Source organism: Marmota marmota, unplaced genomic scaffold (genome assembly GCF_001458135.2).
Source record: "Marmota marmota marmota unplaced genomic scaffold, marMar, whole genome shotgun sequence".
NCBI classification, from domain to species: Eukaryota; Metazoa; Chordata; class Mammalia; order Rodentia; family Sciuridae; genus Marmota; species Marmota marmota.
Window position 1 is genome coordinate 8791787 of NW_026000222.1, and position 72089 is coordinate 8863875.

Sequence of the window (72089 nt, forward strand, 5' to 3'; positions counted from 1 at the left end):
CTCTCGGGGCTTTCACGGGTGCTCAGCTCATCTTCATAAAAGTTCTTAAAAGTAGGCGTTACCACATTATTCCCCAGGTGAGTGGAAAGTGCTCTTAGCTGAAGATGGCACAGCAGTGAGCTCGGGTCAGGGTCTAAACCCAAATCACTGCAGCTTCTCACAATCTCTGCTTAATCTCTGAGTCCCAGTTTCCTCTCCTAGAAATGAGAGTGATAATTCCTGTGCCACACACCTTACGGGGTGTGAGGATCGGATACAAAGCTGATGTGTACACTTGGCGTTGTCACTGCAAAGACACTGCAAGCTGAGAGTGGGGCGGGTGTGACACAGTCCTCATTCCTTCTGCCTGTCAAGAGCCACCTGCCAAGGGCTTCCGACTAGTGCCTGGGTCATTAAAATCTGGCTGTTGCTGATGGGAACCTACAATATGTCAGATTCTACAGGGTTTTATCTCCATTTTATAAGTAAAACAGGGCTTAGAAAGCTAAGCAACTTGTCTAAGGGGCAGAGCTAAATTCTAACCCATGGCTGCATGAAAATGAAGCCCAAGCACCCTCCAAAACAGACAGCTCTCTACCCACCCTCTCTTGCTTCCCTACCAAAGCAGACTGGTGGCCACCTTTGAGTGTCCTTTCTAAAGGCTGAATGAATGAACCTTTTCTGAATGGACATGTCCACCTTTAGGCCTGTTCTTCTTTCAGGTACTTACTCTAGATCCCGGATAAGTTTTAATTCTGTAAATTTGACACCCCCCATTTTTTTTTAATCCTGAAGATACAACAACTACAAAAAAAAAATCAGAATCATGGCAACATGAGTGTTCAAAATATTCTAAATGGTATTGTTGAGCTATCTGCAATTTACTTCATTTTAATTTTACTGAAGTTATTCCTACTTGGATGAATCCTATGCTACATAAAATATTATGACAACAAATTTTAATTTCTCAATTTTTTTCACCCACTATAAATTTTACCAATTAATGCTTCTGTTATTGGGAATTCTTTGCTGGTCACATTTTTTTTTAACCAGCATAATGGAAAAGTTGGGAGGGAGAGAGAAATATTTAAAGATATAGAGAGAGGGAGAAGGGATACAGAAAGGAGAAAAGATAGAAGTTTCTTTAATGATAGATCCAAAAAGTCTCAAGAGGGCAAGATGGCTAAGTGTAAACAGTGAGTTTGAATATGAGGTAAAGGTGTATTTTTTTCACCTGAGATAGAAGACCCACTGATTCTGGGTTTCTTTGCCTCCTTGAATTGCAGTGAAAGCAAGAAATCCCTTCCCTTATTGGGTAGAGAGCAAACGTCACCATCTCTAGCCCTCATCAGCAAGCATACAGCTAATGAGAAAAGGTAAAACTTCAGTAAATAAGAAAGACTCTGAGCTGGCAGCTCTATCTTCTCATCATCAAAGGAGGCTTAAATAGGACTCAGCACAGCGCCACTGTTTCCCATCAAATCATAATACCTGTACCCAACACAGAGGGATTCATGTCAGAGTGGCTCCTGGCTTGGGTATGAGAGGTTCTCTGAGCAATTTCTCAGTTTTACAGGGATCTGTGCCACTGAGCCTTAGGGACTCCATGTGCTTATTTGAATAAACGCAGGGAATGTCACTGGCTACATTTCACTGCATCAACCTTATTAGTGACAATTCAATGCAGTGTTGTTCGGGGACATCTCACAGTGGAGTTGCCAGGGTAGCTATGGCCCAGTCAAGCAAAGGAGGCAGAGGAAGGCACCCCAGTATCTTGAGGGGTCCAAGGAGTGGTGACCATGCTGATGAGCATGAATATTCTGGTTAATGCTGGGTCACACCAACTCCATCCTCGGTGGGTCCCCAAAGCATCCCATGCCTCAGAACTAGAGGGAAAATGGATGTGGTGCAGAAACATGATGACCATTTTGGGGGACAGGCAAGATGGCTGTGTGCAATTTTTTCATCTTATCCATTCTATTTGAAATTGGCCAAATGTGTTCCTGATTTTATCTCGTGTGCCTATCTCAGGGTCTGTCTGCTTCTCTGTGCTAGCTGCTTCTCATCATCTGCCTCTGCCTTTCTCTTGCCCTTTTGTGTCTTTGTCTTCTGATCCCCTGTCTCCCAAATGTAAGGCACCCGAAAACAAGGCAGCCTTGGCTTCTCCCTGGTCTTCCCCTCAGCAGTCTGTGGACCTGATGTGTCTCTCAACATCAGTTTCCGCCTCTTTCAAGTGGAGACGTAATACTGATCTCGAGATGCCATTAGGATGAAATGAAACCAAGAGTCATGCAGGCCACTCAGTTCCTGGTGTGTAACCACTGCTAAGTAAATGCCTGTTCCTTCCTCATCTCCAGTCGATTGTCCCCTTGTGACATATTAGACTCCCACCAATCTGATGCCTTTCTTCTAGTGCGGCCGCCCTCAGCCCATTTTCAGATCAGCCAATGGAGCCAGGACTGCTGGAACCATTTTTCATCCAGTTGGTCTCCTTCCAGCAGTTTCATATGGCCTCTCACCGTAAATCACTCTGGGAAAATAAATGTCCCTATCCATTAGTGCCTTTCCACCACAAGCCAATTTGTACCACCAACTAGACAAGGCTTGTTAATGGTCACTTAAATACATTCCTGCAGCCCAACCTGGAGACCCCGAGCTGGCCTCAAATCCTACCAGCCCCTGTCCACGAGACACTCCTCTGTTGATCAGACTGACAGCGGCAAGGGCGCAAATCTGATCCTTCTCAGTTGGGGGCCCTCACACCCAAGTTTGTCCAGGGCAGCTCCAGTTTGCTCCTGGAACCCCACAGTAATTTTTTCATAGTGCCCCTTTCACTTTCAAAAGAGTTCCAGTTCCAGTGATAAACTATATGGGGTATCTATGGCAACCAAGAATAATAGTTTAGATAATAATAGCTATCATTTATCCACCCCTTGCTACACGCCAGGCAGCATCATAAAGGTCTTAATGCTGGGCCTCATTTAAGCTTCTTTACACACTAAGGAACGAGGCGCTATGATCTTCTCTATTTATAGACCAGGATGCTCAAGTGCAGAGGAGTAAGCAACAGGGCAACGTCAACCAGAAGGAGTTGTTCGTGCCTCACCCAGATCCCAACTGCTGGAGTGTTGGCTGCTCATGGCTCAGAGCTATCCTCTTCCCTTGAGAAGTTTGCTCCATCAAATATAAGCCACCTCTGCTTGAGAGATCCCCTGCCCACTCATGAAGCAGTCCCTAGCCAATGACATACAGGGCTTCCTGCTCCTTACTTCCAGGTGGGACTGCCTCCGTGACGGGGTCCCCCTGAGACCACATCCCTGCTGAGCAATCTCCTCCACCCCAACCTGTTTTCCTTGCTCCCCACTGTCCTGAAAATGCTCAGTAAACTACTCGAAAATCGATCCCTGTGTCAGGCTCTGCCTCCAAGGAGTCAGACCTATGGCATCTGGTTAGCAGGCAGCAGAGCCGGGACTCGGGTCTAAGAAGTCTGGCATCCGCCCACTGATGTGACAGACATGATGAAAGGAGGGCCTCCACGTTGTCTGATCACCAAAAGGCACCTCACAGAGGTCTAGACATGACAACACCGATGGCAACGATACAGTGACGTAACTCTGCTTACTGAGTGCTGACTCATGGTGTATCTGTCTTCTCAATGCCACCGCAAGGTTCATCTTATCCCCACTGTGCTGAGGAAGCCCAGGAAGCTTGAAGACATCGAGACACACCCACCAAGGTCACATGGATAGGACACAAGGCCCACACTTACATCCAGGTCGGTCTTTCTTCAAAGGCCATACACTCTTGATACTTGATCACTGGCATCTCCTTCTGTGTGAACTGTTTGGTGGATAATTGGTGAAGTGGGTCCCATCAAACTGCTCTTCTTTAGACAGAAGACTATCCCTCTGACCCCCACCACTGCCCCCGGTGGTGACATTTTGCATTGCATTTAAGAAAGCCATCTTACTCTGGGAATAACCAGAGCCTTCCCTTTTAAGCCATGCCTAAAAACAACAAACAGTTGAATTTATTGAAGAAACGAGGGAAAGCAATCATACAGGCCAAAAGGTCCAGACAGACAAATCACACTTCTTGTGACTTTTCTACCAAGGGAAGCTAAATGGAATAAAAGAAAAACATCAGAGCTTTGAGAAGAGGCAGATTCAAATTCTAACTCTACTGCTTGGGTGATATTTTTGGCAATTACCCCAAAGCCCCAAACCTCAACTTATTCTTCTGCAACATAGGAAAAATAACTTTGTCATTGGTCCATCAATGAGAGGATAAATGAAATGAAATATGTATTTCTTCCTGCTGCTTCTCTTCCATTTGCACAAAATTTATAGAGTATCCAACTTAAGCCCTCATTCCAGGCCTGTCTGATACAGGTTCAGATGTACTATGCTTTTGTTCCAAGCAAAGAACATATCATATTTATGATAAAAGGTTTTCATTAAAAATAGAGAGCAGATAAAAGGGGACCTTCATCCATGAGGCCATCAGTTGATTCATAAAAATACCCAGTGAGTCATCCTGGATCTCAAGGCTAAAACTTACAATCAATGGGCATCTCGAGCCAGCCAATTCTAGCCCAGTGGAGGAGGAAGTGCCCAGAGAGCCATCTTCACAAGCTATTCCAATCCTCTCTTGCAAAACTGATTAGCTCTGCTTCCAGCTTGGCAAAAGAAAAATCAATCGGGGTCCTTTGCAATTCTGTTCCATGGGCACCCCCATGCCTGGCTGGGTGGCTTTCCGAACAACTGGACAACAGGGGTGGGGGACTGCAGTGATTCCATTGTGTGGGGGATTGGGGGGTATGTGTACAGCTCCTCTGAAGAACAGATTGTGTTTGGCCTTGAAAATCAATCTCTTGGCTTTCATTATGACATTTATTATCTCAAAATGCTTCAGTTTTTATAAGCATTTATGCAGTTAGTATAAGGCTACTGAACGCAAGGACCAATTTGCACTGCAGATACTCTTTTCTTTAAAAAGTAGCCACAACATACCTACTCTGACATAGGAGTCCTGGAACACAATCTTCAATGAAGACTCTTTGGATGAAGAGTCATAAATTACAAACACACACACACGTAATTGTTTTATGTGTGTGTATATATATATATGTGTGTGTGTGTGTGTGTGTGTATATAAATGCATGTATGTGTATACATATGACATTTTTATGGCATGGTTAAGAAGGGAGAGTCATCAGTGTCTGGTTTTAATTGTGCTAGGCAGAAGATCTTTCACCAGCAAGTGAAGAAAAATGGTGACTCCACAACCCCCTTCCACTCTCTCTTCCATCCATTCACCTAACGATAACTCATTCAGGACAGAGGGCCAGGCACTGCGCTAGACATGGGGTGTTTGTTGGTGAAAAGGGAAGATATTAAGCACTGCTTTTAGGATGGATTGACTTGGTTCTGTAAGAGTTAACAAAAAGAACCAGATAGGATCTCCCCATTTGCAAAAGCCTCTTTCTTACCCTGAATTCCCCAGAGAGGCCTCAGAGTGGTGTTCAGAGTCAAAATAGACCAGCAGGATATGTGAGGAGCCAGCCAGACATCAGAGTCCACTGCTCCCACCGCTGGCTTCTAAGCTGGCAAATAATGCCTGCTTCTACTCTCAAGTGGAGAAGGGAAGGGAGATCTTTGCAATTTTTTTTGTCTCTTGATTAGGTCCCAATTTGGGGTTTCTGATCTTGCTTGGGAAACCTGCGCTGCTGCTTTCGAAGCAGTGTGTGTTGGAGGCTTCAAAAGGCAGCTATGGGAAGGGCTAGGCTCATCTCTGAGAAAACAGTTCCACTTACAAGCTTCAGGCGGCTGCAGGGTTGGGTCCACTGATCTTCCCCAGTAAGCCTCCTAGACCTCCGAGCAATGATCCCGCGGTGCGTTCACCCACAGGGGCTTACACACACAGTGCTGTTAATCTCAACAGGCACGGTCCAGGAAGTTTTCCCAGGAGGAATGGGGAATGGAGGGCCTCTTGGAGGGCTGGGCTCCTCCTGAGATGAGAGCAGGAGTTGGAAGGAAACTGATCAAGATTTTACCCCCTTAGAGAAACACAAGGGGTGTGGGCAAGGGGAGGGGTGGGCTTCAGCCCTGGCGTCCACCCCTCATTCAGTTTAGACACTAAGTATCTAACTGTCTTGCTTCCCAGTTCCTTTCCACATACCAGGCCACAAGGAGGGAAGTGCGCAGGGGGGTGGGGGTGGGGTGGGAAGAGACTTGCACCCAACTCAGCCTCATCAGGACAACAGCACAGAGGTTAAAAAGAGTGTCAAATCCCTGCGGTGCCACTTAGTAGCGGCTGAGTGGTCTTGGGCAAATCACTGGCTCTGAGCGGCGGTTTTCTCACCTGTAAGGAAGGGTAAACGATGACGGTACCCAACTCCTTCGGTCCCAGGAAGTATTAAATAGGATCGCACATGTAAAACTCTAAAATCGGCGGCTGGCACCCAGTAAGCGCACGATTATTAGTATATTTAACCAGGTTTACCATCAACCCCTCGCATCCCCACCCCTGTGCTGAGCTGTCCTACAGGACAGAGAACTCCCGCGGCACATTTTTCCAGACCCAGGGTGCTGACTCCACCATCCTCCCGGGCACTTTATATCTGGCTCGGGGAAGGTATGCCACCCTCGGCACCCACTCTGCCAGCATCGGCGGGTCACCAGCCTCGGGNGGTTCCTCTCCCGCGGGCTCCTCCTGTTGAATGTGGGATGCTTGGCGGCGCAATGGCTGCAGCCTAGGCGAGCGGCGCCGCGGTCCACAGCTCCACCGTAATCCTCGCAGGCGCCGCGCCCAGCCCGCCCCACCCCCGCTGCCGCTGGCCTTCCCTGCCCAAAGGAAGCTCTGGCTCGGGTTTCTGAACCAGTCGCAAATTAGGCTCTTGATCGAAGCCCTAATAACGGATTTGCCCAAGACTCGTGGATGAAACACACCTAGAGCGGCCGCCTAGCTCTCCCCTGGGGCCCAGTACTTGGTTATATACGGCGCAGGCTCGGAAGCCTTGAAATGGACAGAGATGAATGTCGGGGCCTGGAGGATGCCAGGCAAAGGCAAGGTTGCCTGCTTTCCAACCGATCTGCGGGGGCGGGCGGGGATAGCGGAAACGGGGCCGTTTCCCAGGCCGTGGGTTCTGAGTGGAAGGACAGCGAGGTTCCGGAAGCAGGAAACTAGAGGTACCAATCCCCGCCCTCAAGAGTCCCATGCAGGGTCTTTTCTCTCCTGATGGACGGAGCCCCCAGGGTCAGCCAGGATGCTCTCTTCCCAGGGCATCCCCAGGAGCTTCCTTGTGACGGCTATTTCTCAGCACCTACATCGTTTCAGGACAATAAAGAGGCTCCAGTAAAGAACTCCGTACCAGAACACAGTCCTGTTCTCCTTCTGACCCCCAGAGAACCAACAGGAACACCCACGTAGCTGACTTTTTGTTTTGTTTTGTTGTTTGCTCTTGGGCCCCTTTGGATAAAAGATCTCATAAAAAAAAAAAAAAAAAAAACTTGTATTTTCATTTAAAAAAAAAATGAGGGTGATTTACCTTGTGGCAGTTTAAGGAAAGCGATGGGATTGACAAATATTCTAGTTGCTGTGCAACCAACACTTCGAATCTTTGGCACTTTGCTATCCTTCCTGAGCCTCAACACCCCCATCCACAAAATAGGTACACTTAATTTTGCTTCTGTATTGTAAGTGCTCAGGTAGATACGATTTCAGGGATACCTGATCCTTACCTTTGAGGAGCTCAACTTAGAGCACAAGGCAGGGAGAACACAACAAATAGGCAATATATTAACAATTTAAGAGCCTCTTCTCCCTCCGTTCTCCCTGTGCCTCTCTGCTTTAAAGGCCCTGGCCTTCTATGTTACTATATCCACTCCCATCAAAGGGCTCTGTCTCTGTGGTGCCCTTGGCCTGGGATGTATGTCTCACCTCCTTCATCTGGTGTTAACTCCTACTTCACTCCCACCTAGAATATCCATTCTTTCTGGGATGCTCTCCAGCTCCCAAAATGGGTCTGTATCCTTATTATAAACTCTCACTCCAGTCCAGAACTAAGTATGCTTATTTGATGTCTCTCTTTCCTTCACCAAACTGTGAACTTCAAGTGGGCTTTTATCCAGCCTGGTTCCCTTGGGGCTTAGCACAGGATTGGCAGGTAGTAGAACATGCTCAGAAAACACTTGTTGAACGAATGATTGCATCTATGGATGCAGATGCTTCTGTGGGAGGAAAGAGAAGGAAACAGTTAATTTCTCCAGACCACGGAGAAGTCCTCAGGGAGGAGGGCATGTGTGAGCCTTGAAGCATAAGCAGGATTGTTCAGACAGAAAAGGTCACAAGCACATAGAAACACATAGAAAGGTGACAGGTGACGGTGCTTTTGAGGGGACACTGGTTTGTTCCAGGAGCAGAGCATTGGCTGTGTTCAGCAGTCGCTGGAGATGGGGCTCAAGGGGTGGTTGGAACCAGTGTGGAAGGGTCTCTCATACCATGTTTAAATTTCAGGCACAATCGCAGAGCCACTGGGTACCAATAAAGGCTTAAAAAACGAAAGCAAGGGCCTGGCACAGCCAGAGGTGTGTTTTAGGGCAACAGCTTGGGCTACTGCCCAAGAGCATGGTGGCTTAGATAACGAGGTCACTGGAAGCATGGAGATAGCTACAGATGGCAAAACCAAAATAAATGAGAAGGGTGTGACCCAAGGTAGTGGGTGCCCCAGGGAAGGGAAGGGAAGGGAGGGGGCTGGAAGGGCTGCTGCACAGACAGGGCTTTGTTAATGAATTGAGCATTTTTTTCCGGAACCCAGTTGTCCACATCGTGAACCCTGTTTGTACCGTGAGATAGTGTTTAAGCTGGATTCTATCCTGAAACAAGAATTCAAGTGCCGATGGTTTATTTTGGAGATAATCCTAGGAAGTGCTGGTTGAGAAGTAGGAAAGTGAGCAGTGATATGGCCAGTGTGCGTGCAATGATAAGCCAGTTCCTACAGTGGACAGATGAGGCTCAGACCCACCGGGGACCTTTGAAATACAGCATGCAGCAAGTCTCAGAGTTGTCACACCCAAGCAGTAAAGAAATAGGTGTTTATTCACTATATTCTATGCACAATTGGCCAAGAGCTGTTCCTAGAAGGTTAACTCCCTGGCACGTCCATCCAACCCCAGGTACATGGGCAGAGAGAGACCCCAGGCAGAGAACTCTGGACACGCTCAGTAGGAAGCCATCATCTTGTACATGGAATGGCAGGTTCCATGGGGAAATGACATCTACAATGTATATTATTATTTGCCCACGTCTGCTGTTCTGCACAGGTTAGGCATGTTATGTTCTTTGATTTTCAGGATAATCTCGTGAGATAAGAATTATTATTGCTCCCTTACAGAAGAGGAAACCTGAGTATCCGCATGGTGAATTGGGCTCAGAGGAGCACATTGGCTCCCTTGGTTGTGATTAGATACAAAATCTGACTCCAGCTTCATGCCCATAACATCTCATCTGTTCAGCCCCTGATTGATAACACCCCATGGAAGTTTGGGAGGTTCTCCATTGAACTGTTGGATGTTCTCTGCTCTTTCCTTGGCCTCCTAGTATCTCTGTTCTACCGAGGTCCCTTGCCTTGGTTCTGAATGTTTTCCTTTGGCATTAGAAAAGTAAATCTAGTTGGCAGTCAGCACACAACGTATTTAAGAGAATGTGTTTGTCTTATGTAGTGTGTTAAAGGAAATATACTTATTCCCTCCAGGGAGTCTTCTGGCTGTTTACAAATCCAAGACTGTAATTGGCAGTCAGGTGGTTATCACAGCCCAAAGTAAGGCTGTGCTGTTTGGGGAAGGACTGTCTTCTGAGTCCTGTGTAACAGTACTGTTAGGTATTCCCAACTCTGCTCCTCTCTAGTGGAGTGTGACAAGAGCTATACTACACAGCACATCTCCAAATAAACACAGTAAATCAAATTTTAATCATAAAATCGATTCTAGAGCCTCAGTTGGGAAGTTTCTTACATTGTAGAGCAATGTCAAACAGCGGCCACTAATGGTGAAACATAGTATTACAGCTCAGCTCTAATGAACTTGTAAATGGCCAGAAAGGGCAGGAGTGGGGGTGGGGGGTGGATGAGGGCAAATTTAGGAACCCCTCTAGGTGTTGGCCATCAGAGGGGAGTATCACATAATAGAGGTGAGGTCTTGGAGATGGGAAATAATATCAGCTTTACTGTAGAGATGATTTTTTAAATAATTTGAAATGGTACCAGAATTCTTCAGTGAAATATGTTACTTCTCCGATGCTGTGTCCTTTAGTAGTATTCATTCCATTGTATTATCTTCAGTACTGTTAGAATTATTTGCTACACACATACTATTAAATCTCCAAAATAACCGTACGACATAGGGACAATCATTCCTGCTTTACAGAGGTAAAGATTTCATACAAACTAATTAGCTTTCCCAAGATCACCTAATTGGTAAGCCGCGGAGTTGGAGTTTGAAGTGGGAACCGTCTGACTCTGAAATGTGGATTCCTTTTATATTATACTGTCTTTGGCTTTATGTATTTCTCTTTCGCTCATAAAATACTGTTTAATATGCCACAGGAAGGAGACAAATTTAGGTTAATAATGGAGACTGGTTAAAAAAAAAAAAAAAAAAAACTCTGTCCAATAAAAGATCTTAGTGAAGTCCAAAGCCTTATATTAAAGGGTGTGATCCATAATTTCTTATAATTCATGGTGATGCCATTTGAAAGTTAATGGAACTTAATTGCCATGAACACAGCCGTATTCTTCAGAGAAGAACTGGGGGTCAGGCTGTGGGACAGAAGACATTTCCTATCTATATCCCATGGGACCAGTCCCATGCAATAAACCCTGGTTGTATCAGAGGAGGAAAAAAGTGAACTTATATTTATTCATCCCCTTTGAATGCTGACCTGAGCTATTGCTAAGCACTGGAGATCAAATGGTGGCTAAGAAGAGCAGATTCTCATTGCTGACAGAGGTAGCAGTCTAGTGAAGCGGACACATATTAGTTGGGTCAGGTTACCCAGAAGCAAACTTTCTTAGTTCAGAGGTTTGAGTACAAGTCATTTGTGAGTGCTTCCCAGGAAGCATGGTAGAGGCCTGGGGAAGAGATGGACATGGAAAAGAAATGAACATGAGGTGTGTATCCACAGGTGATGTTGTGGCTTGTGTATGAATTGGCCCCTGAAAGCACCTGTGTGACACAATGCAGGAGCATTCCGAGGTGAGATGATTAGATTGTGAGAGCTGTGACCTAATCAGTGGATTAATCCATCTGAGACATGAATGGGTGGTAACCATAGGCAGGTAGTGCATGGCCCAAGGGAGAAGTCAGTGGGGATGTGCCCCTGGGGATTCTGTTATCCCTGGTTCCTTGCACTCAAGTTCTGTCTGCTTCCTGGCTGTTGTGAACTCAGCCACTTTCCCCCTCCACATCCTTCTGCCATGATGTTTTACCTCAACTCGTGCCCAGAGCTACGGAGTCGACAGACCATGGGCTGAACTTCTGAAACCATCAGCCCAAACAAACCTTTCCTCCTCAAAGTTGTTGTGGTTAGGTATTTTGGTCACGAAACAAAAAAGCTGACCGAAGCAGGTGATCATGGCCATAAGGCAGGTAAAATCCTGCTGGAGAACTCGAGCGGACAGTGAGGGACACACCACAGAGGCTCCCAATCAAGAGGCGAGGTAAAGGAGCATCAGCCAGCTCCTGTCAGTGCTTGGTTGAGGGCTGTTCCTAGGGGCTACTTACCATCTGCCACTTCTGGCTGGCCCTGCACAGAGGCTGTTTGGGAATCCATGAGTAGACAAAGCTGTCCTGAATAAGTTGCAGGTGTTCAGAGGTGACAGCCACTAGGTCATTGTACATGGCACTGGTGAGTCCCCAGAGGGCAAAGGTGGGGCAGTGGCAGGCTCTGCTACAGGTATTAAACCAAAAGAAAATCACATGAGTAATTAATCATTCATGAGTTTGATAAGTGCTGTGAAGGAGAAATGCAGTGTACCATCTGGAGGGTCAGAGAAGACTTCACTATGAAAGTGACAGAAAGCCATGAGATTCAGCTGCCAATATCAAACAACAACAAAAAAAAAGCTAAAAAAATGACTTAAAGATGATAGGGTCATGGGATACAAAGACTCCACAAGGTCACAAAGACCTATGTGAATGTCCCTTCCCTGCAGCTCATGAAGGGTGGACCTCGTTCTCAAGGTTCAAGACTCAGCCGTCATGTCCTTGTTCTGGTCAGCAGGATGGAGAAGAGCGGGAGAGGAGCAGACCCATGTCCTGTTTCTAAGCACCCTACAGGAGCCCTCCTTACCAGCAGACTTCTTACCTGGTATGGGCCGGAGCCTAGTCTTGCTACATCCTGTTGCAAAAGAGGATGTAGTTCCCCAATTAAGTGACAATGTCCCAGGTAAAGGAGTTTGATAGTTAATGGAGAAAGGGGAGGCGATATTGGAGGTATGGCGGTATCTTCCTCCAGTGACACTGAAGGGCTTTCACAACAGACTGCAAGAACAAAGGGGAGTGGCCAGCCTCTGCATAAAGCCCAGAATCCCCAAGTACCCTGGTCTCTCCATAAGATTCAACTGCAATCTTATAATTGAAGTTAGCAGGAAAACTCAATTCCCTTTTCATGACCAAAAGGTGCTAGTCATAAGACATTAAAAAATCATTTAAGCTTTGTATCATCCAGAACACAGAAAAAATAAAATGCAAACCATTTCACCTGCTCTTACATTTTATTCATAAGTATCCATTATCCACAAAAAGATAATTTCATCAAGTGTTTTGCATCATTGGGTAAACATGGTTGGCCAAGTGTGGAGGAGAATATACCACGGAGGACTGAGTAAGGAATTCAAATGAAGTAGTTTATGGTTTTGAAACCCCATTTGTGCTTGGAGATAATTTCTGAGTGATTTCTTTTATCCCCTCCCCTGCATATTATCTAGGGTTTTCCCTAGTGTGCTGCTGTATGAGTTCTTGTGTGAATCATCACACAATAATGCTGTCTGCTTCTTCCAGAAGCCGCATATAGCTGTGCTTGCCCCAAAGTACTTTGAATATAGATCATTGTGAGTAACGACCATGGGATGGGATGTAAAATTCAGATTCAGAAGTAAACAAAGCATCTACTCCTTGGATAGGGTCCAAGGGAAACTAGACGGGGAGCTTCCTCTGTGCAGTTTTTTTTCCCCCCTTCTTGTAAGCTGAGAACATTCTCTTATAAATCAGGATGAACCAGCTTCCGGCTAACTCACTCTCTCATTTCCCTGGTTTGAGCTAAGAGGTGATTTCCCTGAGAGTTTTACCTCCTTCATTATTGTATTGGCCCATATCCAGTTTGTGGGGGCTTTCTCAGAATAATCACTGCATGAGGCTGCAAGACCTCAACATGGTAAAAATGCTCAATTTGCGAAGGGCACATTTTCTGAGGTTAGCTGGCTTAAATCATAGGAGATTGGAACATGTTCTTTGAAGGCAGCAATCTACCCTCTTCTTTTTAGTATGTTCCTCTTCTTCATGAGCTAGGGGGAGGGGTCTACCCAAAGTAGGGAGCGAGAAGTACTATCTATCCACCTGTCCTCCGTTCACCCATCCATCAGTCCATCCACCAAGTTCTTGTAGTCCTACTATGCACTAAGCAAGGGGGAAGGATCACACTCCAGTCCTTGCACAAATCCCAGGCTTTCCACTTCCAAGCTGTGGATTTTAGTCTCCAGAAGGGTAAGAGAGTTGCTCAACTTAAATTAAAATCAGAATACCTAAATTTGGGGGCATCATGTGAGCAACTGCATGGAACTCCAGGACAAACTCTTCCAGGTATTATTTTTCATGAAGAATAGTTGGTCAATGAGCAATGATTCCCTTTCTGCTTCCTCCATGAGTAAGGCTCTGTGCCTGTCTTAAGGGAGAAACAAACAGGTAAACAACATGCTGTGAAGCCCCAGGGAGGCCGACAGGGTAAGCAGAGGCTGAGCACATAGGCCCTGGGGGCAGACAGGCTGCATTCTAATCCTGACCTGACCTCTTCCTTGCTGGGTAACCATGGCTGAGTTCCTTAATCTGTCCATTACCCAGCCTTCTAATCTGTAAAATATGGATGTTAATCATGCAGCCTTCACAACCTTGTGGAGAAATTGAAAACAAATAATCCAAATAAATGTCCATGCTTAAGGAATAATCCCTCTTCACATGTTAGTACTCTATCTGCCTTTATCAGATTGCTTAGTATGTCAACACCTGTTTAATTCCAAGGTGAGCATTCCAGATCAACCTTCTCCTAAGTCTTGAGTGGAGCGGTGGTCTCTTAGGATGTTGGATTGATGCTGGGGCCAAAGGGAGTCTGTGTTATATTCAGCTGGGGACCCTCTGGTCAAATGTAGTTAAGCATCTTTCTTTAATGCACATCTGGAGCCTTATGCTAGCCTGATTTCTGAATCTCCAGAAGGAGATACAGATTCCAGTTTCATCCAGACTTCCAGACCTTTACCCTGGACATTCAGAAGCCTTTCTATAGATAGATGTTTTAGATAAATCAAGGGGTAAATACTCTTGAGTGTCTGCTCAGGGTTAGCACTTAGCAGAAACAACAGCAGAAAATGGTACCACCTTGCCCCCAAATGGCTGAGAAGCTTATTTAAGAGAAATAGACCTGAAATCAGCTTTGAGAAGACTTCACCCTCAGTGAAGAACCAAAAACAGTATGAAACAGATGAAGTAGCTCTGGTGTGGGGCACAGTAAGGAGCGGTGGGGACTGTGATAAAAAGGAGTGCAGATGGCATTGCAAAGCGGAGTGGCGTCAACTCAACCTGGATTCATTGTTGCCATGTAAGAATGTCAGGTCAGGGTTGCCAGATCTACCAAACATTCATGGGAACCCAGAAGTCTGGATTTTTATGTGAAATACACCAAATCTATAAAATTCTGTCAAATGTGACACAGAACGAACAAAGTGTATCTGTGAGCCAAATCTGGCTCCTGTGGCTCCAGTTCAAAATCTTTGTTCTGTTGCCAGGGGTTCTTAGGCAGGAGTGAGTTCACCCCTTGGGATGTTTTTGGTCATCACAACTGGTACAGACAGCTAATGGACAGAGGCTGGGAATGTTGCTAAACAGCCTGCACTGCTTAGGACAGCCGCCCTCAACAGAGAATCGTCCAACTCAAAACATTAACAGTGCAAGGTGGGAAAACTCTACTCCACGCCAGGGATCCTTGGGAGCCAGGAGGTCTGTGGTTCGACTGTGCAACTTTGGAAATGTCCCTGTTCTGGTGGGTAAAAGAGGGAACTTGGACTAATTGATGCTCAAGGTACTTTCCAGCCCAGGGGCTGAGGTCACGTTGGTCCTCTATGTTGGCAGTGACCTGGTACAAGAACTCTCTCTGCAGACATCACGTTGATGACATTGGCTGGAAATGATAGCTACGAATGTGACTACACACACCAGGGGACTGCTCTCAACTCCAAATCTGGTTTGTCCTTTTGATGAGTTCAGAAGCCTGTTTCATGCAGGTCTCACTCCAGACAGCTGAATAAATTTGAAGCTGGCATTGGAAAGCCACTAAATCACTTGAGGTAATTTTGTTTTAGAGGCGGTTCATATTTTGTTGAGGGGAAAATCAAAGGACACACCTTAATTTAATATACCACTGCCTTCCCAAATACAGACAGTCTCTCAGATATTGATTTTGAGTGTGGGCATTGCGTGTGCCTGTTTATCTCTTGGCCGTTGGGAACAAAGTTGTTCTTTTATCTTAGGGTGTGATTCACTCATGCCCACAGTGCAGCTGAGACAGCTGCAAGATCTGGTGAGGAGGACAGGGGCCGAGGCTTTGACCAGGAGAAGCAGCGATGGGCAGGGACAGAAAGCACTGAGGGACTGAAGACTGCTGTTTTCAATACTCTCACCCAGCACGTGGCTGCCAACACCCATTTCCAGCCGGGGTGTCATTCACGGTGCTTTGTTTGGGCTGCTGGAACAAAATACCATCACCGAGTGGCTTACAGACAAAGAGAGGTATTTCCCACTGATCTGGAGATGGAAGTTCTAGATCAGAATGGCAGCAGGGCCTGATGGCCAATCCACAGAAGAGGGCCTTCTAGCTGTCCTCACAGGGTAGAGGTGCAAGGCTTTCTTGTGGGGCTCCTTTTATGAGGACACTAAACCTGCTTGGGAGAACTCTACGTCCATAACCTCATCACTCCCAAAGGCCTCACATCCTGATGCTATGATTTTGGGGGTGAAGGTTTCACCACATGAATTTGGGGTGGGGACACGAATATCCTTTGGGTGGCCCTTGCAGGGTGTCATTGCTTCTTTCCTCAACATGCTTTGGGATTTTCAAACTGGGGTGCACTTCTAGGGGAAAGGGGCTTTCTGAGCTCCTGGAGAGGAGATGCTGTTCAGGGACTTCTGGGTGTAAGCCTGTCTCCCATCCCAGAGCAGGGGTGGCCTTGGTGACTCTGAGTTTCCTTCAGACACCAGGGAGCCAGGAGCTTGTAGCATTTGCCTTAATAGCAGCATGTAGATTATATGGCGAGTTCTTCTGGAATCATGGCAAAGCAAAGCCCTGCCCTGAGTGTCCCATGCCATCTGCTGCCGCAGTCCGGCTGCAGCAAAATAACCGGGGGGATGACGAACAACTTGTGTAGATTGATACCGCAGGAGTTGGAGCCGTTTATTGTAGGACAACAGAGGTATTTATACATTCCACACAGCTTATCTAATTAACATAAACTAGATACAGCAGTCAACCAATAAGGAATCTCCACACTTAATGGCTTGCTGGTGTTACTTCACAAACCACTCCCTCTGGCATTTTGCCAGGTGCCATCCTGACTTGTTTACAGACTCCAACAATCTGCTCCTGTGCCCTCAGGGACTCTGGGAACCAGAGCACCAAAATGTGCTACAGCTGCCCCTTCCCTGGGTAGCAGTGGCCCTTCCACTCATTTCCTGTACCCCTAGTTTATCAAGTTGGGAAATCAGTCCTCTTGATGACAGGTACAGGTACACTTGAGATGTCCTGTGTGCCGAGTCACTCTGTGGGTGAGGGGCAAATCTCCCACTTTAGGTTTCCCTTAAGCAGAGGCTGTGGCTGGCCTTTGAGTCTGACTAGCTTATGTTGGAGAGGACCCCAGGAAGTGGAGTGGGGAAGGGAGACAGGGAAAGGGTGCATTTTCAAGCAAGTTGGGCACCTGGGACTCATCCCCACTGGGGACTTTGAGAAGACAGTATGTTTTTGAGTTATCCCAAATGGCCACTAATAAAGCTGGGGTATTTATGCACCAATAATCCCCCCTCTATCATGTATCCAGGGCTACTTTCAGATTAACTTGTCAGAACTTCTGGAATGTGCTTTGAGAACAAGCACGACCCCTAGCAAGAGTCCTGAGGCTGAGCGTGGGGATTCCCAGCGAGCAGCTTCAGGAGGGTAGAAGGGGTGCTCAGGGGTGTTGGCTGGGAGCAGTGGCACCTGCTGGAGCATCTTGATTTAAGCGGTTATCATACTCCTCATGTGAACGCAAGCCACCTGTGATATCCTTATGCTGTTAGCACTTACAAATAACTCTGAAAAGCAGAATGTGCTTGAAGATTACATTTTTAAAGCTATAAACAGCAATGCAAGTCAAAATAACAATACATTGATGTGATACATGGCATTTGGTCAAACAAAATCAAGGTGTGCAACACAAGTATGGTACCAACTACCGAAAAGCAGGTTGTTTTGAACTCAACATACTGTAGCGTCCAGTAGCAGCTGGGATCCCCCCCTATTTTTCTGGCTTCTGGCTGCTGCAGAAGTCAATACTGCAGCTCTGAGCTCATGCAGTCTTCATGCAATCTAAATGCTTCATTTTGCGTTAACTAAAAGTCATACAGGGTTCTTAATGGAACCTGGTTGATTTAACTAGTTAAAGAAGTAGATCAATTGAAAAAATGTTGGGCAGCTCCCAGAATCCCTGAGAATTCTGCAGAAAGGTTTGGAGAAGAAACATATGGGTATAAAACCAAGAAAGATCCGGGTATTTGTTATGATTTGCATCTAATTTGAATGTGTCCCCCAGGTATCCCCTCCGTTCAGGGTGTAGAGGTGGGGAGCCTTGAGGAGCTGGGGCTTAGGGAGAAGTGACTAGGTCACGGGATACTGCCTCAGAAGGGATTCATGTTGGTCTCACGAAGTGAGTTCTCACAGGAACCTGTTGTTTCAAGGCCACCCCCACACCTGGCCTCTTCTCAAGCAGCCATTGCCCCTTCTGCTTCTCTGACCTGTGGTGGCCCAGCCGTGCGGCTCCTCTCTAGAGGCTGACAGATGGGGCTGCCAAATCTTGGGCTTTCAACCTTAAATCCTCTAAGCTAAATAAACCTCTTTTCTTTGAAAAGTACCTAGCCTTAGATATTTTATTGTAGCAACCAAAAATGGACTGGTATGGTCTTTTATAAGAATACCAAAGTTCTACAGAAAAAATTGTGCTGGGGGAATATTCAAGGACAAGTTTTCTTTTCATGGTCGTTGGCCTGTAAATAAAACTTAGAGAAAATCTATTACCCAAGACTTATTACTGACTTTAGTTAAAGCACCAGAGCTGCTTGTGAGAGAGGAGATGAAGATTTCATTATTTTCGTTTAAAAAATTGTAGAGTCCCAGGTAAATTTGCTTTACTACCTTTTCTCTAATTATGTAGAAAGAAAATTATTCCCATAAGAAAAATATTAGGAGCAGATGGATTGCATAATCTACTTGAGATTATTTTCCATCTGTATTTTTGGGCAACTGGGTATTAGCTTGGAATTTTACAGAAAGGCATAAGCTCAGGAGTGAAAGTCATTTTCGGATAGACACAACTCAAGTGAAAGCCCATCCCCTTGCGTGAAAAAGACCCAAGACACACATCAGGTCAGGGCAGCGATTTAAGGGTGTTTCAGTGAGTGAGCAAAAGCCATTTGAAAAAATAGGCTCAAATAAGTAAAAATTTAAATCTTGACCTTTCTGGTTTTGGCCAGTAAATTTGAAAGGTGTGTGTTCATGTTTTTTTTTTTGTTTTTTTTTTTTTGAATGCTGTGATACAATGTGGTTGTACAGATATGATAAAGGACCCACAGAGTGATTTTTGGACATGTCAAGTGATAAATATTTGGGAGGGTAATTTGGGCATTTAAAATAGATGCCTTAAAAAGAAAATATTTGACTCAGCAATTCCTTTTTTTAGAAAGCTATTTATTCTCAGGAAACAAAGGTGTGCAAATATTTTAGCTCTAAATATTTAATGAATATTATGCCATTAATTAAAATACTCCAAATCTGGAAATCTAAACTTCTAGCAACAGGAGTAGAGATATGTTTTATGTGTCCACAGAGTTGAAAGCCACAGGACCCTTGAAAGTATTATCAATGGAAGTTTATTTTAAGCAGGTTAAAAGTACCCCAATGAAATGATCTCATGTCTGAGATATCTGTACACAAGCAAATGTACTGAATGTTAAGAAGAATTAGGAAGGTCAAGGACTGAATGCTGACATCTCTAGCTAAGGTTTTGATGAATGACCTGACTTTATTCTGTATGCATTTCTGTATTTTCTAATTTTCTTACAGTTAAAGTATATTGCTTTTATAAACAAACATTTTAAATGAACATGTTTTAAGAGAAAAAAAAGTATCACTGCAGAGTTCCTGCCTTTCAGATTTACTGATGAGGGAAGCAAGAAGTAATTTTTAATAAGTAAATGACTATGAGGTTTGCAATATTTTTGTATACATCATCTCATAAATTGACACAACAATATCCCGTGAAGTAGACAATACTTTTATCTTAATTTTACTTCTGTTTACAAGAAGCTCAGAGCTGCAGAGACTGCATGTTGCCAGAGAACAGAGAATTTGGGTTCAATGCGACTTGGCTGGTTCTAAAACCCATATTATTTTCACCACGCCAGCTGTTACCCAGGTCCCAAAGGATGTTCCAGGGACTCTCTTGCCCATGTTTATCGTTTACCAGACTTCTGTCCTCAAACTGGCATTGAGAAGCCAAGGCTCCTTTTCAGGGTAGAGAGAAGACAAGAGTTTAGTCTATCAGATTTAAATACCCAACAAGCATTTGCCTTGGGGTAAGATCATTTCTGCACCTGCCCCTCTTCCTGAGATAACAGAGGCTGTAAGCAGTGTCAAACCTGGGTCCGAGGTGACTGGCATCCAGTTCTTGTGGGAAATTAACTGAATGAATGAGAGGTGGGTCTTTCCTGCCCCTGGGTGGAAAGAACTAAAGGATTAAATATACCAATGGGAGGGAGAGGGAATGGAATTCCCAAAGGAGGAGAGTCATTTTATTTTTTTAACGTTCTACCTACAAAATAGGCTGTGATGATAATAGGCATGATCGCAGGCACTAGGTGGGTCCCTTCACAGTTGCTGGGAGACTGGCTGCCAGCTTGTTATGGGTTAGATAGTAGAACTTGAACCCAAAACATGGGAATACTTGGCACATGCCAAACCTTGTCTCACATCAACCTTGAGCGTGTGAGGGCCACGGGACACTAAGTCACCAATGGATTACACCACTCCTTCTTCTTATTTTTTTTTTTAATATTTAATTTTTAGTTGTTGTTTGGACACAATACCTTCATTTTATTTATTTTTATGTGGTACTGAGGATCGAACCCCGGGCATCGCATGTGCTAGGCGAGCGCTCTACCCCTGATCCACAACCCCAGCCCACTCCTGCCTTCTTGTCTGGGCTGATTTTATTTTTAAATATGCAGAACATTAATATATTTCTAGAAGTCAGAACCATAAACAGGTGTGCTGGGATAAGCATCATGACCTTCTTCATCCTCTAACCTCTTCCTCCTCCCCAGCCCTGGAGGCATGGGGAGCATGTTTTCTGCTTATCCTTTGTTTCTTTTTGAGATGATGAGTGTGTATATATGTATGGTTTTTGTTCCCTTCTTCAGACACACAAGGTGGCCTTCTATGTACACCTTTGTGTGCTTTGTTTTTTTCCCTTAACAGTAATATCTCCTGCAAATTGCTCTCTCATCATTTCATACAGAGCTTCCTTATTTTTTTATAACTGCCTAGTAATTCCAGTGTGTGTGGACCAAGGTTTACTCTTACTCAGTTTTTAACTCTTGACAACTAAATCGATTTTTAAAGTAGAATAAATCACATTTGTGTGCTGTGAGTTTATGGCCACTGGCCTGAGCGTTTGCATAGTTGGAAGGACCCCGAGGGAAGGAGAGGGCTCTGGGGTTGGGAGAAAGGGGAACTGAAGCAACCAGCTCAGGGTCAGGGGCTAGGAACCTGAGAAAGGGTCCTGGGCTCCGTGGGTGATTGGAACACCCAGTCTTCTGTCTCCCATCGCACCAGGGAGGTAGGTGACAGACACCAGAAGAAAGTGGCTGATGAGAGGACGCTGCTGAGGGGGCTGAGCCCCAGGTACCAGAACCTCAGCCTTGGCAGAGCCTTGCATTCAAGCCATGCACAGGAGCAACTGGAAACATCCTCCTTCAGGAGGAATATAGGTGGGGACCAGGTGCCACCGGAGTGGACGGTCTGCCCTCAGAAGATGGCTAGGGCTTTCCTCGCAGGAAGGGGGCTTCACTGCTGCATTTCCTCCCACTCTAGTTGAATGAGGGGTCAGCACAGATTTTTTTTCTTTATGTACAGTCATCCCTCTGTATCCATGGGGATTGTTCTAGGATCCCTGTTGGCCCCCCAAATCCACTGATGCTCGCTCAGGTCTCTTATGGAAAATGGTGTGGTGTTCAGTTCAGCTCAGCTGGTTCCATATAACCCATGCACATCCCCCTATACGTTTCAAATCAACCCTAAAACACTTAGCAATACATCATACAAGGCCCCTGCTGTTTGGATAGTGGTGCTGTGTTGTTTAGGGAAGGACAGAGAAAAGTCTGTGCATGTTTAATACAGATGTGACTTTTCTTTCAAATACTTTTGGTCTGCAGTTGGTTGGATTCAGAGGCGCACAACCTGTGATGCAGAGGAAGGAACAGGGGTTTACTTCCATGTTCATGGCTGCTGAGCGAGGGTTAGTAGGTTGAGTGCTAACCAGAGAGACAAGTGTGTCACCTTTTGCCTCTGTGAGTGGGAGCTGGGTTCCATCCTCCTCCTATATCACGTTACTTGACTTGTACAGGACTCTTGCCAGGAAGAGGTTATTCCAACTTTACAAGTTTCAAATCTAAGACCAGAGACTGATTTTCTTGCCCAACGACACACAACAAATAAAGGGCAAAACTGGGATTTGCACCCTATGCCTGACTCCAAAATTCCTCGTTCATTTTTTCCAAAGGGCGGCACTTCTCAAAATTGTGAAATCCAGAGTGAGTTCATGGTCATGGAAATTATATTTTTTCAGAGAGTTCAAAAATATACGTTGGCGTGTTCTTTTGTTCTATTCAAATTTCCGAAAGTACAGAGAATTCAAAGTACAGCACACCTTAGCTTTGTACAAGCAAATCTAAATATCCAGGGGTGCTTTTGAACAGGCAGATGAAGCAGTCACGGATATTTATTTGGTATCTTTGTGAATTAAACAATTTGTTTTTATTTCTTGGCTGGGGGTGGAGCATTCACTTCAAATAGATGGAGAAGCGACGGAAGGTCGAGGAGGACTGGAGGTGGACGAGCTGGATTGACCACCCAAGCGCCTTTTGCTTTTATGTGATTGTCTTTGGTTAAAAGTAAAAGAAACCCTGTGACAAAGGAAAAAGCAAGGTGGCATTTGGAAGGATGCCAGGGTGAGGAGGAGCACTCCAGACCCCCCCGGTCTCTGTGGGGCGATGTGGTGTTGGATCTGTGCTTGTCTCCAAAGGTCCTTCTTCTCCCCTGTCCTTTGCTGATCTGTGCGGATGGTGGAAAGTTACTGCTCGGGCCCTGGCAGCCACCACTCAGCAAATCTCATGGAAGGAGAGGACATCTGCCAGGCTTCAAAGCCAGGAGGATGCTGCGGGCGAGGGGACTTGGGGAAACTAGGGCCCCGCCCAGGCTTCTTCCTCCTGCTCCACGGCCTTTCCCCTGCAGAGTAGCTGTGGTGCTTTGATGTTGTCACCCTCCTCCCAGAGGTTCCTGTCCTGGAAGCTTGGTCCCCAAAGTGGCGGTATTGGGAGGTCCTGTGGCCAGCTGGGATATTTCCACAGAGGGGTTGGGAGGACTGTGGTTACTTCCTTCCAGAGGGTCCCTGTGAAGCCCCCGCCTCACCCACCCAGATGTGAGTGCTTCCTCCCCCACACTCTTTCTCTGGCTCCCTTCATCTGCTGTGAGGCGACACAGCCAAGACGTGGAAGCTGGAAAGAACCTCCAGAAGAGTGAACTGTATAAATGCCTTTTTCTTCCTGAGTAGCCCACCTCGGGTGTTTTGTTACAGTAGCCAGACTAACACAGTTGGCTCTGCAGATGGTGGGGAAGTGCGGAAGGCAGTGGGGCATAGGAAGGCCTGGAAGCAAATCTCCCAAGGTCACATCCTTCTAACAGGCAGAGACAGGATTGGAACCCAGCTTTCTCTGACTGAAAACCACCCAACCAGGCCTGTAAAACAGGAGTGACTTTTCCTTTCCTGGCCCCCTGGTGGATGATTGGGAAATTCAAATATGATAAATAGATGCTAATAATATTTTAGGGATTAAAGCATGTTTACCAGATGTGCAAGGTTTATCATTACCTAACCCACCAAGTGCCAGACTCTGCCTACAGTAGCAGACCCTGTATTGGGGCAGGCCAACGAAGCAGAGTTGTGCAAGTAGGGGCTGGGCCTCATCCTGATGGAAACTATTGATAATTTAATCATTACAGACTCTTTGTATCCATTTTGATTTTTAGCAATAAGGCATTAGGCTAGTGATCATGATTCCTGAGGTTTGGGATGACTTTAACCTTTGTGAGGGAAGTGCCTCTCTCTCCTGGCCCTGCAGAGATCCACCTCCCAGCGGGGTTTCTCTAAACATGAGGCATATTCAGTGGGCAGTGCCCACAATAATTTTATTGGTATTTTGCCATGACATTAAATAACACCAATCACATTATGAGAATATCATTTTTTATTTTTTTTAAATCTGGTTGGGCGCTAGCACCATTGAACAATGAGAGACAAGATTGGAGCCCCATCTCCCCCGCAGGTGTGTCTGGGAGACTTCTGTTGCCCTCTGGGACTCTTCCTCTCCTCTCTCCACACCCTGCTCTGTGCTCTGGGAGGCCGGTCTCCATGGAAAATGACTTTCTGGGTTGTGTTAATAATTGGAAATCCAAGCAGATAGTTGGAAGATGGGAAGTAGAGACAGAACTCAGGACCTCTGTTCCCCAGCTCATGGCCTGACCAGCGTGGTCATGCTCCTCCAAGGCAGTACCTCCCACGGGCAGCCTTCCTCTGTGTCCTCTCCCCCCAGTCTTCACACCCAGGGCAGTGCTGGCAGGAAAATACAGAGGGCCAGTTAAATTTGAATTTCAGAGAAATTATGAATCATTAGTGCAACTAGTGTCCACATATTGCGTGGAGCATAGCTATACCGAAAATAATGATTTGTTTTCTGAAATTCTCTTTTAGCTGAACACCTGGTATTCCTGTTGGCTCTACGTGGCAAGTTGAGTCCTGTAGGTAATTGCTCCCTGGCTGCCAGCATCTTGTTAGTGACCCCTAACCTGCCCACAACTTCATTAGTGGCTTCTAGACTAAACCCTACTCCTTTTTCCCCACTGGAAACTGACATCTATTTTTTTTTTTATGAGTCTGGAACTCATACTAATAGACACGGATATCTGGTGATATTTTCAGGTTTTTTTTCCCCCCATGACAAGTAATATAGGTTTTCTTTTCTTGGTAGTGAAATACATTTTCCTTTTAAAATAAATGTATTTAAGTTTGAAAGTAAAATCAGAGGTGGATATAACTATGGCAAGAATAATAAAGATGGTTCATAAATGGGCTGAGAAACATTCAGAAATGAAAATCATGGCCCCAGAGTAAGACCAATTCTGGTTCCTGTCCCAGCCCCACTATACAGGGTGGCTGCAGAGACTGAATGAGATCAAGGATGCATGGCACTGTCAGTGTGGGGACACAGCTCTTAGCAGGGTCATATTTACAAAATATATAAATACACCATCACTCACCCAGAGAGGTAAAATGATTTACTTCAAGGCACACAGCAAATGTGGCTGGAGTGCATGAATTTGGCTCCAAGCTCAGCATCTTTCCATGAGACCACAGGCCCTCTTCATTTGCATACAGAGGATGCTGTATCAGCTCTGGCCCTACTCTGCCCTGTGGGCTGTCTGGCAAGAGTGGTCTATCCCTATGACTCTGGTGTTTTGGAAGGTTGGAGTGAAGGTTTCTAAGTCTGGCCAAGTTGTGTCTCAGAGGGAGATGCCAAAGATAAAAATTTTTCCTAGCTTGGTAATTTTAGAGAAGGAAAGCAGAGGCCTTGGTAGTGAAATGATGAATGAATGAATAAATGAGTGCATGAATGAATGAATGAATGAAGAGTGCATGAGTGAATGAATTCTTGGTTGTTCAAGGTCTCAACCTGCCCCACCCTGGCTCTAGTCCCCACCCCTGCATTCTTAAACATTTCCTGCCATCTGCAGTTAGACTTCCTGTGATACCTTCCTGTTCTGGGACCCACATCAGGAGATCTGGTTCAGCCCGCCTGGCCCCTCACTCTCTGAGCTCTTGGTTAACCTGCTTTAGAAGCAGTGTCCAATCCTTTCCAATACTAACCAAGAATCTGCCATCTGCCCAGTACATGGTGAGGCACAGAGACGGTCCTCAGGAGTGAGCAGGAGGATGGGGACTTCTCTTTTGCCAGGCGAGGACAGGGCTCACATGTCCTGAGGCACTCCTGTGCCATGGACGGTCTCAGGAACCTCTCACGCAGCCTTTCCTCCCTCATGTCGGAGCTGGGATGGGAAGATTGCTGCTAACACCAACGCTGTCATCATGCAGGGCACCTGTCCAACCCACGCATTGGTCCTCACACTTGTCTGGGAAAAGGTACTATTATCTTAGTCCTTGTCCAGAAGAATTGGGATCAGGACCTCAAAGATGCTGAGACTCGGAGAGCTTGGTGCTGTGCCCCAAATCACACAGCTGCCGCTCAGTAGGGCCAGAACTAAAGACCAGCGCTGTGGCCCCGGACCCCAGCCTCTTCCCATCAGGGGCCTGCGCGTGGACCTGGCGGTGGAGGGAGTTGCTCACAGGGGTGGTAGGAGGCAGAAAACCGTGCTCTTTCCTCTATAGAAGCACGCAGCCCCAGGAATGGGGTGTTTTATAATCTTGGGACCTATGTTTCTATTGAATTGAGTTAAAGTACCAACAGATTGGGGGTGGGAGAGGGACGGAGGAAGGGAAAAGAGGGAGCGATCACAGGTTGGTAAGACAGGAGTCACAGAGGAGGCCACATGGAAGGACGGCCTGGATTTGATGAGGTGGTCGTAGGGACAGGCCCGAGAGGGACGCTGTGGGATTGTGTGAACAAAGGGTGCAGGTGAGGAGGACATGCAGGACACCACTGATGCACACTCTAGATGGTTTGGTGCTGGCTGTGCTGGTCTGGGCCACCTCTAGGCAGGGCCTTCTGGAATGTTCCTCTGGGCCCATTCTGTAGAGATCTTCCCTCTGATAGAGCCACGTAGGAGTGACACGAACAGAATCGAACCGTCCAAGAGCACTTTCCACAGACAGTTCCGCCTTCCCACTTGCTCAGTGGGCTTCTGGAACCCGGCACTGACATCACAAGTGCCCCCTGGGAGGAACAAATTCCCACTGGAAGATGCACATCAGCCAGGCGGCCAGATAACCGTGCTGGGCTTTGTTGGAAAGAAACAAGCCTTTTCCTTGGCCCAGAGCCCTGTTGTGTCAGGCCCTTTTTTTCTGATGCAAGGAACATCATGACTTTCATATTCGTTTTCTTTGATGAAAGGAGGAAGCCCAGGGCTTTGCATTTTCCCAACCTCTTTGCAAAGTGGGCCTTTCAAGATGGTAAACAAATGAAGAATCGACATTTCTTCGGTTTACAAAGGGCTACAGCACTTTTGATCCTTACCATGATTACTAGGAGGGACGGATGTTGTCAGCGGATCTCGCACAGACCATTGATCTCCACACACAGCTGAGGAAATCGGCTGCAGTTGGTCAGTAGGAGTCCGGGATGAGAACTGAGCTCTCAGAGCTGCTGCAGGTGTCACTGAGCCACCTGCATCTCGGGGGCCAGGTCCCCATGGTGTCACTATGGCAGTACTTTACACTTCCACAGGCAAGGGCCACCATGTAACCAGGGCTAAGGTGTTAGCTACAGAAGACACAAGTGTTGGAGCCTTGCACACTGTGGGCAGGGAATGGAGAGGCCTCAAGGGAAAACAGATGGAGGTTCCTCAAAGGTGTAAAAATAGAACTGTCACAGGCCCAGCAGTTCCACCTGTGAGTCTGTCCACGGGGAGGAGAAACCAGGATCTGAGGCACACCCCCAGGGGCACGGCCGCTCCCTTAATACAGTGGACCACAATGGACAGCCTGGGGAAGCAGCCACAGACCATTCATCAAGAGAGGATGGAGAAAGAAAATGTGGCACATGTATTCCTGTTCAGCCTTTTAAAAGGAGGAAATCTGCAGTACGTGAAAACACAGATGTACCTTGATGACGTTGTAAAATCACAGACAAACACCACAAGGTTCTACTTACATTGGGTGTTATGTAAATTATGCATCAAAAAAGAGTCCGATTTACAAGATCAAAGAGGGGAATGGTGGGGGCTGGGAGGAAGGGAAATGGAAAGTTACTAACCCAGGGAGTAAGTTCTAGAGATCTGCTGAGAACACTGGACCTACCGTCAACAGTGCTGTCTTATGCACTTACAGTTCGATTAAGAGGGTGGAACTCATGCTACAGGAAAATAAAACTGATAAAGGACAAGAATATAATAAACCCATATAAGACTTTGCCTCACATTAAAGTTATTTTTAAATATGTAATAAAGGTGCTAGCCTCTATTTCTTACACCACTGCTGTGGCTGTGGGCACCCTTCTCTGATTCACTGAGGTTGCCTTGGGTGCGTCATCGAATTACTTTAGTAGGATAATGGAGACAACCATAATGACCAGTCCCCTTAAACTGCAGATCACTAGGTAAATCAGCGCATGCTGACCAACACGTAAAGAAAACAACAAAGTAAAATAGCAGAGTGTACAGAAGAGAGCTCAGTGCAATACAGGTATTGTAGCTTTAAATACAGTACAAAATGAACTTCTTATTCTGGTCAACATTAAAAGTTTTAGGAGAACAGTTGTAAAGACTAGAGACAATTTAGGTAAAGCAAGATATTATGGGTGGGGCCATTTTCCTCATTATCTCCACTGTCATCTCCATCTTTAGACTCCAGGAGAACCCAAGGCTCTCTGTCTACATTGACCAGATGGTCTGAGGGTCTCAGACAACCAAACGATGGCTCAGAAGGACAGGCCAATGCTCCAGGGTCCTGCTGACCATCAGAGCTGGCTGGAGATGCCCATTAAAAAGACGGATGATTACCAACAACACAAGCCTTCTGAATCTGCAAAGGGCTTTGCAAGAGGCAGACTGAACTTGTCGTATAGGAGCCAAGGAGCCTTCTGGGCATGCTGGGCAAAGAGCTCATCTGCCGTGTAACACCTGGTGTCCACACTCTACTCAAAAACGGTGGAACAGCAACAGGTCCTCTTTCCCCAGCAGCTCAGGCATGTTGGTGTATATGAGGGATATTTGCAGATATTAATTTAAACACCTGCCATGAACCAAACGGTTAATTTAATTGGGCTGAACTTTTGCATAACAGTCTCCACACTGTCACCAGAATGACCTTCTTTGCTTTTGGCTCTGTTTTCTTCAATCGCCTGACTTTAACCCTTTGACGGCTGCCTATTATCCACAGGGCAAGCATCAGTCTCCTTGATGAGGAATTCAAAGCCCTTCCTGGTGGGATCCCCACTGAGTCCATTTGCTTCATCTTCTGATGGCTCTGCCTTCACAATTACACCTCGTTTCCCCAATGCCTTCAGCTCCCTAAATAGGCTTTGGCATGATTCATGTTTTCTTTTGTGCTTCTTTTAATGCAATTTCCACTATTTGAGGTGTCTCCCCGTCTCAGTCACTTCCTGAATTTGTAATCATCTTTCAGGACTCAGCCCACCTCTTTTCTAAAGCCCTCAAGGTTAATTACTTCCTTCCATTGGAAACACATGAACTACAGAGTGGGTTCATTAGAACTGGAGGATGATAGATGATAGGCCATTTATTTATTTGCCTATCTCCATGAAGTCATCTCCAGATGGTCGTAAATCAATTATGACATCCCCCAAATAATTACAAATTTCAACTACTGCTCTTATAAAAGTCCTACTAAGCACCAGAGACCCAGAGATAGTAGGTTGTATGATGGTCCCCAAAACATCTACCTCCAAACCCCTAGAACCTGGGACTGCTGCCTTGGAAGGAACTTTGGTGGGTGATTAAGTTAAGGATCTTCAGATAGAGATGTTGTCCAGGTTTATGCTGGTGGGCCCTAAATATGATGACAAGTGTCCTTCTAAGAGGAGGAGAAGGAGACAGAAGACAATGTGGGGACACTACACTCTGGCTCTGCAGCTGGAGGAAGGAACCCTGAGCCAAGTGCTATGGCTCTAGAAGCTGGAAAAGGCAAAGCAACATGTCCCCACCCCAGAGCCCCTGGAGGGAGCATGGCCTTGCCTGCACTTTGGGGTTAGACCAGGAAATGGATCTCACGCTTGGGTTCTAGCAATTCAAGAGAATAAATTTGTGCTGTCTTAAGTCACCATGTTTGTGATTTGTCACAGCAGCAACAGGAAACCAATACATCATGGCAAATGTGTAATCGGACAAAAATGACGGATGGTAGTCATGGCGGAGGAGGGAGATAGAGCAAAGCTCAATCAAGATGCACATGAATCTCAGCGATCTTGGTAAAATGCAGGCTCTGACTCACTGGTCTGCAGAAGGGCCTGAGATTCTGCTTCCTATAGGCTCCCTAGTGAGGGCCGTGCAGCTTGTCCAGGTAACATACCTTGAGCAGTGAGGGAATCCAGAGCCGAGTGTGAAGGCTGTAGACATCAGAATGAAGTTTGGAAGTGGCTGGGTGCAGGGTTTTGGAGGCCAAATCTGATACGGGGTGGGGGGGGGGGAGACAGCTATGTGGTGGAGTAATTGGATGTGCCTACGATCCCAGCAACGACTCAGGGCCCCTCTTGGTGGAAACTGGTGGCTTCTCATTTTATTGTATTTTTCCTGACCCTGCAGAGTAGGCACCTTAATGTTCTTTTGACAGATCAGGATACGGTGGTTTTGGGGATTCAATTGCTTTAGTTGCACCCACTTGGGGCCAGAATTGTCTAACTCTGGGAGGCTTTTATAATTGTTTCCATCATGGATAATACACAGGTGTTACAGGGTTTTACAGAGAAAGCAGTGATTTTTTTGTTTGTTTGTTTTTGTTTCCTGCAATATCTTGATCCCACCTAATTGGAGATTTTCAAATGCCCCCATGAAACATGCTCACATTACCAGGGACAGAAGGTAGACTTGCCAAACCCAGGCAAAGAAGAACCAGAGCTTTGGCTGGGGTATCCTTTTCAGGATAGTGGGTCTAAATGCAAGAGGCCTTCCTTGCTGTCGGCAGGTTCAGCAGAGGGATGGACGTGGGCATCGGGCCAACCCTTGAAGGTCTCCCAGGGGTCAAATCAGAGGAGCAGGACCAGGGTAGAAGTGGGGAGGAAACACTCAGATCCAGAACTGAATGGAAGAGCTCTGGCACCACGGGTCAAGCAGGGCCTCAAAGGGGACATGTCCTCTGTCCAGCACCTTTCCTGGGCCTCAGTGGGTCACTTTATCTGCAGCAGGGGAATGGCTGTAGTGATGTATGGAGGGAGGATAACCAGACCCTATCTACGTAAAACTCATGCCTTTCTAAGCTGCTGTGGAGAGACTGGTGCTCCCAGAGCCAAGGTGTCTGCTATTGGTCCTTATGGATCGCTGGGCTTACGCTCCTGGATGGAATAGGATGACCTGAGGTACAAGTTTGCCACAGTCTCTGTACTGTGGTTTCAATGTGTCGCCCCAAAGTTGAAATGTTGGAAACTTAACTCCTGAAGTTGTATGTTAATGGTATTTGGAGGGGGAGCTTTGGGAGGTAACTAGGATTGAATGAAGTCATGAGAGCAGGTCCATACCATGGCCTGAGTGGGTTAGAAGAGGAAGAGAGACCTGAGATAACACTCTTGCTCTGTGTCACCATATGCTGCCCTCCCCCACGTTTTGAGACATCAAGAAGACTCCCACCATATGCCAGTACCATGCTCTGAGACTTTCCAGACTCATGAACCTTGAGCTAGATAAATCTCTATTCTTTTTTTTTTTTTTTTGTACCAGGGATTGAACTCAGGGGCACTCAACCACTGAGCCACATCCCCAGCCCTATTTTGTATTTTATTTAGAGACAGGGTCTCACTGAGTTTCTTAGCACCTTGCTTTTTGCTAAGGCTGGTTTTGAACTTGTGATCTTCTTGTCTCAGCCTCCAGAGCCACTGGGATTACAGGCATGTGCCACCAGGCCCTGATAAACCTCTATTCTTCATAAATTACACAGTCTGTGGTATTCAGTTATAGCAGCATAAAGCAGACTAGGATACCTGTGAACATTACTTTTCCTTTTTCTTTTCCTTTTTTTTGGGGGGGTGGGGGTGGGGAGTGGTGACCAGGAATTAAACCCAGGAGCACTTAACCACCAAGCCACATCCTAGTCCTTTTTATTTTTATTTTGAGACAGGGTCTTCCTAAATTGCTTAGGGCCTTGCTGAATTGCTGGGGCTGGCCTCAAACTTGCAATCTGTCTCAGTCTCCTAAGTTGCTGGAGTTACAGGCATGTATCACCATGTCCAGAATTTCCTAAATTATTAAAGATCAGCAAAGGGTACATGGAGAAAGGAAAGATAAAGTTTGGGCAGAGTCGTCTTCATTTTGTGGGTGGCATCTTCAAGTGCTGGCTGGTATTTGCATAATACATGGTATAGAAAGGCCTTCACTTTAACTCCTCTGATAAACACCCCCTCATCCCGCTCATCCAAGGCCCTACTTAAGTCTCTAAAGCTACGTTCTCTTGCCTGAGCAGCAGAAATCACAGAATTTAGAGACCCTGTAATAAGGAAGAGCAGTAGATGTAGGCATGCGTGAGACAGCGGCAGCCATTAGCAAGTTCTGCTCTTAGAAGAGACTGGGCCAGCTCTGCTTGAAGTCCCTGAAAAGGTTTCAGTTTCACCACTGAGAAATGGGAATGGAAACAGCCATCAAGCAACCTCTTGGTCTTGGTGAGAGTTAAGTACAAAAGAGTCGGAGGAGCATTTAGACTAGGGTTTAGCACAAATTTTCCATAAAGGGCCAGACAGCCAATATGTTTGGCTTTGCAGGTCCTGGGTCTCTGTGGCAGCTCTTCCACTCTGTCCATGGAGAGCAAAAGCAGCCAGACAATATGTAAATGATCAGGCAAGACTATATTCTAATGAAACTGTATTTATAAAAACAGGGTTCAGGTCATCATCTGCACATCTGTGCCTTAGAACAGTATAAGAAAGCCTTTGAAAATGGTGGTAGAATTTATGTGCCCGCATTACTATTGTTAGAGCGTTGTTACATGGACCTCATCCTCATTCTTTTGGCAAGCAGGTTCTCAGAAGTTGAGGCTGAGACCATTCATTTTTATCCTCCTTGGAGAATTGTGTTTGTGGAAGTACCCGTGTGCGGGGGAGGGTTGGGGGTGGATTCTTTTCTTTGGACTTTAAACCTGCCAAAAGAATTTTATAATCCAAATGATTTTGGTATTGCTTTTTTTTTTTTTTTAAATGTTGGCCCCTTGAAGATTTAATTTTTATTGATCAAACATCAGGGTGATAGAGGATAATCCAAGCTATAAATAATACACAGCATGGTTCATTTCTCATTAACTCAGCCAAAATCAGCTGCAGAGCAAAAGAAGGGAAATCATATACGGGAATAATTAACTGCAAAATGTGAGTAGATCGAGATAATTTAATTGTTTACTTTGAGCTATCCCTGAGGTCTGAGTATTTTGAGCCAAGAGAATTCATTTGATGAATTGAGTCCAATGCACAACTTTATTTTCCCCCTACTAGCTGAGCATAAGTGTCGATTTAACAGTGCTGTGTGCCCTGCAAACATCGATGGCCTCATGTTCCAAACGAAAAAGTTCATTAGTGAGCTTACTTCCTGATGTGCTGTTAGCCAGAAACCAAAGTTAATGAATTTTGTCAGATTGCCTCCAGTAGAGGGGAAAGGATAGAATTCTTTAGCAGTCAACTGCCATTCTGTCATCTGCTTATTATTCTCTTCTGTTTTGTTTTTAATGTCACTCCTAGGGGTCTTCTGAACTTAGGATGGCCTAGAATTCTTAGGGCTAAATTCCATTCTATTTCCCTACCTTCATAATGTCTTTTAAAATGTCTGTAAATCTGCTGCCCACAGGCAACTGTGGGTTCTATGACAAGAACCTAGAAAGGAACAAACTTTTGACACAGATGGGCCTGGAATACAGTTGGCCCTCTGTACCTGTGGGTGCTGCATCTATGGATTTTTTTTTAAATAGTTTTACCTGTAGATGTATGCAATACCTTTATTTTGTTTATTTAGGTTTTTGTTGTTGTGGTTTGTGGGTTTGTGTGTGTGTGTGTGTGTGTGTGTGTGGTTCTGGGAACCAAACCCAGTGCCTCATGCATGCTAGGCAAGTGCTCTACCACTGAGCCACCACCCCAGCCCGTATCTGTGGATTTGATCAAGTGTGGATGAAGAATATTTTTTAAAAATTGTGCCCATTTTGAACATATATAGACATTTTGTTCTTGTCATTATGCATAACAACTATTTACATGGCTTTGACATTGTTTCTGGGATTATAAATGATCTAGTTATAAAGTGTATGGGAATGTCTCAGAGGCTATGTGCAAATACCATGCCTTTTCTGTATAGGACTGAGCATCGGTGGCTGTTGGTGTTTATAGGGTCCTGGGAATCCCATTGGATACTGAACGCCAGCCGCTGCGGTGCTGTTTGAATAGTGTGGAGCTCTTGGGAAGCACTGCCCTTCTCCAGATCTCCTTTGGCTGCATGACGAGGCTAAGGGTTCCAGTCCTGCACTTAGCATTGTCAGGACAACAGAATAAGAGAGAGGCAGAGTAAGAGCACCGTGGATATGCGCGGAATTGTTCATTTTGCTTGTTCTTTGATGCTTTTCAGTCCCAGCCATTCCCAGTAGGAGCGGGTAGAGAGAAAGTAGTGGGCAAAGGTTTGCCTGATCCATGTGGGCAGAGAGCAAAGGTTTTCAAATCTCCATTGAATTACCCTTTCTTCCTTTTGAATTAACCCTCTACAGAATGAGACACAGGAGCCTGGGTATATGAAGGCTAGGAATCTTTATTTTTTCATTATTTGCCCCCAATATCTACCCTTAACTTAAACCCAGGACAGGATGCTTGCAATTGTGGAGTGGATTGGAAATTCTGCAAAATTCCAACTTCCCCCTTCTGGGTGAGCAGGGCTTGGCCCATGGGCTTTAGATACACATAACAGTTGCTTAAGGCAGTGAGCTACAGCTCAGGCTGAGCTCAGGCACTCAGAGGGTTCTCTCTTTGAGCTCTCTGACCACACTCCTTTTTCCTGTGGAGCTGAACACGGGGACTGCTGAGGCAGCAGGAGAAACTGGCCACCACAGTCCCTTTTGAACTTGAACCATGACCTCCCTTGTCCTCTCAGGCTCTTCTGACCCAGCTCAGCTTGTTGTCCTAGATTTGATTCCTTCTGAGCGGTTTTCTCCTAAGGGACCTGAGGTTCTCCTGACCACGTGTTCGCAGTGGGGTCTACGTGGGACTCTGACATTGTGTGTTACTGGACCTCTCACTGAGGCCAAGTTCCAATGTACTTTTCTAGGACGCGGCTTAGCCCGCATGTGAATTGGCCGATGACAGAGAAGACCCCAGGGGAGAGGGCCACTGGGTCACGCACCTTCTATGCATTTAGAGAACCTCAGGCTTCTCAGATATTTCAATATGACCAATTTTTTTCTGCAGAAATGTGAATCTAACACCTTGGGTGTAGCGGGTCCATGGGGGGCATTTGAGGGAAAGAGGAAGAGAGAGAACAAAAGGACAAATGGCCTCAAAGCCGCGAACATTTTATCATAGTGTCACCTGTCCAGGTGAACCTATGTGTGCCAAAGGTGTACCAAGGATTGCCTTTATCTGGTCATCCCAGCTGAATTCAGTAGGTGAAAATTCAGGTTTTAGAATGTGAATTCTTTCTTCTTTCTTTTAAAATTTGGGGATAGTAACTAAAAAATTCCTCATATTCAAAACATGCCAAGTCCTTATGTTCTATGACCTTTCAAAAATCTTGTTTTTAAAATTACTTTTTCTGACCCTCAAGGCAATGCATACTTGTTTTAGAAATCACGAAACAATAACAAAAATGAAAACAAGATCAAAACCCCACCTAAACCCAAAGCCAGGAAGGATGGCTATAATCCCAGCCCCTACCCTGAAAAGATGATTTCTAGCGTGTTGGTGAATTTCATTCCAAATACAACATGATGGAAAAAAAACTGACAAAAATGGTACCCTGTATATATACTTTTCTGTACCTTACTGTAATTTATTTAAATATTTCACAAGTTGTTTGGTGTCTATGTTATCCTTCATTTTTCCTAATGTGTACAGCCAAATTAGCTTGGCTAATTAGCTGAGAGTAAATTAGACTTTTTTTTAAGAAAAAAATCAGCAATTATAACCCATGTTGGAGCAAATTATCAATATTAAAAATAGTAAAAATAAAAGTAGTAGTGCCTGGGAATGAGTATATAGGTCTAATTTTTTTGTACATAATCACTAATATGATTTCATTATTGTACTGAGCTACTTCTTTGTGAGAAAATGACTTTGATCATCCAGTTTAAAATATAAAAGTGGATTCATTCATTCATTCATTCAAGTTCTTAGCATTCACTGTGTTCCTAACGGAAAACAAAATACAATAATAAAAAGGTGCCTACCCTCATGGACCTTTTGTTTTAATGTGAGTGGTAGGAAAAAAATGCAAATAAGTAAGTAAGTATGCAAAATATCAGATATGGAAGCAGAGTACAGGAAATTAAAACATGGGGTGTGTGATAGGGAGTGAGTCGGAGTCAGACTTTCCCAGGAGGGAACAGCGCACAGAAAATGGGCGACACCGTGGCAGCCACAGTGGAGAGACGGTGGGTGCCCAGGTGCTCTGGAGGGAAGGGGCACAGTCTGCTCCGGGAGCAGGAAGGGTTCTTACTGCAGGAAGCTGCATCTGAGGTCAGCAGAGCCTAGACCGTGCCAGCTTGGTCAGTAAGGAGCAAAGGCAAGTTTCATTATGGCACAACCAGAAAGCACCGGAGGGGCTGAGGCCAAGAAGTGACAGGATGCTACTCATGTGGTCAACAGATGGCTCTGGGGATTGAACAACCGGGTGCAGCGTCAAGAGTAAGCCCAAGGGGAGGCAGGTTAAGAAAGCCGCAGGTGCAGGTGGGAGGTGCTGGAGGCTGGGCCATCTGCCAGGGCAGGTGTGAGGAGCAAGGTGCACCGGGTTATGGACAGCAAGCAGAACAGGCCATCGTGCTCCTGGAGAGAAGGCGGGAGACGCAGGAGCAAAAGGGAATGGAGGAAATACCCTGGGACCTGCTAAGAAGAACCGTGGTTTTTGTCTGGTGAGTGTTTTTGGACAAAGAGAAGGACAAGATGTTTGGGCACTTGCTATATATATAGCAGTGTGTAAAAATGATTTCTGATAATCATAGCACTCTCCATTTATTAAGTTCCTACCGAGTACTTAACACTGGTCCCTGTCTTTGTTACTGTGTGTAAGGGAGACACAAAGATGCATATTGAATTGAATTCTATCCTTTTTAACTTACTTACTAAATTACCAAATAACCCATGTTTTCCATATGGCCTTTGTCCCTCTGAGGATTGCATTGCCAAGGAAACAGATTGCTAAGCAGGGGCTCTGCAGCTAAATCCTATTAAATGTGCAATAATTCAAACAAAATGCACAAAGCCAAACAGCACTTGAGTTTGGAATATTGGCTTTCAAATATCATCCCCTTCCTAATGCCTAACTATAGACTTAATAAGGTCCAACATTTAGATGCCTGTCTAATTCTATCCAGAGTTTTGGACTTGTACATTCCTGCCCCAAATCCCTACTCTGAATGTCAGAATTTTTAATTAACTTCCCCAAGTGGTATTTTCACATAATAAACTCTCTGCATGCTGCAAGCTTTAAATGGTAGGGGGTGGGGGGCAAGTGACTCTTTTCTTCTCCTCAGAATTTACCTTTATAAAACGTGAAGCAAACTGCTGACATACCTGTACATACCCAAATACTCCTGGAGAAAGTTCACAACAAGAGATTTCAAAAGCAGGAGCTCAGAGACCAACTAGTTCAAATCCACTTTACACATAGGGAACCTGAGGTTCAGCAAGGTTGATGTATTTGCCAAAGTTACACAGCTTATTACTGGGCGGTTTCACAGGCAATGCCCACTTCCCAGGCTGATGACTTAATGCCATTTTTCTAAGTCTCAAGGTTGTTCCTCTAATCACCTCACGCCTAAAAATGGCCCCTACTTCCTCTTCTCTCCTCTTCACTTCCTCTTCTCTCTCCCTACATCCTTTGCACCCAGACTCCCTGACTGACATTCACGGCCTTAGGCCTACCCTCCCCTGCCCACTTCTCAATACTCAGGACTCGCTCCTGGAATGCAGCTGAACACTCCAGGTCTCACGTCTAACCTTGCTGTTCGCCCCCGTCCCCGTTCCTCGGCCTCATCCATCTCCTTGCAGGATCAACGAATTTACACATCAAATTGGGTTTTGCACAAATATGTTTTCCAATCCAGTGCCCATGGGTTTTCCAATCAGACCGTTCTCACTTGACCCTGGTCATTTCATTAAAGAATATCCAGTGGAGTGCAAAAAAAAAAATGTAATTGGAATCAGTGCACCACCAATAAACACTTATGTAGCAAACTCGCTGCTGAGCTTATGGCTGCAGATGGGTCCTGGGGGGCCTGACATGCACTGAGTCGAGCAGGTGATGGTCCTAGAGAATGAGTGTCACCTTAGTGGTGGGGAAAAGGAAGGGCAGGAGCACTGAGCAGCACAGCATCCGCCTGGAGCCTGATTGACAGAAATGGACGGGACATTCCAGAACAGAAACCCCACAATGCTCAGGGGTAATGGAAGTTTGCCTCAATCTTCCCATGTCTCTAACTAAGGGCGAGGGGGACAAAAGGCCCTGAGATACAGAATGTAGAACTAAGAGTCACTGAAGCTGGAAATGGAACCAGAGGCGATTAGAAGAAATAGAGGCCCTGAAGGATTTGAATACATCTGGAGGAACACATGGAGCTCGGCCCTAATTACAACAAGGACTTAAGTCAAGGTCGTCTGGACCTGAAGGGATGTGGGTCCCAAATCTGCTCAGGTGGTCAGGCTAGAAGGATGAAGAAGGCCTAGTTCTAGTCTCCTGGCACTCACTGTACACCAAGACAGGCAGCTACAGAAATAACTATGCTACCAGGCAAGGATTAGCCAAAGACAGAGTTGCTCACTGGTGTCCACACTTGATAGGGTGCTTATTATATAATACTCAGCAAATGGGGTGGGGTAATTTACAACATCATCGGGTCATCTGGGGTCATCTGTTGGGAAGAGACTGAGTTTCTCTTAGCCCACTGCTTTAATAGCTAATCAAATAGAGGATTTGACTAGAAATAGTTGCCTTTTATTTAGTCATATTTTTTTCATTTAACTCATATGCATTGAGCATCTACTGTTTACCAAGCATTGTGTCAAGTGTTCAGAGCACAATGATGGACTCAGATTGAGACTTGATTTTACCATTAGGAAGCCTGGAATCTGGAGGAGTCAAGGGGCACTAATCAGTGAATCCAAGGGACAACATATTGTTCAAGTTATGAAGGAGAGGCCCATGGTACCAAGAAGGATCATGACGACGGGTATTAATCTAGTTAGAGGCTTCTGAATGATGAGTAAGAGTTAAAGCAAAGGGAAATGTGAAATCATTGCAGAGTGAGGGATCTGCTTGTGCAAGTGTCCTGTGGCATCAGTGAACAGAACCGAGGTCAGTTCTGGGGGAATGGATGAGCAGGGAGGGGGCACGTGGAAGAGCACACAGCTAGAGAGGCAGATAGGAGCCAGAACACAGGCCTTGGGAACTCTGGAAGTCTTTCCTACAGAAGCAATGAGAATACATCCGGGTGTCTCAAACAGAATGATCCTAGGTTAAGTGTTGAAAAAAAGAACTACTATAGGAGAAAGCAAGTGCATGGCAATAGTTAGCAGACAGAACTAGAGTTGGCAGATCGTGATGAATTTAGTAGGATTTGGTGACAGATTAGATATAGGAGTGTCTTCATGTGGAAGTACCTAGAAACAAAGAAACAAGTCGTTTATTTGGAATATTTGGGGATCACTGGTATGGGGTGGGGAAATAAGAGGAGGAAGGAAAGTCAATCAATAAAGAGGTATTAAGCCAGATCCCACAGCAGGCAACGGGAGTTTAATTGAGTTTAAAAGTGAGTGCAGAACACATGGCTTAGAATTATCCCACCAAGGGGCGAAGAAGCTGGTACATTGAAATACCAAATCCCATCAGTCGATTGTTGACATGGGGACATTAACTCTGGCACTTCCAGCTTCCAGCCAAGGATTTGGAAAAGACCTTCTGGAACAGATATACAAGTGGTGGTTGCTAGAAGTAGCCTGGAGCTCATTGCAAAGGTGGGGTCCTAGGGTTGTGGGGGGCAATGACCACCTATAGGGGGGTGAGAGCTACAGCAGAGTGTCAACAACTCAGATCTTTGGGTTGAGCCACTGAGGTGAGAAACATTGGAAAACACTCCATGCCAGACACTGTCTATGAGAATGTTGATGAGGTATAGGGCCTGCCCTCATGGAGCCTGCAGTCTAGCCAAAAAGCCCATTAGTGAGGACACTCAAAGGTGTATCAAAGAAGGAGGTGGCCCACATGTAAACATGGGAGACCACAAAGTGGGGTGTGTGTGTGTGTGTGTGTGTGTGTGTGTGTCCATGTACGATAATTTTGGTCCTAAGTGAGGTGACCACTACTTCAGTGGTGTCCAGGCCAGGGGTCATTGAGGGCACCACTCTCTGATGGAAACATACTGCAAGCCATTTGTTACATGTAATTTCAAATTTTCTAGTACCTATGTTCCAGAAAATAAAAAGAAACAAGGTAAGTTAATTTTAATACTATATTTTATTTAACCCAACATCTCCATAACATTATCATATCAACACGTCGTCAACGCTGAGCCTTTGACACCTGCTGTGTATTTTATAAAATCTTGAATCAGACTCACCACACTGCAGGCAACTGTAGGCCCACGTATAGTGGCCGCCATATTGGAAAGCACAGCTCTCAAGTTCATTCCTGCGGGTTAGCACAGACCCAAAAGCTGACCCAGGCTTAAGGATGATCAGGGATTTTGATTCAGACTTTGACATGCTTATTTCAGAAAAGAGATGTCAATGACGTGGAGCTTCAGAAAGACACGGGTGTGCTAACTTGGGTCTGCAGTGCTTCCCTTTGTTTCTCACGGATCCTACGGAAGAGTCAGAGGGATGACTGTAGAGGGGACAAGGTGAGAAGAGCCAAGTGGGGGAAACCATTCCTCCTACTCCCTCATCTAGCAGAGCAGGTCCCATTCCACGTGTGGCAGGCTCTGGGCTTCCCACCATGCCCTCTTCCTTGTGGATTGGGTCAGCCTCTCACAAGAGGTCAAAATGCCAGTTGTCCATTTGTCCTTTGTTCTTTCTGTATGGCCTGATCTGCTCCATGGGTCACACAGCTAGCGATAATGGCAGAACTCTAACCCTGGGTTTTCCATCTTAATAGTCTTCCCTACCACACCACAGTGCCTCCAGAAAGTTCCGCACATGTGTAGCTCTACTCTCAGTGAATAAAGAACAGAATTACTAAGGCCCCCATTGTATGACAGGGGTGAGGAAAGTGAAGGAGGGAGGTTAAAGAAGGCAGTGATGAGCACTGTGTTATGGGGGACACCGTTGGAGGATGTTATAGAAACCCTCAGCTTGCACGTTAGAGACCATGTTCTAAAGTTTGGGGGTATTTCATGGAACCCATGAGAACACTCAGGACCCCAGTTCCCATAGGACACGCTGAGGACTCCCCTTACTGTTCTGTGCTGGGCACTGACTCCGCTATCCTCTCATTGCAAACAAATATCACCTGCTTCCCAGGGCAAACGGTGACCCACAGACGGCAGGCAGACAGACTCTGGGGCCACTTAGACCTACACCCAAGGGATTTCCGAGGGGATAAATGTGATTAGCTACTTCAGGCTGAGTGCCAGACCCTGACAGTCCATGGTGGCCTGTTTCCGTGTGACCAGAGACTGAAGGAGAGCTGTGTACCTCAAAAGGGGCAGCTGTTTCAGAAGGGAGGTGAGCAGGCACCTAGGGTTGTCATTAAAAAATTACCACAAATATAATACAGAAATGTATTATCTCACTGTTCCAGAGGCCAGAAGTCAGAAATGAGGGTGTTGGCGGGGCCATGCTCCCACCAGAGGCTCTCAGGAAGGTCCTCGCTGCCTCTTCCACCTTATGGTGACTCCTGTTGTCCCTTGGCTTGGGACAGCATCTCTAACCTTGACTGTCTTCCCGTGGGACTCTTCCCTGCTGACTCTAGAGCTCTGTGTCTCAAACCTCCCTCTCCTCCTGTTATGGTCTAAAATAAGCAGTTTTATAAGAGATAAATCACAGATTATTAATAAGTCATATTGATAGGGCACAGGCTATAGATTAATAGACATAAATCAATAAATAGAAAATAATAAAAATAAAAGTTAATGTCAAGATACTTAAATATGTTTTAAGTTTTAAGATAGAAATAACAATACAGTAGGATAAACACACAGCCTTATATAGTACACAGACATAAGACTTGAGGATATTAGTGATGGGTATAGATAATACAAGTTGTAAGTATGTGTGTGGGGGAGCCCACAGGTTAACTATAGTCACAGGCAAATGTTAAGATGATATAGGTTAAGTTACAAGATAAAAATAATTAAGACATAGTCATATTAAGGCAAAAATTGTTGTAGGCCAACATGAGTAAGCATGGCTAAAGTGACTCCATTGCTATTCCTGTAGGAGCCGTTTCTGGGAAATCAGCGTCTGAGCTGTCTTCCCCCAAAGAGTTGTGTTTTCTGTACTTTGTACCCTGCAAATGTACTAAAACCCAAACCATACACCTACCTTAGGGGGTCTTTAGTTCTGCTTAGGGGCTCTAAAGTTCCACTAACTGCTGTTTTAGCTTCTGTGACAGCTAGCTCGCATGCTAAGAACTTCCCAAGGCTTGTGGTTTTTATCCTTAACTGATGAAGGTAAAGACAGGGAAATTGCTGTTCTCCCACAGAGATTCAGTCTCTACATGTGGGTGACAGTCCCTGGCCAATAAAGCTCTCTTTGATTTAAATTCAGACTTAGAGTGTTTTCTGAAGTGGCTCCTCATAACACTCCCATTTATAAAGATGCCCGTCATTGAATTTAGGGCCCATTCGGCATCCAGGATGATCCCATCTAAAAATCCTTAACTACATCTGCAAAGACCCTATTTTCAAAAAAGGTCACATTCACCAGAAATGAGATTAGGATTGGGATGTGTCTTTTGGGGGCTGTTTATTCAATTCACTAAGATGCACTGATTCATGTTTACAACAGGTTAAGAGTTCTAGCAAAAACGTTCCCCCTATTTTCAATATATCCTTGAGCCTGATTGTAGGCCATACAGATTTATAGTCAAAAAAGAAAAATGTAGGCAATTTCTCAGAATGTCTTTTGAGATCCATGAAATGTGGCAGAATCAGAAGACAAGCTCAAGGCTGGAAGAAAGAGATGGAAAGAGCCCAGAGTGGAGAAACAGACACGAGTTAAGTGAGAAGAAAATAATCAGAGGAAATCTTAAAAGTTTCCTATTGATAATAAGTGATAAGAAAAATGACCCAGAAATGCCTGTGGACCATGGCACAGTAGGGAATAAAGGCCTGAGGACGTGCGAACATGGAGAAAGAGGAAAGTCACAGTCAAGGAAAATCTCACGCCAAGTCCACAGCTATAAAATAAAAACCTACAGACTTGAGTATGGGAACTTGAAAAAGGATCTTTATGTTGCTTCAGGAACTATTTCTTCTCCATCCAGTTGCATCGGGTGGAATCTCTCACATGGCAACTGCTGCTCAGAGCCAAGACACGATTCCACCAATTATTGGCCAACAAACCTTTAGACTTCGACTTCTTGGGCTCACTTCCAAATATTTCCCAAGAGTATGTTATGTTCCGGTAGAGGTCAAAGTCTTTGGGACCATCTTACAGACTCAGGTCACTTATGTGAGACCAAACAAGTCACAGATTATTGGTCATCAAATTAAAGGCTACCTTTGGGTCAGTCCTTGACCCCTGATCCACTCACCTGAGGCCAGGGGAAGTCAGACTGAGGATCTCATGGTCTGTGGATCTGTCCTTTCCAGGGTCAGATTGGACAAACATAAGGATACACAGGTGCACTACAGGTGTGCAAAGGATCAATGGAGTGTCCACAGTATAAATTAGGGGTGGCTGAAGATATGTACACAGAAGATGAACTTGCAAAGTCTGGGCTATGTTCATCAGTGGGACTACACAGGGAGGGGAGTGGGTGGGGATGGGATGGCAATCAGGAATTCTGAATTGAGCATATGCTCCGCCCCCACTGGGGGCCACAAGTATGTGACAGCTAAGACAACTATGTCACAGCTAAGACAACTGGACCATGTGATGATCACGCATCAGTTTTATCAGGATCTCATGTTATTCTCAAGAAACCAAATGAAAAAGAGAAACAGCAAAACTTGAGCTGTATCATCTCATCCGAGGGGTGGAGGGATGGCTCCCAACTGATCTTTAACTGGGGACCCGGTATCATGACTGAGTTGGCAAATTAGCAAGTATGCCAGCACTTCATTTATTAATTGGTATGTTCCACTTTAATTAAAATCATCCTAGCTAATTACTCATCTTGCTGTGTACAATGCCAGCTGAAGAGGCCAGAGGACATGATTAAGGCAAAAATAAACTGTGCACCCAGTGCACTGGATTCACCCCCTTACTTTCCCTCCCACCTGAGGCGATGCCAGGGAAGTGGGAACTCAACCTTCCCTTCTGCCGCATCTCGGAATGAGTGGGAGGAGGAGAAAGTGCATGGGCTTTGAAACTCATAATTTGGGGTCTGATGTTGGCTCTGCCATTTACAATCTGGGTGACCATGAGCAAACAGTCAACCTCTCTGACCTTCTAGTTGTCCTATCTGAAAAATAGGAACAGCAATAGTCCTCACTACAGAGAACTGGTATGAGGGTAAATGGAATAAAGGGAAGGACTGGGTACAGAACAGCAGCTCAGTACACTTTGATCCCAGGCTTGGCACCACCACCCACTCACTAGGGTGGCATCTCCTGGTTCACCAGGCTCAATTCAGACACTGCCCCCTCCCAGATGTTTTCCCTGAGTCCCAGATCTGAGCTAGGGTCCCTCTTTCTGTGGGCTTATCTTACCATACGACTGTATTTATTAGCTCTCATATTTACTTCTAAGCCCAGCAGGTGCACACACCCTTCAGTGAGCAATCGTGGTTAAGACTGAAATGAAAACAGTATTTTTCTTTCTGTGTATCTTTTTAAATGGCTTCCAAGTTAGTAGGAGATAAACATTTATTATGTTATTTGGATCTAACTACATAATAAACAAAATTGTTAGGTGTCTCTTTTGACTTCGATGTGCCTTGGAAAAAACTACTAAGATGCCAAGGGCTCAGTGACCTGAGAAAGTTCTAGAACCCCCTAGTGGGAAAATGATGCAGCTGTGGTAGAGTGACGATAATGCCATAATTAATAGGTAACAGGAAATCGTCCTTGAGCCCCTGGGAGTGCTTTAAGTGAAAGGATCCTGTGTTACTCTTTGAATCCCCTGACAGGCCAGAACAGAAAGTTCATTCCTACAAGTTACCAAAGAGGAAATGGAGGTCTACAGAGGAGGGATAACTTGCTCAAGGTCACAGAATGGGAGATGCTGGAGCTAGTTTTCACACCTAAGCATCCTGATTCCAGGTCAGGACTCTTTACTTCTTTACCAACACTACAGGGCTGCTGAGAATCTGGATCACAGAATCCATTCACAGAAGTGGGGACTAGAAGAAGATGCTTTGGGTTGTCTGCTAGCCCACACTGACCCTCACCCTTGAAAGGCCTCCCAGGTTACTGGAAACCTCCCTGGTGACCCCACAGTAAGCCAGAGGGAGTCTTTTCCAAGGAACTGGGGACTAAGGCACTGAGTTCACTGAGTTTCTGTGGCTTGTCTGTCTGATCAGGCAATTCTAACAGACATTGGCAGGATGCAAAGAGAAGGTCTGTGACCTCTACTTTTTGAGGTAGCAGCTGCATTGGCTCCCACTGCTGTCCTTCTTGGAGTTGATTTGTTCAGGGGCTTTGTAGATTCCCTGAGATCTGCACCTTGCCAATAACTTCTTTCATTTGATCCAGATTTGTTGCTTAATTAGAGCCCTGAACATAGATGTCATAAAACACACTGCTAAAAAGATGATATCTCCACTGCTAAGTATTCAGCACTGTAAACTGGGCATCTACAAATGTCGCTCAGACTGCAGACTTCAGCTGGGCCATCTCCTCTCAGAAGCCAGGCGGATCTGTGCACTTCATGTAAATAAACAGTTCGGAAGGGTGGCTTTCTGTATTGCCAGAGAGGTCAGCCATCTACCCGGCAATTATGCCACTGTCAGACTGTAAATACACATTTGCAAATGCCTCTGTAATTGTTCAGAAACAGTTGGGGCTGCTCATGGAGGGCTAGTTACAGAATGTTAATGGGGTGGCTACCCAACATCTGCTTTCAAGGCTGCAGCTAGATTTATGCCTTTGAAACATTTATGGGTATAGAGCAGGGAGGGGAATGGGTCTTTGCCTCTGCCAACTTTCAGAAAATAAAAACTCAGCAGCTGTGGACAGTTGCATGGCAGATTGATGGTATCGCAGTTTCAGCAAGAGTAAAGTCTTACTTAAAAATGCTTTGGCTTCCTAATAATTAAGTAACACTCAGCAAGGCGTGAGACTGCCACCCCAGAGCTGTGGTTGTGCGGCTTTAGTCGCTAGCTTCTCTGACCTCACGCAACACTGTCAGTCAGTGTCATGATTAAGCAAAGGCATTCCTGCTGACTCCAAAGCACGGTTCACGGAGATGCCCGCAGAAGTGGTGGATCTCAAGGCAGTCCGTCCGGAATGTTTATCTTTCGACTTTCACTTTGGGGCTCGTGTTTGGAACCAGGTTTTCTGCCCTCATCATCATGAGACATAGACGGTTCCCTCTCCCAATCAGTAGGTGTACTGGCTTCTCGAGTTCTGGATTTTGGCTGTTTTAGCTGACATCTATGAAACCCCCAGGCCCGCGGAGGGCACTGTGTATATACACCACAGAACCTATGTACTGGAATGCCAAGTGCTATTTGTAACAAACCCCTTAAGCTTTGGCAAATGGTTATTTAGCCATATTCAAGTGTTACAGAATATTACTTAGGGTTACAGCAAGCATGTGAAAAAGGTACCCTAAATTCCAGTGGCAGAGTGATGATAGAATTTTATTCTTCCCTCCTGGAACACATCCCAAGCATCAGTGTGGGTGGGACGATTGCTTCATTCGAAGATCTGAGCTCTGACCATCTTTTGGTTCTGCCACCCGCCCCTGGAATTTTCCTTATCTATACAGTGAAGACTGGGTTGCAGAGAAGCCCATAGAACAGCTCATGGAAGAGACAGAGTGGAATAGGGAAATTGGCTTGTCTCTTAAGCTGGGGACAACCTCAGGGTCAACGCCCACCTCCATCATACTGGCCTCAATGAAATCCCAGAGGCCCACTTCATGGCAGGGATCCTGGGGAATGCTGCTGCCCCCTGGGGCACCTGCCATGGAGGAAAGGGAGGGCAGGTGCTGACAGCCACCAAGCTTCAGCCACATCTAACAACAGACTAAAAAGGACACTGTCCTACACATAAGACAAATGCCACATGGTCACGTTTATCAAGAGCTTATTATGTGCCAGATCCTCTCTCTTAAGCATTTAAGAAAGCATTAGCATATTGTGGGGGAAATCAAATGACACTGTAAATACACTTTCCACTCTTGAAAGACTTCTGCTCTTCCAGATAGATATCAATAGAAAACAACTAGGAAAAAAGGCAAGGATTTTACTTTCATATGCAGGAAAGTCGTTCACATCTGTCTGATCCCTATACCTGGTGTTTTCTGATGCTCTGTGCATAAGCTCACCCCGGAGACCTATGGCTAGTTTTTGGATTTTGATCTAGTAAGTCACAGCTGGCTTGTAGCATATTTATGAAGGAAGGACTTTTCACAAGATGCTATGACATCATCGAGATTAAATTCTATCTCAAAGTTAGGTTTTTCCCCCCAAATAATTAAGGCAACCAATAGAGCAAGTTTTGCAGTCATGCCCCTGATTAGGTAAGTCACCCCATCTTCAGGATTTGTATACTCAAAGCAATGAAAAATAAAACCATGTCCAGAGTGTGTGATGTACTTCTGGGAGTGGACCTTCGGATACAGGAAGTAGTCCAGTGGCACCAGGAACACATCCTTGACTTCATCAGGATTAGGCTGGGCCTGGAAGTTGTGGTCTATAAAACCCACCACTGGGGTTACCAGTGTATCTTTCTAAAAGCAGAAAACAAAATACACCAATTAAGAAGGGCAATGATATTGTTTCAAATGTCAAACTCTTTGCCACTTCTATGTTAGGTAAGCCAAGGGCATCAGTTACAAAGTTGGGTAGTGAAGGGGGAAGAATTTGCTCTAGAAGCAAACTTAGATCCCTCACGTAATGGTGGGTGTCTGCCCGACCTGAGGAGGCATCTGTGAGATGACTCTGAAAACATTATGTGTCATGAACATAAACTGGTATGAAAACTGGTACCATCTGTTTAGAATAGTGTAAAAATGACACTTACAAAAACATGATCCCTGTGGCTTAGGAATTGCATGTGTGTGAGTGTATCTGCATTATAAATTCCTCTCAGCAGGAAAAGATGCATGAACAAAGCAGAAGCATTACTTGCAACAGCCTTGGCCTCTAGAGTTGCTGGTCTTCATTCAGTTCTTGGATATTTACATTAGATGAATTGTGGTTATAGCCATATGCTAGAATACTATGCAGCAAAGAATGTATAAATACCTTTCCCTCGCAGTAAAGACTAAGGAATTCTCTCTCATCAGCAGAAAAGTGACATACTAGTTGTGGCATATTTCCATTTATGGGCAATTACATAATATATATGATTTTATATATATAATTATATAAGATATATTATATAATTATGTAATATATGTCTTATATAAGATATATAATTTTATATATAATGACATATAAATTATTTTTTCATAACATACATATTTATATTTTGGTGGGGGGATTTCTATTTATATCCACAAGTGCTTGCAAATGAATGAGTTCTGTTTGGTGAAAGATGCTCCGTCCTGGGAATCTTGAGGCCAGGACTGAGTTGGATACAGGAGCTGGTAAGAGGGCCAGAGGGCCACAGCCTGCCTGGGAGAGGGAGGGGAGGGGAAACCCAGCAGCACCCACTCCAGTTGTGACATCCCAAGATATCCCCAGCCATCACCAAATGTCCCTAGGATGGGGGGAGATTGCTCCAGATCACTCCAGTTTAAAAACCACTGAGCCAGGTGTAGTGGTCCACACCTGTAATCCCAGCTGCTTGGGAGACTGAGGCAGGAGGATCTCAAGTTCAAAGCCAGGCAGAGCAATTTAGTGAGACCCTAAAGAACTTGGTAAGACCTTGTCTCAAAATAAAAAATAGCTGGGATGTGGCTCAGTGGCTAAGCACCCTTGGGTTCAATCCCTGGTACTAAAAAACAAAAACAAACAAAAACCCACCAAATCAGATTATGCTCATAAGTGATTGATAAATGGGGTTTCTTGTGATACAGCTTAGAGTAAGAAAGGGCTAGAACACACAACAACCTGCCCCAGCACGTTCACACCCAACACCTTTCTTTACAGCCTTTGTTCATCCCAATTTCTCAATGGAGACATTTTGGAAATACCCTGAAGACTCCACATAGTCCTGTGCTTGTCTGGGTCTGCAATGAGTCCCAGAGGCCCGGGTGGAAGGCTTGGGCCTCAGCCACTGGCGCTACCAGGAGGTGGCCGAAGCTTTAAGGGGAAGTTAGGTCATTGGGGGCATCGAAGGGGTTGTGGCTCTCTGTCTCTTCCACCTTCCTCTGTTCACTCCCCCACTGCCAAGAAGCAAGTACCTGTCCAACATTTGCACCCTGCCTTGATGTCCCACCTTGCCACAGGCCCAAAGAAAGGTCCTCCACCGAGACCTCCAGAATGGGAGCCCAACAAACCTTTCACCTGTAAGCCCATCGTCTCCCAAGAAGTGAACACTGCCCCACCCACCCATGCATGTGAACCCAGTAGCTCCCGAGGGCCTTGAAGTGAAGCTGCTCTCGCGTGGGGACCTCTTAAACATTATGTCTCAATAGTGTTCTGAAATAAATCCCTAAAATGTGCTAGGGGATTTGCAAAAATCAACTGAAAAAGAGTACGCAGTAGAAAACACTATTGAAAAAAGAAGGAAGGAAGGGAGGGAGGGTGACACAACTGGAGTAAATTACACATTTCTTACATAATCCCATGTAAACTGCCCTCCCCCACCCCAACACCCTGCCCCAGACACACACAAACACACACACACACACACACACACACACACACAAGACCGTGCATGCAGTTATTGGGCAGCCATGAGCTTCTTCCAGTCTAACCTCTTCTGAGTGACAACCTTAACCTTCCTGTTTTTCAAATGGGCTTAATTAAGAGAAAGTCTCAGAATCACTGACCTTCACAACACTACTCCACCCAGACTTGAAGCCAAATGGAAAACAAAAGCCAAAGTAAGCCACTGGCTTTTTAGCGGTTAAGCAGAATGGGATCATTCTTTCGAAATAAAAATATACCTGGAAGCTCAATATATATCAAATACAAAAAAAAAAACTTAAATCTACGTCTGTTATCCTGGGGTGAGGGCACCTGAGCGCTGCAGTGTCCTCCCCCAAACCATGACCCCAGTTCAACCTTGAGAAAAACATCAGATGGTTTACAAAAATACTTGACCAGTGCACCTCAAAAAAGTCATAAGTCTGAAAAATCATCATGGACCAGAGGACCAAGGAGACGTGAAAACCAAATCCAATGTGGTATCTCAGATGAGACCCTCCACAGACCAGAGATAGCAGGAGAAGCTAGCAAATGAAACGTGGACTGAGTTAGCAATCGTGTACTAACACTGACTCTTTAGTTGTGACAGATGTCCCACAGTGATGTAAGATGAATTCCTTTTGGTTTTGTCTATGCTGTTTTAGCTTATACTATCAAGGAGATCCTGAGTCAAACAAAAATGCAGTTACAACTTGCCAGCTCAGGGCTCTGCTCAACTGCAAAAACAAGTACCCATAGGGTAAAGGTAATGCCCTGGTTTCCTCAGGGATAATATTTGTTACATAGCACACTGGAGTATTTTTTTTTAAAGCAAATTCTCCAAATAAATGTATCCTGGAACAAAGTAAATATGAATTGAATGTTAATGAAATAATTCTGAAGCATCCACAGCACCTGGTCTGAAACTCACTGATGAAGCTCAACCCTTTCACTTCTGGGGAGGGAAAGAAGGGTTGGCTTGGGGCCACTGGGCTCACAAATGACAAAGTCCACCCAAGAACCCAGTCTGTGAACTCTTGGGCAGCACTCTTTGGGGTCACTTGGTGGAGTGTGGGATCCTGAGGCGGCAGATCCCCTGGCTACCCAGGAGGGGATGAGAATCCTTACGTCAAACAGATAAGGCACCAGGCGGCTGATGACCTCCACTTGCTGAGGACGCAGCCCCACCTCCTCCTGCGCTTCCCGCAGAGCTGTGTCTATGTCATCCTTGTCCGTGGGATCCCTCTTTCCTCCAGGGAAGCAAACTTCTCCAGGTGACCTTCTTAGCTAGGCATGGAGAGAACAGAGGTGACGTGTGGATCTCATGGTGGCACCATTCCCTCACTCAAGAGATGCCTACCCAGCTTCTGCCCACCACCCCTACCCGGGGGCATTAGATGGTGAGCAAGAAAAAGCATGAAAAGTATTTCTTTGAATCCTTAAACAAAGAAAAAGAAATTCTAAAGAATTCCCCTCACAGCTAATTTTCCTCTACCTGTTCCCAAAAGATACCACCTACACAAACAGATTGACATTGATGGAGAAAGGCTGAAAGGAAGGATAATTTTATAAAGGGCAAAATTACTCACGGAGCACTTTGCCAAGTCCTTTAAAGTGCTCACCGCGTGTTAGGCAACAAGGACTTTCCTCCCTGGGTCCTCAGCTCTATAAACCACTCTTTTTTAAAAGTATTTTTAATAAGGTCACATAATAAAAAATTAAAGCATTTAAAAGTGAACAGCTCCTGGGTGCGTGGAGCATGCCTGTAATCTCAGAGGCTCAAGAGGCTGAGACAGGAGGATCGCGAGTTCAAAGCCAGCCTCAGCAAAAGAGAGGCGCTAAGCAACTCAGTGAGACCCTGTCTCTAAAATAAAATACAAAATAGGGCTGGGGATGTGGCTCAGTAGTTGAGTGCCCCTGAGTTAGATCCCTGGTTCCCCACCCCGCAAAAAAGTGAATAGCTCGGTGATAGTTAATATATTGGCAGTGTGGTACACCACCCGCTATCTAATTTCAGAATATTGTCATCACCCCAAAAAGAAATCCACTACCTGTTAAGAGGTGATCACCTCTCACCCCAACACCCGCCACCTGTCTGTCTCTGGGTCTCTCCAGTTGGGATGTTCTATGTGAATGGAGTCCTATGTGGCTTTTTTGCTTCTCCCTTGGCGCAACGACTATGCACATGTGTTTCAGTCTGTCCACACATCTATTCATGGATGGACATACAGGGGAACTAGGGCTCAAAGAGGTTCCACAACCTGACAAGGTTCACACAACGAGCTGGAATGTAAATCAAGGTTTAATTCTAGCACCTGGGTTCTTAATTAGCACACCTTCAATTCATCAAGAGTTTATTAGGATACAGAAAATACGATCACTGGAGTCATTAACAGAAACCTGTGGCAGCATCTCTGTGTATCTTGTAAAAGAACAGGGGTCCCTCCTGGCCCTCTATTGCCCCTTCCACCCCATCCCCAATTCCATTCCTTCTCCACCTTAGGAGAATTTGAGAAGAGAATATGTCTCCATCTGTGGCGTCCTGAGCAGGGATAGAGGCACAGTCCTTCCACCCTTCTGGCTTCTGTAGGACCCAAATTCCCAGAAAACTGACCCTAATTTCCCTTATGCCCACCCCCATGCAGTGCCCAGTGTCCTCTGCACTGAACTGTCGATGAGACCTCAGCTCAGCAAGATTCCTGGCCGCATCTCAACTGTGTGCCCCTCCCAGAACCGTGTCATGGTGACGTGGTTGAAGTATGTGCAAAAGGGTCCCGCCTGTGCTAGCTACTTCACCATGAGAAGCCCTAAAGTCTCTCCAAGGTTAGGAGCTCCGCCCAGGGCTCATGATGGCATCCTTAGCACTGGGGCTGATGAGGCTGCATAAGAACAAACAAGATGCCTGCTGTGGTCTGAATGCCTGGGTCCCCCCAAGATTCATATGTTGAAATTAAATCTACTTGAATCTGATGTAAGCGTCATCTGGCTGCCTGGGCAAGAGATGCCCTGTGAGGCACTCATTGCCAGAGCTCCTGGCTCCCTGGAGTCACATAACTGGGATCCCAGGAGACTCCTCCTGGAGGATGGGGAAGAGGCCTCCCATCATCTGTCCACATGACTTGGATCTGTGCCCTCCCACTCGCCCTGCAGCTTGGAGCAGTTCCTACCCCAGGATTCACCCCTAAAAGGAGACTGCAAACTGCCCAGTGTGTCGTGTGGAAGGGAAAAGAGGGCAGTCGAGTGGGCACAGCTCTGGCATGCCAGAAGACCTCCATGATGGCTGTTGCCATCTGTGTTTTCCTTTTCTCCTTTTGGGGTCCATCTTGTCCACCAGACTCCTCTCAGAGCCTTGGGCAACGAACGATGCCGCTGCTTCAGGGCTTCAGGGCTCTGCTGTGCGTTATCCCCTTCCCCCACCTTCCTCCCCACCCTCCTTCCCAGCTCTCTGGGGCTTGAAACAGGCAAGAGAAAATTCAAGAACAGCACAGAGACTGAAGTCTTAGGAAATTGGGCTGAAACTTTAGTTGGCTTCTGAGTAGAATTTCATAAGGTTTTGTTTAATAAAAGTTTTATAGTATTACAGAAGAAGAGATTGAGAGCTTCTGCATTGAGAGTCCTTTTTAGCAAAGCCAGTCTGTGAAGAGTCAGCTTTAGAAAAGGCATCTGGAATTTCAAAACAGCATAAAATTTTCTTAAGAGTAGAGTTAGCACAGATCCCAAACGGTCTTTACTCCCTATTAATTGGAATAGGCATACAAAGCCACTTGAGTTGAGCTGGTATGCTCTGAGATCTCCTTGAGATGCTTTCAACATACATTTAAAATCAGGTCCACATAAAAAACAAAATGAATTCTGGAGCTGATGCAGCCTGATCTTATTTGCCAATTTGCCTGCTCACTCACCACAGCGACCTCGTTGTTCTAATGGTCTTGAGAAGGGGTGTCAGGACAGCATTACTTTATCCCTACAAATGTTGTGATATAAACCTTTAATTTTAGTTTTAGAATACAGATTTTAGTGTGCCCGTGTCACCAGCTGCCTTGGAGTTAAATATACTGACCGTAAATCACTTTTTTCAAGGTGCTGTAACCAGAGGTCTATTTCTTGTGCTTTCTGAGACCTCTTGGGTGGGTGGTGTGAGGTCACAAGGCAGGACCACACCTTCCCTTCCCTGCTCTCAGAAGGAGCCCAGATGACAGCATGTGTGAGGAGGTGGCTATGGGAGCCATACCTGTGGTGCTCCCAATTCATCAGCAGGAAGGACTTGAAAATGTGGGTTTCTTTCTTTCTTTCTTTTTGTTAAGGCTTGCCCTGGGCTCCCATACAAAGGCAGAACTCCTCTTAATGCAACAGGAGACCTACCAGCTTGAGGGTTTGGTCTTACCTAGATCTTCTATGTTATTGTCTGTCTGGTAATTCAAACAATATATTTAAGTGCCAGGCCTGTGCTTACCGGCAGACCTGGGAACAGATCCCTGTGAAGCCCCTCCCTCAGGAACCTCAGGATTTTTATTGCTGTGTGTTTGTGTCATTAATGTCTGGCCCAGACCAGAAAGAATCCACATGTGTCTCCTTCCAAGTCCACAGGTGTGCAATAAACACCTCAGCTCTGCTTTCTTTTCTAACAAGATACTTTCCATCATTCTGTTTAAAAAGCCCAGTTGTATCATGATCCATTTCTTTTTGTACTTGGATAATCTTGAAATTTCCATTTCCCCAATTCTTCCTCCTCCAACAGCAAGGCAGGATGACGGCACCCAGGGATGCAGGGGTAAGCCAGAAACCCTATTCCCAGCCCAACCTTCCTTTCAAGTGAAATCATTTATCTTAAATTTCAGGCCATGTCTGCCACTTGACACAATGACAGCTGACACTACAGAATTCTTGCCAAGTGCCAGGGCTGTTTTAGGTGCTTTGCAATTATTACCCCGTGAAACCCTCACAGCAGCCCCTCGAAGGAGGAATTAATATGTTGTCCTCATTCTACAGTGAAGAGAGAGAAGCACAGAGAGGGTAAGGAACTAGGACAAAGTCACACCACGGGCCAGGAGAGAGCTTGCCCTCCATGTGGGCAGCTAGCTGGCTTTAGGGCCGCGGCTGCTAACTTGCACGTTCCAATATTTCACATCATCCCTGGGGTGAGCTCAGCCTAAAACAGTGGTTCTTGGCAGGGATAATTTTATCCCTCCCCCATATCCCTTCCAGGGTGGCAGGCAAGGTCTAGAGACAGTTGTGGCCACCACAGAAGTGTGTGTGCTACTGGCATCAAGAGAGCAGAGGTCAAGGATGAGGCCTGACATCCCACGGTGCATAGGACAGGTCCCCAACAGAGTCATCTGGCCCACACTGTCAACGCACCACGACTAGGATAACCCTAGTCAAAAATATTTTAAATTAAATGCTGGCTAAATTCCTTATTTTTCTTTCCAAAACCTCCCCCTCCCCCAAGCCCCATCCGGTGGCTTCTTGTACCCTTCCAACATCATGATTTTGAAAGTTCATTGGAGAATCAAGTCTTCAAACTGTGCACAAGTAGCAAAACTTGATGCCGTGTTCAGACATCCTGAGATGATGGCAACAGCTTCTTGTTCACTTACCTTCTCCGACCGGCGGGTGAACAGCAGGTGCAGTTTTCCTTCTTTAACCAATAATGGCAAAAGGATGGAGTATTTGTGACACGATAAGTGATCATATTTGGTCCCAACATCAAGCTTTTTCAAGCGGGCTTTCGCATCATCTATCAAATTGTTTCTGAAATGGAAACAAACCAAACATTTCAGTAACCAGAGTTATGGCAGAAAGTTTTCAGTCCTGCCTATATTTATCCTTTTGTGTGCCTTGGAGTTTACCATTTCTGAGTCTCAGGGGATTTGTCAACAACGTGGCAGAAATACTAGTATTTCAATAGCATGATTTTTGGTAAGATTGAATGAAGCAAAAAACTACTAAGCACAGAGTTAAGAACATGAGTTTACTTTGAAAAATCTAAAATTAAAGAATGGTAAAATGGTTTTTCAATAATGCAGAAGTTGAACTTTGAAATCCATAATTATATTCAGACAAGATGAGCTTACTAAGAAGGTCATTATAAGGTTAGATCATTTTCTCTTTCCTGGCCCTCATGTCAAGGTACCATACCCTAAGTCTTGTAATGGTGCCTCTCAACTGAGAAGCCATAGAATCACCTAGAAGGCTGCTCACAACACAGTCTGCTGGGTCTACCCCTACTGATAACTCAGTAACTTTGGAGTGAGGCCTGAGAATTAGCATTTTATCAAACTCCCAAGAAAGGGTGTTGCAGATGCTGCTGCAGAATAGGGGAACGTATGCTGAGAACCATCCCCTGACAATGAACTCGTGTCTGGATAAAACCACAAATGGTGCCCTTTTCATGGGGATTTGTTTTGGTCCTTTTGACAAGTCCTTTTTATGTATTGGGTTGAATACTGTTCCCCCCAAATTCATATGCACTCAGAATATTACTTTATTCAAATAGGATCTTTGCCGATACAATTAGCAAAGGGTCTTATGATACAATCTCCCTGGTGATTTTACGCCTGTAAGGAAGAGGAGACAACATGGAAATAGGTGCACACAGGGAAGGCCTGTCAAGATGGACCCAGGGACTGGAAATATGCCACCATAAGCCAAGGGATGCCAGAAGCCCCCAGGTGCTGGAAAAGGCAAGGAGGTATGCCCTAGAGATTTCAGAGGGAGCGTGGCTCTGTCAACACCTTGATTTTGGACTTCTAGACGTCAGAACCAGAGGATAAATTGTTGTTTTAATCCACCTCGTTTGCTGTACTTTGTTATGGCAGCCCTAGAAAATGAACACATTGGTTTTAATTTTCTGTAGGAAGGCTGTATTACATAGTGAGCAAAATCAGATGTGTAAGTTAGCCAGAACTGGTTTAACAAGGGTACAGAAATAACCTCTCTAACCCTTGCTGTCATCTGTGACATGCCTGAGTGTTCTTATGAGGATTAAGTGACATTCACATACTAAGGCTGGCACTCAGCTGATGCTCAATGATTGGTTACCAATGTCATCATCATCAGATAAAAAGTTGTTTGCTACTTTATGCTTCTTTTTATGTGGCAGGGTGCTCACTAATGTGGTTGGGCAACACCATCGATTGAAAAAACGACCAACGTCCTGAAAACAATCACTGGCAAAGGACTTCAGAGTGTCTCCTGCAAATAGGACTCTGTCCAGAAAAGGAAAGGGGCCAGTATGGAGTGGGGAAGGACCCTTCCAAGGGCAGCTCTTAAGAAGCCCCCAGAACTGACCAGTGGAATCAATGGAGGTAAAAGTCTGCAAAAACATGTCTGTCCACTGTAGGGCTGGCCCTTGGAAAAATCACCAGGAAAACACCAACAGCAGCTCTGGGCAGGGCTGGCAGCAGGAGCTCCCCACTCTTTTCTCACAGAATCCTCGCAGCAGCCCGGCAGGTGAGAACCTGATTGCGTCCAGGTTCAGTGACACTAGGGAATAGCTACTAGGTCACTAAGGGACTAGCCATCAGGGAACGATGCGGTCATCAGAGGACCTGAGGTCTAGTTGCGGAGACGCGGTTGGCAGAAGAGAGAAGCCGGCTGCAAAGGGGAAAGCGCTCTGTCCCCACAGTCGGGAGCAAACCTGCGCCTGTGTGAATCACGCTGGCTGAGGCCGGTCAGCTCCTGGAGGGGAAGGTGGAGCGCCTGGGGCTGTGCACTGCCCAGGTGCAAGGACAATGGCCCGGGGCGCCAGAACCGCAAACTCTGCTGCAGCTAAAGGCCTGGGAGGCGCCCGGGACAATCGAGGAGGCCTGCGAGCGCGGCTAGGTGCCAAGGCCGGGAGCGGTTTACCTGCGGGTCTCCTGAAGCTGACAAGGCCGCGACATGGTTCTGAGAAGGTTTGTTTCCAGTTGGAGACTCCCGGGCAGGGATCCACCGAACCCGCATGCGCAGAGCGGCCTTGGCCTAGGCAGGCTCTGGGGGCGGAGCTTACCGGAAGAGGCGGGTCTAGACCTGGGGCTAGATTGGGCGGGGCCTGCAGCCAGGGGCGGGGCTGGCAGGGTTCAGGGGCGGGCCTTCCTGATCACTCAGAGCAGCTTCTGCTTGAAAAGGGAGAGGCACTTTAGAAAGCATGACATTGACAACTGCAAAGACATTTGGAAAAATGAAAACAGTGCTGGTGAGGTGAGAGGATTCTGACACTCGCATCAGGATCTGTGGCTTTAGTGTCTGGGGCCACAGTTTTTTTTTTTTTTAACAGCAGGAATTTTTTTTTTTTTTTTTTTAAACAGCAGGAAGAAAATGAGCGGAATAATAAGCAACATATAAGAATGAACACAGCCAGGATTATATTCATCTTTATACCAATGCATCATAAAATATAATTCGTGTATTATTATTTTATGGAAAAAGCTGTCTATAAAAACGAAAGTGCTTAGGAGGTGTGAAAGTCACACTGCTCCCCTGGGTCAGGAGACAGTTGGGCCACAGTTCCTAATGTCTTCAAAACCGATGAACCAGCATTCAGAGGTTTCACCCGGGGAGTCATGGCCAAAGTTGGGGAGGGTCCAAACCAAAAGCTCTTGACCTCCCAAAAATACTGATCGTGGGCTTTACCCACAGTAGTGCACTGAATCCTCTGAGCAGCCCCATGAGATAGGGTGGTCTCTGTAGATACATTACCATCCTTCCTTTCCAGAGTAGGAGATAAAATGTACCATGCTTAAGACCCTATAGTTCTGGTTCATTCTGAGCTCTGAGCATCTTTATTTCCACACCACCACACTGAAGCAATGGCCCTGTGTAGGTCTCACTGTGAAGAAGGAGATACACTAACCCCTCATCCAAGTGGCTCCTAAGTGCCAGGCATGAGACATCAGCCCTTGACCTCTAAAGTCTCCAAGTGTAGTGGGATGATAACAAACACTCTCTAGCTCTGGTAATTCAGTGTGTTCTTGGCTCTGGGTGAGAAGGGAGGGAACAGTGGTTCAGAGGACTGCGCTGGAAGGTGAAAGCTGTTTGGGGATTTGGTCTTCTCTTCTTTAGACATCCTTTGACGCAGTCCTCATTTTTGAAGGTGTACAAACTAAGGCTCAGAGTGGAAGTGCCTTTCCCATAGTCACACAGCAAGTAAATGATGAAGCCAAGTAAATGATGATCCCATCCAGTGATCTCTACCTGGGCCTCAGGGTGTGGGGTTTGAGAGTTAGGTGGGATTTCAAGAGGCCCAGGTGGGAAAGACAGCAGTCAGAGAGCAGGGAACAGCAGAAGTCAAGCCTGAGTGAGTTCAGGGAGTCCTATTCTAAGGGGCCGGTTGTTCAGCGTGGCTGGGACAAAACGGATGTCCTACAGAGCGGAGCCCTAGACGTAGATGAAAAGTCCTTGGAAGCCACAAGCAGATGGAGATCTACCTTCTTTCTAAAGGAAAAAGAAGAAGCAATCTGGGTTGTAGGAAAATCTCTGTGGCAGCAGGTGGAAGATGGGTTGGCAGTGGGAGACACTGGGGTGGGGGGGCTTTTCTGAAAGTCTGGGCTCAAGAAACCAGAAAAAAAAAATGCTGCTAAACTTTCTGAAAAGCCCCCATATTCCCAGCACCCCAAAGTCAGAGTGTTGAAGGGGTCTGGTTGGCCTTCATGCAAAATGCAGCCCCCGAGGTGCCTCGGGTGGCCAAAACTATATGCATGGTTCCTTCTTTCATGTTCAGAAATACTGCTGTAAAATTAGCTTTCACGGCTTTGATGAGACTGGAAGCCATAGCACAGGGGCGTCATAAGGAGAAATATGATCTTGATATACGGCCTGTGAGTCGGCTCCTGCAAGACAACAGAACTTCCAGGAAAACTGAGAGTATATTAGGAGAAATGACTTGTCTCTGCTTTTCACAGATCTGTGGGTAATAATGTAATTCTGGAGGCTGCGATGAAGAGAAGCAGTGTTCTAAGCAGGTCAGGCTGCCGCACAGCCAACACCCATTGGTAAAGGCCTCTCAGGGAGCACATCCCAGGTGCCAGGGTGGGCCTTGTCTGCACACCTCCCAACTGGATCCTGAATTTGAGCAGCACTTGAGGGTGTGGGCTGGGAGATGGAGAGATAAAGAAAAAATCAGTCAGCTCTGAGGAGCAGAGGCTGTCTGGGGAAGAAAGCTGCAATCCACACTGAGCTGTAAGGTCAGGTAAAGGCTCTACTCTAGAAAAGGGGACCTGAGTGCCCTCAGGAGTATGGAGCAGCTGAAGCAGGTACCTTTGCCTGGGTGTGGGCAGGGAATTAATTAATGTTAATTAATTAATGTTCCTGGGAAAAAATACTCAAGAAATGTGAGTTTCTCTGGAGCCTGAGGCAGGAGGATCCCAAGTTCAAGACCAACTTGGGCAACCCTGTCTCAAAATAAACCAAAAAGGGCTGGGGATGTGGCTCAGTGGGAAAGCACTTGCCTAGCATGCATGAGGCCCTGGGATCCATCCCCAGTACCATAATAAATACATAAAATTTAAAAAGAAGAAAAGGAAAATGTGAGTTTCCTCCACTCCCTCCCTCAGTTTTCAAGAGGTCCTCTAAAAGCTCTTGGAGGAAAGGTTTTTCAGATTAAGTCTTGCATCCAAGAGTGCTATATCAGCCGGGTGCAGTGGCACATGCCTATAATTTCAGCCACTTGTGAGGCTCAGGCAGGAGGATTGTGGAGTTCAAAGCCAGCCTCAGCAATTTTAGTGAAAGCCTCAGCAACTCAGAGAGACCCTATCTCTAAATAAAATACAAAATAGGGCTGGGGATGTGGCTCAGTGGTAAAGCGTCCCTGGGTTCAATCCCTGGTACCAAAAACCAAACAAGAGTGCTGTATCATGTTTATAGGTGCAGGGTTGAGCATCTGATAAAGAAGGGACGTCCCCCCTCTTACTCCTGCCAGCTTACCCACTACTCCACCCCAGAAGCTCTCACTCCCCTTCCTAAATCAAGACTAGTCCAGGGGGCACAGCCCCACCCCCAGCTTACCCCCAAAAAGAGGAAGTAGAGGGACATCTTCAAGGACTGAGTTAAATAGAAATTTCTCTACAAGTAGTTCAGGTATCTTCAGTGTCCAAATCATCTGGGGATGGGGTGTTGTCTGCACAACCCAATTCCCCAAACCCCACCCACCTTGCAGGTTCTTATCTCTAGTTGGAAATTCACGCAGGAGCATGCATTTTGAAGCAAGCTTCTGAGTGACTCTGATGTAAAGAAAGAAGACAGTGGTTTCAGAGTTCCACAGATGATAAGGCCACCTGCTTCTGATACTTGGTGATGTGGCAACCCTAGAGAGAAGAAGACAGAATGGCCACCAAGGGCCAGGAGGTACCAGTCCTGGTACCATGGGAACCATCTTCCTTTCTGGTCTGGGGAGCTGGCAATATGGGCAAGTGACATCAAAGAGGCTCTGAGGGTATTGACTGGATTGTTTTATAGCAAGTGGGATGGAGCAGCAGAATTCCACATAATGTGACATTTTGTTTTTTATTAAAATACTGTTAAAAAGGAAAGACCTACTGGGTACGGTGGTGAACGCCCGTAATCCCAGCGGCTCTGGAGGCTGACAGACAGGAGGATCTAGTTCAGAGCCAGCCTCAGCAACAACAAGGTACTAAGCAAGTCAACGAGACCCTGTCTCTAAATAAAATACAAAATAGGGCTGGGGATGTGGCTCAGTGGTGGGGTGCCCCAGAGTTCAATCCCCAGTACAAAAAAAGAAAGAAAGAAAGAGTTTGGTTCAAAATGCTTTCTGATTGCTATTTTTTGGCTGGGCATCTGGTTGGATGTTGGAGAGGCAGAGACTTGTAATAATTGGCCCCTGCCCATAAGGGATTTTGTGTCAAAGCACCTGTACAAGCATCTTCCTGGGCTTATTCAACACAGGAACTTTGGCCATAGCCTCTGGGATGCTGCCTCAGAAGGGACTCAAAGCTGCATTTTCAACCAAATCCTGATTTGGTGATTTTGATGCAAGTCTATACTCTGAAGTTTGGAAATGGAAATTGAACCTAAGTCTGAGAAAATAAATGAATTTAAAAAGCAGAAATTAGCAGGCAAGAAGTAAGTAGCCTGAAAGTTGGTCCTTGATTTCTGGCAATAGGTGCGAATTAGGAAGCAAAGATTTCTGTAGGAATTATAGGAAAAATGCCTCTGGAACTGCCATGAGTTATAAAATATAAATGCTGGCAATTTATTTCTGGCTACTATAAATGAGATTTCATGGTTGGTGTTTTTCAACCATGTTTAATTTTCATGGTGAAAGAATAAAATAGATACATGCTTACATATTAAGACGCCTTAAATCTTTGGGTCTCCACGAGCCAGGCCTGCCCAAAGCTGACACACACTTATGAGTAAGCATCATTCACATTTTACGCGTTGGTTCTCATTTCCACGCACCTTTAGAAATGAGATAAAGATTAGTTATGTTCCAATCCTTTACTGTCATGTAATCTTTGTGTAATAGAACAATCAAGGAGGTTTAATTACCAGTGATGACTGAGCTGGGACATTTGTAATCTAAATGAAGGCTCAGCCTAGGAGGCACATCTCTGCGTGACTGTGCCTCACAATGAGGAGCAGTCTGCTCTCCATTAACATGAAAATTAGTTGTGAAATTGGCTTAAGATTTTCCAGTGCGTGTGGGTAGTTTAGTGTCTGCAGAGAAACAGACTCTGCTCCACAGGGAATTCACCTTCCTGTGGCTTCCCCTTGGCCTTGGGTCTGCCTACTGGAACCCTGGTTATACTCCACATTCACAGACAACTGACACTTCTCCCTAACGCTAGACTCCACAGCTTAGGCGGCACGGTGCTTCAAGGAACTCATGCTCTGCCATCTCAGCAAGGACCACACCACCTGTGCTCTGCTCACAGGAATCCTCTGATGGTCACCCACTGCTGCTGTAACTGATATTAAACACCACTGGGTGGGCAGATGGATAGATGGATGGACGGGGATGATGGCTTCTGGCTTCATGTTTGTCCTGTGACTGTCTTAGAGTGGCCACAAAGTAGTCTTGCTGGGGAGAAAGGCCAGTGGCCATTGCCTGCATCTTCAGAGGAAGCCACATGAGAATGTATTTTGTCCCAGAGTCATTTCAAGGGTCCGATAGTGAAGGACAGTACTCCCAGCAGCGCTGTCCAGGAAGGACTTTCTGCAATGATAGAAATGGTTTACGTCTGTGCTCGTGTGGCGGCCATTCACCTCATGTGGCTCCTGAACACTGGACATGGGTTAGAAGTGATACTCAATGTCATACTGACAGGTAGACAGGAGTGGTGGAGATGAAGGGCTCAATTCTAGAGGCAAGGCCACAGACAGGGAGGAAAGGGAAGATGGGGGCAGGCCAAGGGAAGGAGTCCCAAGACAGGGTGACGACGGGTGGGGCGGGGGGTGGCTATGCCTGGTTGCTGTAGAGCTGCGAGTTCTATGTGGAAGCAGAACACTCAGTCAAACCTGCCCCAACTGCTCCCCTGGATGGGCACACCAAGCTGCAGTATGTCCAAGGGTAACCTTTGGCAAATTAAATGCTATTGTAATATCATTAGCATTGTGGTTTTGACATCCCCTGTGGCCTTTCCTGGGGAATGCTGCATGCATCCTTCACCTGAAGTTGTATAAAAATGCCTGTCAATCATGTCTGCCAATCAGGACAAGGGAGGAACTTGACAGACCAGATCAGGACATCAAAACACACTGAAACCAAATCCCTGGGCTGCATCCTCTCTGGACTAGTCCACAATCAGTGGAGTGCACCAGGCCAGAGAGGTCTGGTGGGTGTGGACTCAGGGACAGATAACTCTGCCTAAAATAGGGAAGAAATGTAATCCTGTTTTTCCTGAGATTAGGGATGGGAGAGATTAGGGAGGAGCAGGGAGAGAGGAAGAGAAAGAAAAATGTCCGTTTTTAAAATAAGTTGCAGCGGCAGAGCAGCAAGAGTTGTATTTAAAGCATAAGGTGGACCACTTCGCCAATTTCCTTTTTTTTTTTTTTTTGTACTGGGGATTGAACTCAGGGCCACTCCACCACTCCACCACATCCCCAGCCCTATTTTGTATTTTATTTAGAGATAGGGTCGCAGTGACTTGCTTAGCATCTCCCTTTTGCTGAGGCTGACTTTGAACTCACGATCTTCCTTCTTAGCCTCCTGAGCCGCTGGGATTACAGGCATGCACCATGATGCCTGGCCTTGTCTCACAAATTTGGAAGAATGAAATCTTCCAAACATGGAAGGGAAGAGTAAACGGAGCAGGATTTATTTAAGCAAGAAGAGAGAGAACTCCTACCAAGTGGGAGGAGGCCTGATCACAGAAAAACCCATTGTGGGGTGCCAGATTAGGAGTTTATATATAATTCTGGGCAGAGCATGGAGCAATATGTATGTAAACTAGGCATTGAAATAGTATCTGGGCTATCATCCGGGTTCACCCCCATTTTCCTTTCCTATCACTTCATACTAGGCTCACCCCCACCTTCTGTTTGTCACCTCTGAGACAAAGAGGTTGGTGGAGGTGTTCCCACAGGTGAGCCTCAGACTCTTTTACATTTGAAATAAATAAGCCTTGTTGGTGCTCATGAATATGTCTAGTTAGCCTCCAGGTGGTGTTCCTGTGTTTGAAGAAGACTGACCGTAGATATTCTTACTCAGTATTACTAAATGAAAGCAAAATACATAGTGTAAAATACATACACATCCAGGGGTTCTCAAAGGATTCTGACTTTATAAATAAGTACCAGTGGGATGTCACCCTTCTGCAAAGGGCACTGGCTGCCGGGCTGGACTTCTTTCTGCTTTGTCACTCAGAATATGGATGTGCTTCAGAGGCAGGGCTGAAAAGCAGAGCATGTTTCTTTGAGTGTTGTCTTTCCTCATAGTAAAAAGTAACATTTTGTTCCTTGAATAGATGCTGGGCAGCTACTAGCCTAATTTGTTTAGCCCCCTGGGAAATGAGATATTTATAGTTTTTATAACACAGCTCCTGCAACCCTATGTAGCAGTTCAAACCTAAGTCCTAGTTAATGGAGGTAAAAATGTGTTTCCATGAGCATCCTCCTCCACAGGCAGCCCTAGAGTGGCTAGTTTTCCTTCCTCTACCCCCTGCTGAAGTCACATGTTACATTCACGAATGTAACAGTAACTGAATGAGGAGGAGGATTCTGTCAATCAGCAATAGTAACTTGTGCTTGTGGACATGGTGTTGGAGGATACCATGTTCATTGCTGTGTATGGGTGAGTTTATTTAGTTCTCACAGCCACCCTTTGGCATTGATATTTTTCTTTTTGCAGAAGAGCATGCAGTGGCGGGACACAGGGAAACACCTTGGTGTCATAAAGCAGGTGTGGATGGAGCTAGGGTTGGAGTAAACCACATTTCACTTCAATGTCAACATCCATTCTTAGACATTTTGTTTCTTAATCAACATTATTTTTATGCTTTCTAATGCCTATTTTTGTGTCTACTTGATTCCTACTTGCTACACACACACACACACACAAATGTAGGAAGTGGCAGTCAAATGGACACAAAGACAGGTATTATCTACACACATGCACATGTGTATCTCTGTGTGAGTGTGTGCATAGATAACCTCACACACCCTTATTTTTAATATATACCGTGCCTCTTTTTAAGTGTTTAAGAAGGCTTCTCTGATACTAACACTAGAGCTGACGGGGGAAGACCTGTACACATGGGAAAGGGGTAAATACTGTACCAAAGGCCAAGAATAAGGTGACAAGATATTTGCTGTGTTTAGTTTACCTTCAAACTTCCAGGTAGCCCAGGTAAGGAAAGAAGAATCCTTTTCCATTGCATATCTATATCCTGCTGAATGTTTCTTCCTGTTCTTCCTTTGTGTGTCCACAGATTGTGGGCTTTTTAGCTTTAGAGAAGACCAAGTCCCCATCTCTCTCTTGAACAGAAGAGAAAATGAGGTGATCGGTCTTGAAGTCTCCAGTCTGTGCTAACCCCTGGTGGTGGGGCATCCCCTGTGTGTTGATGACGTTTTTCAGGGACTGGACCTTACCAAGTGCTAGGTCATGGTGCACCAAAAAAAAAAAAAAGAAAAAGAAAAAGAAAAAGGCAGGAGATGGGAAGCAAACCTTGGATCAGCAGGCTTTCCTTTATTTTGCGGTGAAGTCCATCATTCAGGCACGGGAGGGCTCATTTTCTGGGTGTGGAGATGGCCCCCAGGTTACAGAAGAAGTCTGGCTCTTATAGTTTATAATAGGGGTGACTTAGTTATTGGAAATTGCGGACATGCCGTTTGGACATTCAGGGGCCTAGTTGTACAGGTTGAAATTTTAACTCAGGAAGGCAGTTGTAAAAAGTTTGAAAACTCATTGTCTGGGACCCATTGTTACCTAGAGCTTCACTATTTGCTTATCTCCTTCCAGAACTCCTCTGCCATGGGAAAGGGTAAAGTCCAGGACCCAGAGTTTGAGTGTTCACCTCCTCCCTTCAGAACCCATTGTGTTTGGGAAGGGGTAAATATTTACTTTTGGTGGAGATGCTGGGGATGAACCCAGGAAGGGATGGATATAAGTTTGCTTTTTCCCTGGGGCCCATTGTCACTGGGAAAGGATGTACTGGGAGAGGTTTAATGTTTAGCTAATTTCCCCTCCCTCCCCCTGAGCCACACTGTCCCTCTATTTTTTTTTTTCCCCCTGGGGAGCGGTCTTGTAGGAACATTATTTTCTATAACCCTTCACAAAGTACCCTTGGCTGTAGTTCTGAACCCAGTTCACTGGAGAAAGGGCTACAGGGATTGTGGTGCAAATCTGGCAAAATAGAATTTTATATACTTATGAGGTCCATGGAAAGGCAAACTGGAACTGGGGAGCTCTGAAAGAATAGGAGGAGCTGACATTACTATCAAGGAGTACTGTGCCAGGGTTGACCCTGAGTACCCTGGGAGCAGAAGGAATGGGGTCCTAATCCGCATCAGATCTTGCTTGCAGGTGAAATCTGGCTCATTAAATAACCACCTTGTAGGGCTATTTTAGCACCAGCTGAGATAACATAGATACGTGGCAAGCAATAAGTGCTCTGTCAATAGCATAACACACTCTGATTTCCAGGGACCTTATGGAGTTGTTGTTCATCTTTGTACCTCCCATGCTTATTGACACTCAAATGGCAAACCCTTCACCTGTAGGTGGAAACTGTATTACTGCTCCCTCCCTTCCCCTTTCTTTCCTGGGCTTAGAGAAAGCTACTCTGCCCAGCTTCCCATGCAGCTAGCAGTCATGAGACTTGTCCTGGCCAATGAAATGTGAGTGGAAGCCAGGGAGGAGCGAAGAAATAAGAATAGATAAGGAGAACACTAACAGGGAAGGGAAAGAGAATGCACCTTTAAATCTGAGAGGCTCCATGAACACCCTCACCTTTATTCTCCAAGCCTGTCTTCCTACATACACAAATTCTTAAAATAACCTTGAATCTCAGAGTACTGAGTTGAGCTGACTAATACCTCCATACATTGCTAACTTGTACAGTGCTCTTTTTTTTTTTTTGACTAAATAAATCCAAGGGAAAATATTGTTAGACACTTATGATATCAGGTGTATTTCAAATATTATCTATTGACTGTATGACATCAACTATAGCTCCTGCAAGAACCACACCACAGTGAGCTGCCCCGTGCTCCATAATGAGAAGGACTGAGCTCACCAGGCTGATGGTACCCCCATGTGCTTCTTAGGCTATTTACAAGTTTTATATTAAAAGAAGAGCTTCTGGTCCCAGACATGTGTCTCACGAGCGCCCTCACAAGAACCCTTTGAATATGTATCCTGCTCTATTGCTTTTCTGAATAAATCTCCTGGATTTCTTAAACATTTGTGCCTCTTTTGATGCATCCTAAAATTCTTTTCTGTGGCATAAGTCAAGAATCTGCCAGGGTGAAATTGAGATCCCCTTCTCCCTTCTGGATAAACTTCCCAGACTCCTATCTGGTAAAACAAATGTGTCACTTCTAGCTGAGAGGTTTAAAAAACTTCTGTAGGAGTGTCCAGTGACTGCCCTGAAACAATATCTTGGAGCTTCATGGTGAAGGAACTATGTTCCAAGATGGGAGAGCTCTGTGAGCCTAGAGTGTTGGCTGGATGGGGTAAAATCCTTCCTTAACTCCTGCCACCTACTATCGTTCATACATACCCCATTCTGGATGTCTAATATGAGCCCGAGATAAAAATAAACCAGTGGAGCCAGTAGTCGGTATGGCATACACATGTAATCCCAGCAGCTGGGGAGGGTGAGGCAGGAGGATTTCAAGTTCAAAGCCAGCAAAAGCAAAGCACTAAGCAAATCAGTGAGACCCTGTCTCTAAATAAAATACAAAATAGGGCTGGGGATGTGACTCAGTGGTCAAGTACCCCTGAATTCAATCCCTGGCATTCAAATAAATATATAAACAAGTGGAAATTTCTATGGATTTATTACTTAGCTCATCCTTTCTTGACTAATAGACCACAAATGATTCCTGATATTCAGAGGCAAATTTGATACAATGAAACAAATATCCCAATTTCTATTGAATTAAAGTTAGGGCTTATAAAATTATGACAACAACTCTGCTTGAACTATTATTGAGAAGTCATAACCTTCCATCCAACAAATACAGAAGCCATGTTCATCGGAGTGAGGTCTTTGTTATGCTACATGTTCTTTTCTACTGTAGTTACATTTAGATCTTGGAAATGTTCATTGTAGAAAAATAATTTGTGTCTTACCACAAATGTATCAAGTAGGATAAAGCCTACATATGCAGAAATACATATTGGACAACTTCGATTCAGACTAAAGATGAATCTGGGTATGGTCTGGGGTTTTTAGAAGGCTACCACACAATTTGCCATCTTTGAGAAGTTGAGAGATTTATCTGGAAGGTTCTGCATGGGTCCTCTGTGCCTGTAGAAATCACAGCAGGATCTCTTCCCTCATCTGGACATTGGTCAGCATTTGTCAAGGAGAATGCATTGCTTTCCAAATCAGGGGTCCAGATCTACTTGCATCAGTATCCCCAGGAGAGCTTGGAATGCAGATCTCCCCAGAATTTTTGATTCCATAGTTCTGGAATCAGACTTGAGAGAATGTGAATTTCTTATAAGCTCTCAGGTGATGCTGTTGCTGCAGATCCAGGAAGCACACTCAGAACCACCGCTCAGAGCTTTGTTTGTCCAGGTATGGTCTATGGATTGACAGCATCAGCATCCCCTGGGATGCAGAGTCTCAGGCCCCACTCCAGACCTGTGGAATCAGAACCAGGTGAGTGGTATTACCAGGGAGGTGTGGAAAGCATCACTGTGAGGGAAAGAGGTGTTTTCCAGCACAACAGGATGTTAGAGAACCCAGCTGCTACCAATAGTGGTTCAGACCTTCCAAGGTCAGACCTGCTGGTTTCTGCTTTGTGATCTCATGGTGAGTGTTCATGCTCTTCCAATATCTAGGTGCAAGTGAACATCCTAGAACCCATGCCCATTGTAAGTTACCTCCTGGCACAAACTGCAGCAGGGGCTCTGGTGCCTGCACGGTATGCTCTGCAGTGTGGTGTGTACTGAGTCTAAATCCCAGCTTCACTACTTCATTGCTTTATGTCTTTTTATAGGATATGCACCCTCGGCTTCCAGCTAAAATGAGCCTAATTGCAGCATCTACCTCAAGGGATTGCTGTCAACATGTATGAAATTCTGGGAACAATTTTGGGCAGAGTAACTATACCTTAAATAACAGCCATGGTCTGCAAAGCTTTTCAAGTCTTTTCAAAGCTTTTCAAGTCTGAGCTTCTCTCCTGATTTCTTATCTTCTTTTTTTTTCTAAACCCAGAATGTGAGCTGTGTTGGTGGCTGAACTGGAGCATAAGGGTCTCATTCATCTTTGTATCAGCATTAGGCACAAGACCTTCCATGCACGGGGTGCTCAGTTAGTGGGGCTGATGGGGTAACCCTGAAGTGTGCTTGCTGCAGTCTGGCTGGGCACAAATCACGAGCCACTGAAGCAGGAACAAACTTCATTTCTGAACTCCACCAGCACACTCCACACACGCTACCAGGAACTCCCCCGAATGCCACGCAGCTCCTCCAGGAACCACCAACCAGAAATCCCTGGTCCGGCACTTCCCCAACCAATGGGAACTCTCTGGGAATCCCCTCAGAACTCCAAAGTAGCAGGCGGAGGTGGACAGCAGGGGTCTAATATTACAATTGAATACACAGCTTAACGTAACCATCATCATCCCAACGGCCTGCTGGCGTCACCTCTCAACCACTCCGTACTGGCAAAATGCCATGCGTCATTCTGACTGGGCTATGGCTCTCAGCATGTGCTAACTCTACTTATCAGGCTGGGAAGGGGCTTCTCGGGAACACACACAAATACAAGACTAAGAAAGAACTAGTGTTACTGAGCAGGACATGGTCTCCTCAATCCTGAAAGCGAATCCTCTATGAGATGCAAAGTCAAGGTGATGCCTGGATCTTCCACCAGCCAAATATTAATGAAAGAAAGAAAACCCAGTCCTGGCCCTCTCTGGGCTGCAGAGACATCATAGACTGTCAGCTCTTTAGCCCCGAGGAACTGCCTGTCCAGTGCACCCCAGGACCTGGCAGAGACTCGGCTCCAGTCCAGCCCAGTTCAACAAGAATCGCCCTCCCCTTCTTGGCAACTTCACTGTTGCCCCTCACTCTGCCCGCCACTGTCCCTCCCAGCTGCCTTTGCAGTTGAGCCTGACCTCTCCTGACGCTATTGCCACGGTCCTGATCACAGTCTTCTTTTCCATTTTAACATGTCACTCGTTAATGACCCCCAGACCTGAAGGGCAATAGGTGGCTGACCTGATTCTGTGTCCTGTAGGCGCTGTCTTGGCGTCCACTTTTAGATCTGACCTGGCTTATTTGAACCAAGTGGCAACCTGTCACCTATGGCCTGGTTGAAACGTCCCCTGGCCTTGGGGTGCTGTGTGGTACAGGCTGCTTGCTCCTCCTCTCACCCCAAACCCAACACCCCACAGCTGCTGAGCATGGTGAGGCCTAACGCTCCACACCAGAGTCCTATAAATGGGGGCCTTTACCTAAGGAGCCAGCCGGCCGGCTGGGGGTCTGCAAAATGGCTCCATCCTAAACCTTGGCCTGGAGGCCGCTCTCTGGTTCCCTATCCACTGCTGGAACCTTCAGAATCCCATCAGCTTCCGGCGGGCACCACAGCCTCTCCCAGATCTGGGAGTAACACAGCTTTCACGGGGCTTCACCTCCTCCTGTGGCTCACCCAGGACACACCTGGACTAATTCTCCTGGTCAGGGCTTTTCTAGAAAATGGCTAGCCTCCATGGCTGGTGTCACCCCCAGTGAGAAGCCATTCAAAACCAAATTAGAGGAAAGCACAGCAGTGACCTGTGATCACATGACACAGGAGAAGGGAGGCAACATTAAAGAGTGTGGTGTTGGGATTCAGAAGCTCTGTCCCTTCCTAACTGTGTGACCCTCCCTGGGCAGATTATTTAAACTCCCTGAATTTCACTTGTCTCACCAGGAAAATGGACAGCATGGTTCTACTTACCTTGATGGTTTGTTTTGAGGCTTACGCGAGTTGATGACTGCATTTAGCACTGGGTCTGGTACCAAGCAAGTATTTCGAAAATTTAGAAAAGAAAAATCATGATTTCCCAGTCATACTTGAGTTTGCAATTCACCCCACCACCTGTCAGCCACACCGTCTTGAGTATAATGTGTCATATCTCAGAATCTGTTTTTTTTTTTTTAATGCGATGATCTCTGTCAAGTTCGGGAGGCGTGACGAGGCATCATTGAAATCCCCCATAAAACAGACAACCCCGCACCTGCATGCTCCTTCAGAAAACGTAAACCCAGCACAAACTACACATGAAACGCTGCAGTGCAGTGATCACATGGCCCCATCCCTCCCACCACGGCTTAGGCTCTCATGATAGAGACACGATTCAACTGATAATCAAAGGAGTAAGTACATAACTTCCCACAGCAGAAGGTGTCTCCGAAGGGGACATACAGGGAGCTCTAAGTATAACGGGAGGAACAGAAGGGTGGATTCTGAGAACAG

The 72089-nt window shown here is 45.7% G+C and overlaps 1 protein-coding gene across 1 annotated transcript; it reads right to left on the reverse strand.

The window, feature by feature from the left end:
- Positions 1-47441: 47441 nt before the first annotated feature.
- On the reverse strand, positions 47442-58016 carry Nudt7 (nudix hydrolase 7). Its single transcript, XM_015496048.2, has 4 exons — positions 57865-58016; positions 55614-55767; positions 51145-51303; positions 47442-47948 (listed from the first exon to the last, which is right to left on the reverse strand). The coding sequence occupies exons 1-4, from the start codon at positions 57897-57899 to the stop codon at positions 47586-47588; spliced, it is 711 nt and encodes a 236-aa protein (XP_015351534.1). The 5' UTR covers positions 57900-58016; the 3' UTR covers positions 47442-47585.
- Between the last annotated feature and the right edge of the window lie 14073 nt (positions 58017-72089).

Excerpts from the sequence above, each read along its gene's own strand:
- Nudt7 (XM_015496048.2), bottom strand. The coding sequence starts at position 57,899 with ATGTCGCGGCCTTGTCAGCTTCAGGAGACCCGCAG. Across the intron at positions 55,768-57,864 it reads CAGCTTCAGGAGACCCGCAG|AAACAATTTGATAGATGATG; the intron begins GTAAACCGCTCC and ends TTTCCATTTCAG. Across the intron at positions 51,304-55,613 it reads TCACCCGCCGGTCGGAGAAG|CTAAGAAGGTCACCTGGAGA; the intron begins GTAAGTGAACAA and ends CTCCATGCCTAG.